At 42.5% G+C, this 72,089-nt stretch overlaps 1 protein-coding gene and 1 pseudogene across 2 annotated transcripts; both read left to right on the top strand.

Moving 5' to 3' along the window:
* The first annotated feature begins 7,849 nt into the window (after window positions 1-7,849).
* LOC114205680 (small ubiquitin-related modifier 2 pseudogene) lies at window positions 7,850-8,287 on the top strand (annotated as a pseudogene).
* Window positions 8,288-33,870: 25,583 nt separating this feature from the next.
* Window positions 33,871-40,466, top strand: EOMES (eomesodermin). 2 transcript variants are annotated; one of them, XM_028099226.2, is made up of 6 exons: window positions 33,871-35,150; window positions 36,151-36,305; window positions 36,953-37,074; window positions 37,514-37,672; window positions 37,764-37,825; window positions 38,653-40,466. In XM_028099226.2, the coding sequence occupies exons 1-6, from the start codon at window positions 34,267-34,269 to the stop codon at window positions 39,332-39,334; spliced, it is 2,064 nt and encodes a 687-aa protein (XP_027955027.1). In that variant the 5' UTR covers window positions 33,871-34,266; the 3' UTR covers window positions 39,335-40,466. The 2 variants fall into 2 exon arrangements, with proteins under 2 accessions (XP_027955027.1, XP_027955026.1); XM_028099225.2 differs by having other exon boundaries at window positions 38,596-40,466.
* The last annotated feature ends 31,623 nt before the right edge of the window (window positions 40,467-72,089 follow it).

Raw genomic sequence — 72,089 nt, 5'->3', positions numbered from 1 at the left:
TGATAAAAGCTAAAAACTGGAAACAACTTAAATTTCTATCAGTTCGAGAACGGAATAAATGATGACATGCCTATATTTGGAAACTATTTGGAAATATTGGAACTATTTCCATATTGGAAAATATTTCACAACTAAAAAGATTAAATTAGATCTAGATCACTAGCATAAAACACTGTTTAAGAATTAATGTTAATGAAAAAAAGGTACGTAGGAGAAAAACCAGAGAGTATGATGCAACTTACTTTTAAAAAAGAAAAAAAAAAAACACTATAACTCTATACTTTTCTACAGGTCCATATAAATGTATATAAATGCACAGGAAAAAAATAAATAAATGAACAGAAAAAAACTAGAGAAAGAAATCAAAGTCATAATATAACTCCAAAAGTGTTTACATCAAGTTAGGGAATTTTGATGTGGGATTTCAATGTGGGGTAAAGAACCTTAGCTTTGTCTGTACTGTTCACATTTTTACAAAAACGAATGCACTTATATAATTTAAAATAGCAAATACCTTAATTGCTTTAAATTCCTACAGAATCTATCTATCTATCTATCTATCTATCTATCTATCATCTTGATTATGCTTTACAGGCACAATCTGATCCCAGAGCTTGTAAGAAGTTTGCCCTTTTCCAAACTCCCACTTGACTGTTCTATTCCTATCATATTTCACCCAACACTTCCTTACCTTGAAATACTTTTACTTATATGTACATCTTAGGAGTATTGTGTAGTAAATATTACTTAGCTTCTCAGTGAAATAAATTATTCCCCAGTAAAAATCAAATTGTGGGTTAACTCAGAAAGTGATGGAAATCCTGACTGTAGCACTGACCATAGCCCACCTTGTTGCTCCCCCAGTCCTGCCCCATCTCAGCAGCCTGGTGTCCTTCCAGTGCACTTGTCAGGAGAACTCCAGGTGGCTTTAGCTTCTGCTACACTGTGGGTACCTAGTTACCTCCTCCTCTTCCTAGTCCCTCTGGGATTCTTCCCTAACCATACGGATCAGCTGTGGGTGTCCCTCTTACTGACTTCTTCCACAATACCTTGCCACTTTCATGCCTTTAGCACTTAGAACATGGAGGGACCAGAGCATCTACCCCTTGCCTTGGGCCACACACTGTATAAGAGGCTGCAGATACGGCGGTGAGTGAAAGACCACATGCAGTTCACAGTGCAAGATGTTTGTTTACTTGTTTGTTTCTCTTTAGATCTGCGTTCTCCAAATTGTTTTCCTCTTATATCCAACCCAGTAGATACATTTACATCCATATTCCCAATAATGTGCTAATAGACTTAAGTTCATTTAAAAATTGAAAAAGCAGGGATGCCTGGGTGGCTCAGTTGGTTAAGTGTCTGCCTTCGATTCAGGTCATGATCCCAGGGTCCTGGGATTGAGTCCCACATCTGGCTCCTTGCTCATCGGGGAGTCTGCTTCTTCCTCTGCTTGCTGCTCCCCCTGCTTGTGCTCTCTCTCTCTCATTCTTTCTCTGACAAATAAAATCTTAAAATAAAATAAAAATTGAAAAAGCAGAAAAAGAAAAAAAAGGTTTGCACTTGGTGAGAGCAATATAATTTAATACCCTTTTCTAAAAAAAATAAAACCCATTTTGGTTTAATTCTTTGTGGTCCGGTAATTTTCTGGTCATCATTGCCTCCTGGAGTTACTGTCTCCGGGCTACCCTGACCACTACTGTCTAGCTTTTCAGTATTACCGATCTGTGAAGTTAATTCTTCATATTAAATTCTCTCAGGGCGCGTGGCTGGCTTAGTCGGTGGACCATGTGACTCGCCTTCTCGGGGTCAGCAATTCAAGCCCCACGTTGGGTGTAGAGCTTATATAAAAAAAGAAAACTTAAAAAAAAAAAAGAAAGAAATTCTCTGTACCAACGTAATCGTTGCAGTTTCTGTTTTCTTGTGTGGACCCTAAATACTATACCAAGAAATATATTTTATTAAAGATTTTATTTATTTATTTATTTGACAGAGAGAGAGAGCTCACAAGCAGGGGGAGCGGCAAAGGGAGAAGCAGGCTCCCCACTGAGCAAGGAGCCCGATGCGGGACTCGATCCCAGGACCCCGGGATCATGACCTGAGCCGAAGGCAGACGCTTAACTGACTGAGCCACCCAGGCGCCCTTGGCTAAGTTTGACATTGACCATTCTTCACCTGCTTCCCCAAATGCAACCTCACTTATAATATGGAAAGTAAGTTTGATTTTTTCTTTAACCAGCATCTGATAGCCTAGCTATTAAAAGGCCATTCTCTAGGAAACTGAAGCTAAGGATTCTAACAAGTGGCTTGTTAGCAGAAAGTGTCCTGACTGAAGTAAGGAGCAGGCTTGTCACTTTTTACCCCATCCTCTGAGGATAATAAGTAAGGAGGACAAAATGAGTGCAGCCCTCCTGGGTCTCCCCTTAAGAGTTTAAAAGCAAAATATTGATTTTGAGTTACCCTGCTTCAACTCAGCTTTGCTCTCATGATATTTTTATTCCCTTGTAGATTCCTGGGTCCATTTGTTGAAGATTTTAAAAGTAAATCACTGGTGAATCTGTGGTGTGTCCATGTAACATTTCTGCACCTAAAAATATGGTCAATTGACACCTTAAAGGTTTCTGAGCAGCTCTAACTCTTAGTGACATCTCCAGTTGCATCCCTAGTATGCTCAAAACAGATAAAGTGGATGAATTGATTTTAGTTGTATAAAACCCTTAACAAAATCTCTTTGTGGCCATCTCTGCAGTCTCTTGATGATTTATAAAGGATTTGCTTATGACACAAATGTGATCCTTCCACTCTTTTCCATTTTGTTTTTCAACTAAGTCCACAGTGAATTTCCTGAGGCCAACAGACCAACAGCAAAAAATGCTCAGGTACCCAGGGCTAACCATGGAGTCTTTACTAATTTGTATTAGGAGATGGCACTAGAATTGCGACTCAGATTGTATCAATATTATTGTCAGCAGAGCCTGGAATTGGACCACTTTAGGATTCTTAAATTCCAGCTCCTATTTTAAAATTAACCTCTTTTTCTGTATACAAAGATTTGTTGACTAAATTCAGACTAGTGAGAGCTGGGGAAAAAAAGCATACTCACACACATTCTAAATAATTTTGACACTCTTTCGTGGGTTTCTTGGGATGAGATAAAAAGAGTTCACGTTAGAAGTCTAAATTCTAAATCTTCATTTAAATTTCTCAGAATTCCCTAACTTTAATAGTTTCCTATGCTTCCTATTTGTTCTTTTCTGGATTCTTTTCCCATGCAGATGAGAAGCCATTTCTAGCTAACGAAACAGATCTGAAAAGGGAGGTTTTGGAAGTCTCCAAAATGTTTTGACATTAAATCCCAAATGTGGAAGACTGCTCTTGGCTTTAGAGAGGTAACCGTGATCATTTATTTTCACTCCAGCTTTTTATACCTCTAGATTTCCCACTAGAAAATGAATGTCACCACATTCCTCTGAGAGAAATATTTCTCCATAGAGATGCTGCTAAAGTCATCAAAAAGGTAAAAATCCATTTGTTCAATAACATGTATTGAGACGTGGAAGCAAGGAGCTGTAACAAAGAGATGAACAAGACGCGGATCATGGTGAGACACAAGCAAAGAAATCAATGGTCAAATATAAAAGATGTGAAGAAAGAGACAGAAGGGACTCCTAATTCAGCAGCGGGAGAGGGTGGGGATGTCAGAAGAAGCTTCCAAAAGAGGAGACGGTTGAACCAAATACGGAACAGTGGGTAGGAGTTCACTGAGCGTAAAGAAGGTGTCCCAGTCTCCTAGGGCTGCCATAACAAAGAGCCACAAAGCGGGTGGCTGGAACAATAGAACTTTATTATCTCATAGTTCTGGGAGCTGCAGTCTGAAATCAAGGTGTCGGCAGGGCTGTGCTCCCTCTGAAGGCACTGCCTCCTGGCTTCTGGTGGTTCCTGGACTTGTGACAGCGTCAAGGCAATCCTCACATGATGCTCTTTCTGGTTGCGTGTCTGCGTCCAAATTTTCCCCTTTTCCAAGAACACCAGTCATACTGGATTAGGGGCCTGTTGTCCTCAGGTATGATTTCATCTTCACTTAATCACACCTGAAGTGAAACTATTTCCAAACAAAGCCACCTTCTGAAGGTACTGGGGTTAGGACTTAAACATTTGAGTGGGGGTAGAGGACACAATTCAACCTCTCATAGAGGGGGAAAAGCCAGTGAGGCCAGGTAAATTCCAGTACGGTCCCTGCAGGAGGACTCTGAGGTGGGGCTGAAGCGTGTGCTGGAAAGAGTGGAAGGAACCTGGGAGAGTGCTAAGCACTCAGATCACAGAGAGCGCTGGGGGCCAATGACACACTTGGACTCTTCTCCTGAAGATCATGGGAAGCCACTAACCAGAGGCATGGTGTAATCAGGTGTGCAGCTTAAAAAAGTTCTCTGACATCACATGGCAGATGAATCAAAAGGGGCAAAATTGAGGCTGGGAGAGGGACTCTTTAACAGAAGTAGAGGGCAAACAGTTCTTATGAACTATTTCCTTAGTCTACTTAATTAATAACTGTTTCCTCATTAACTCTAATTCCCTAGAAAGAAGTCACTCTCATAATCAGACTCACTGAGGTCCTACCAAATGCCTGGTATGGTATGGTACTAGGTTATGAGAATATAGCACACAGATATCTGTATCATAGATATATTATAAATATCTAAGTCAAAATTATGAAGCATATAAACATGTTGAGAAGACAATGCTACATAAATTAGACAAAGAGAACAAAATAGACTAGAGAGAAAATAAAAGTCAATACCAAAGGAGTAATGTGTTGCTAAAAGTGAAAATTAAGAAAGCCTTCTGAAGGAAGCAGTACTTTCTACGGGTCTTAAAAAATGAGAATTTGGGGGCGCCTGGGTGGCTCAGTTGGTTAAGCAACTGCCTTCGGCTCAGGTCATGATCCTGGAGTCCCAGGATCGAGTCCCAGGATCGAGTCCCACATCGGGCTCCCTGCTCAGCGGGGAGTCTGCTTCTCCCTCTGACCCTCTCTCCTCTCATGCTCTCTCTCTCACTCTCTCTCTCTCAAATAAATAAATAAAATATTTTAAAAAATGAGAATTTGGATAAAACAAGAATAAGCTGAGTTGATGTTTCAATCTTTTTTTTCAAAACAAGTTATTACTTTCTTCAACTACCAGGAGATGGACTAAGAACTCCTTAACAATGCTAAGATTAGGAGTAGAAGAGTAATAATTGGTACACATTGCAAAACGCTTTCTTTTAAAAAACACTTTAAATTTTTGTAACTCCATGCACAGAGATCTATACAGTATAAAATGACTTGACTCCAACTTTAGCACTTTAACATTAGGAACCGGGTGGCTATTCTAGGGAGACAACAAGAAATCTTCTCCCAGAAATACATGCAGCATTGAATGTCAGCACTCTGGCAAGTAAACCATGGCAATGTCTTTCTGAGCTCTCCCAACTTGTTCGGAATCCAGAAAGAAAGTGATTCATTTTTGCCCTTTAGGAAACAGGAGCAATTTTCATATTGTGAAATCTTGGCAATGGTTTCCTCTTCACAATAGGTGAGGGGGAAAAAAGCTGCATTAGGTACCATCTGTCAAATATAAATCCTTCAAAACTAGCAGGGACACCAGAATAAAATAACGTGGTACAAATGTGGACAATTGGCTTTATGTGCATAATCCTGTTAAGAGAAGCTGTCTTCACGTGGTTTATTATCCTTCTTTCTTAGTGACATTAAAAAATTTCATCCTCGGGGTGCCTGGGTGGTTCAGTCGGTTAAGCAGCCTACTCTGGATTTTAGCTCAAGTCATGATCTCAGAGTCCTGGGATTGAGCCCCACATCGGGCTCCTTACTTAGCAGGGAGTCTGCTTGAGAGTCTCTCCCTCTGCCCCTCCTCCCACTTGGGAGTATACCCTCTCTCTCTCAAATAAATAAATAAGTCTTTTAAAAAATAACCAGTATATTAAACAAAGAGAAGTTATGTCATGTAATCTGTCCTCATCTTTATTTTTGGGGCTCCTACTCTCCTGTTAAAATGCATTCAATGTGGAAACTTGCCCTCTGCCCCAGGATGAAAACTCAGGCACTGAGGTAGTCCTATGATTTGTTTCTAATAACTCTGAAAAGAAGGAAGGAAGGAAGGAAGGAAGGAAGGAAGGAAGGAAGGAAGGAAGGAAGGAAGGAAGGAAGGAAGGAAGGAAAGAAGGAAGAAAGAGGGAGGGAAGAAGGAAGGAAGAAAGAAACATGGCTTACAGTCATTTTAAGTTAGAAAACTTGTCTAAGTTTAGTAGCTAAACGTCATATATCATATAATAATCATAAAATTTGAACATGATTTTAAGGTAAAAACATTCTCTTTTCCGAACTCTGAAGGGTTCTGAAGACAGGAAGCTGGGGGAAGCAGCATGAACCTGCCTATTCAAACCCTTCATCCCCACCCCTCCTTCCTCATCCCTGCCCCCACCATCAGGATTGCTGACTCATTCCGGAAGTCAAAGCAGCTGGGAGAGAAGATGGGGAAAACGAGCAGCAAAATTTCACTGGACAGGTCCTGTCATTGTCATATGATGACATGTGAGCCAGACAATTGATGAAAATTAATTCTCCTTCTTGGGAACTTTCATGGTTTATTCAGAGACCACCAACCACCAGGGGAACATGTGCTTCCTGTGACACAGGTGAAATGTTTTCTTTCTTTGGCCACTCCTCCCCTCCCCCCCTTCCCCCATTAGGAATTTTCCAGCAGTCCACTCCACACTGTCTGTCTCAGTGCCTCATTTCCCCTACAGGTGGCCCTCCTTTGGACAGGATTGAAAATGTCTTTCCCTTCCCCCTTCTCTTCTCTTCTCACATCCAATCCTTGGGAAAGAATGAGAATTTTTAGCCCAACAATCTCTAACATCCACCTTCAAAGACATCAACTAATGGAAAGAGATTTGTCATAGATGGACCTGGGTGACCCTCTTAAAGACGACGATCCTGATGATGCTAATACTTATTGACCACTTACTAGTATCAGATACTTTTTAAAAACACTTTTCATGAATGAACTCATTGAATCTTCACAACAAACCTATGAAGTAGGAATTACCATCTCTAAGAAACTGAAGCACAGAGAAATTTAAAAACTTGCCGAGTCATCCAGCCAGTAAATGATGGTGCATGGAGAGTTCCTCTTTTCATTGCATTCTGGTCTCCTACTTAGGTTTCCTGACAGCCTTTGGCCACACATCCTGTGCCACTCTCCTGCGAGAACACCTCTCAAAACAGGATTCCTAGCACCATGTGCAAATCTTAAAAAGATATATCATGTATATTCCTGTGAAACCAAGTGGCACAGTGTCTGCCCCAACTCTTGCTTTACCCAGAGCTAAGCCAATTCAGATATTTGGCCAACAACCAGGAAGAAAAACACAAGGCAACTCAAGTGGTCACAGAAGTAGACCCAGATGGTCTTGCCTCATTCCCACTTTGACCTTTACCTGCTATACTTTCCTTTCTTAGCTTGTTCTTTGACATTTAAGGAAGCAACGAGGCTTGGTTCTTGCAACTGGGCCTTGGGTTGTTGTCTTGGTCAAAAGCATCTTGGTTAATAGATAAACCAAGTGCTATAAGACCTCAAGCCCACAACCTCTCAGGCCAACTAGGGAATGTGAAACAGGAAACACTGGAAGATAATCAACTCCTACTTTATTTACACCAGTGAGGATTTGGAGAATTCTACAATATAAATATGTGTGTTGTTTCTGCTGCTCCTGGTGCTGCTTGTGTGCTTGTTCGGTGTGGACCTGGTACGTTTTATGTGAAGCAGCAGCTAAGGAGACTCCGGTGCTCACCATGGCTGACAAAAAGCCCAAGGAAGGAGTCAAGACTGAGAACAACGATCATATTAATTTGAAGGTGGCGGGGCAGGATGGTTCTGTGGTGCAGTTTAAGATTAAGAGGCATACACCACTTAGTAAACTAATGAAAGTCTATTGTGAACAACAGGGTTTGTCAATGAGGCAGATCAGATTCTGATTTGATGGGCAGCCAATCAATGAAACAGACACACCTGCACAGTTGGAAATGGAGGCTGAAGATACAATTGATGTGTTCCAGCAGCAGACAGGAGGTGTCTACTAAAAAGGGAGCCTGCTACTTTACTCCAGAACTCTATTCCTCCAGACCAAGAAGACATTCTCAATTAGAAAGCCACAATTTGGTTCCACCACATCCTGACTACTACAGTATAGTTTTCTCTATTCTTTCATTTTCCCCTTCCCCATTCCTTTATTGTACATAAAGTAACGTGTATGTGCACAAACACATTGCATTTTTTAAACTAAATGGCCAATGGTATGTTTTGATCGACATCAAATGGAGATGGGATGGGGGAAAATACTGCTTCTGTGAAAATACCCCTCTCTCCGTTAGGGGCATGTTCAGTCAGCTCTTATCTTTATATTCCAGTAAGTTATTTTGCTCTCACTGTTTAACAAAAAAAGAACAACATAAAAATCCTTGCATACCTTGTTCGATTGGAAAATTTTAATGTTTTTCATTTATCATTGTAAAACCAAGGACAATTTTATAACTTTTTTGTACGGAGCTGTTACATGTAGGGCAATCTGTCTTTAAGTAGGGATAAATTACTCTAAAAGAAATGAATCCTAGATAGTTTTCCCTTCAAGTCAAGCATCTTGTTGTTTAAATAAACTTCTTGTTTTAAAAAATAAATAAATAAAAATAAATATGTGTGTTTTCAGCCATACTTTGTGCAACATTAGAGCATCTCATCTGCAAAACCTACTAAACTGGAGATTATCAGCTATATAGTGAGAACAAATAAAGCTTACTATGTTCTATGTAAAGAAAAAAACCACAACCCTCCAGCCTGCCCTTGTGTGTCACTTGCAGATGTGAGGAACAGTCAAATCATATGCAAATTCAACCAATCAGAATTTAGCAACTCCTGAATGCTGAAGATGTCTCTTGCAAGCAATTGACTTGTCCCAGCTATCAATTTAAGAATCTGTAGTAACAGTTAAGAAGGCTCATTTAAAGCAAAATAGATGCATTAAAATATGTATTACAAAAGATTAATATTCAATAATCAAGCTGGTAGTAGCTAACAATAAGGTTTTATCCATTTTAAATATCCAATTTAAATGAATAGTTGATTTTGAAAAAGAAATGCAAACGGTAATGAACATGAAAAATTACTTAACTTCATTCCTTAATTTTTAAAATGCAAATCAAGGCAACATACCATTTCTTAACGTATCAGACTGAAATAACAACCTCTCTCAAAGTTAGGTATTCCTCTCCTGATTTTACATACATTTTGCAAAGATATTCACTTTTATTTATTTATTTATTTTAAGACTCATTTATTTGAGAGAGAGGGAGAGAGCATGCACGCGCATGCAGAGGGAGGAGGGGGAGGGGGGGTGGGCAAAGGGAGAGGGAGAGAATCCTAAGCAGACTCTGCCCTAAGTGCAGAGCCCCACGTGGGGCTTGATCTCACCACCCCAAGATCAGGACCAGAGCTGAAACCAAGAGTTGGATGCTTAACGGACTGTGCCACCAAGGAGCCCCCACGGATATTCAATTTTAAATGATGAAGTCAGAAATGCAGAGAATTTCAAATCCGCAGATATTTCCATTGGATTGCCTGGAGAGGTGTGGAAGAGAACAGGCCAGAAAAACCTGAGGCAAATCTCAGGTTGTGGTAAAAGATACCAACATTTTTGTAGTCTTTGATTCCTATGGGTAAATTTTGTTCCCAAAGGAGTAAATCCATTTATATCACCACAGTTGATACTTTCAGCAGTATTAGATTTTATTGTTTTAAAAATATTCCTTAGGCAAAAAGGGGACTCATGGGTTTGCTTTTGTTATTTTGAACTGTTTGACTTACTAGTAATTTACATCTTTGTTTTACAGATGCAGTCTTCTTTTATGAACAATTTTGTTTGTTATCACTTATCATATTATTCCCTTATTTGACATATGATATTTGCTATGAGTAGTCCTTACTCCACCCATGTATTTCATTTTGGTTTGATGCTTTTTGGATTATACAAGTTTTCGATTTCCTTTTTTTTTAAAGATTTTATTTGACAGAGAGAGAGACAGCCAGAGAGGGAACACAAGCAGGGGGAGTGGGAGAGGAAGAAGAAGGCTTCCCACCAAGCAGGGAGCCTGATGTGGGGCTCGATCCCAGGACCCTGGGACCGTGACCTGAGCCAAAGGCAGATGTTTAACGACTGAGCCACCCAGGCACCCCACAAGTTTTCTATTTCTTATAGTCAAATTTGTGTCTTTTCCTCAGTAATTAAAACATCCTTTAAAAATATCTTTAAAGATGTTTTTAATAAAAACATCTTTTCTAAGATTAGAAAATTAAGTATGCTCCAAAATTGTGATATTCAGGATATTTCTTTTTTATTTTTTTAATTTTAGTTATTTTTTTGAGAGAGAGAGAGCACAAGCAGGGGGAGTTTCAGACAGAGGGAGAGGGAGAAGCAGACTGCTGAGCAGAGAGCCCAATGTGGGGCTTGATCCCAGGACCACTGGGATCATCACCCGAGCCAAAAGCAGATGCTTAACCCACTGAGCCACCCAGGCACCCCATGAGGGTATTTCCTATTTTTAAAATTTCTCACTCTAAAATCACCAAGAATTAATTTTGACACGTTATTTAAGGTATAGATTTAAAAGTGAAATTTCCTGGGATGCCTGGGTGGCTCAGTCGTTAAGCATCTGCCTTCGGCTCAGGTCATGATCCTAGGGTCCTGGGATCAGGTCCCACATCAGGCTCCCTGCTCAGAAAGGAGCCTGCCTCTCCTTCTGCCTCTGCCTGATGCTTCCCTTGCTTGTGCTCTCTCTGTCAAATAAATAAAATCTTGATCTCGCGGTCATGAGTTTGAGCCCCACATTGGGTATAGAGATTACTTAAATAAATAAAACTTAAAAAACAAACAAAAAATGTTAAAATAAAATAAAATAAAATGAAGTTTCCTGCCCCCTACAATTGCTGAGCTGGGCTACCAGTATCATTTAATGAGTAATTGTTCTCTCCACTCATTTGTGGTGGCTGTCTCATCGTATATTCTTATATCCTAAAATTTCTGCAGATTTCATCAGAATTTTGCACAGAACCCAGTTCAAGTTTCATCTGTGGTCACCGTCCCACCCCAAATCCAAATATATGTCATCCACCTAATCAACAAGCCCAGCAGTGTCTAATCCAAAGCATCTCTTGAAACTAGTGGTCTCCATGTTTATTGCAACACCTGGAGCTCAAGCCACCAGCATCACTTGCTTGGACCAGGTTACAGACTCTAAATTCCCTTTCTGTATGACAGCGAGAGGGACCTTAAAAATATAAATCCTGCTTATAATCTTCTGCTGCTCATAATGCTTCTTATAGCATTTAGACTAAAATGTAATAATGCTTCTTTGGGGACCACAAGCTCCTGGATGATTTGGCCCCTGACCACCTTTCTCATCTCCTCTCATGTCACTGTCGAGACACAGTCTCCAGAACTATCTCCTTTCAGGTTCAAGAATACCATAAACTGGTTGTCACACGGAGGCTGCTGTATGCGCTGTCCCCATGCTGAGAAAGCACTTCCTTCTAATTCAGGCAGCAGCCCATCATTTGGGACTCACTGACAGGAACTCCTGAGGGGGGTGCTTCCTGAGCTCCCTGTCCAGAGCAGCTCTCCTCTCAGCTTTTCACACCAACTTGCTTTACTTTCTCCCTCACTCATATCAGGAGCTGCAATTGCCTTACCTACTTGTTTTCGATTTTGTCTTCTGTATCCTCTTTTATAATAAAAATTCCTTGAAAGGAAAGATCTTGTGTGTCTTCTTCATTCCCATAAACCCAGTACTTAGAATAGTGAATGTTACCCAGTAAGTGTCCAGTAAATTTCTTGAGTGGATGGATGGCTGCGTGGATAGCTGAGTGGCTGGATGAACAGACAATTAGGAAACCCCTGGCACTCTTCCCCAGCAGCTCCATCGTTAGATTAATGTCTTAGGCAGTGACTTAGTGTTTGTTATCACCCAAGTATTCATTTTGCCCTTTCCTATTCCTTACGGCCCTACAATTGTGAGGCTGTGGTGTGCCATCTCCAGGTCCAGGAGTGGTCCCCAACTTTCCAGGCACAGAGACAGGTTCAGTGACGAGCAAGACAGGATACCTAATTCAGGCCTGAGAGTAGAGGAGAAGCCGGGGGCTTCTGGGGAAGACTCTGCCTTTTTCTTCCACATTGTTAAGATATGAATTAGATTTGATGTAATTCCAATGAGAATCCCAGCGGGCTTTTTTTCATAACAAAAGCAACAATAAAAGGAAGAAATTAACAAAGGTAAATGAGGATACGTTTGAATATATGGTTTTTCTTTTTCTAAAATAGTAATTTAAGTGTTTAGTTCATTTACTTCATCTTTTTCATTTTGTTTTTATAAACTCATGTAAAGCCGCAGCTTTATAGATATTTGTCAAGTTAATTCTAAAATGCATATGGAAATGTACAGGACCTGGAACAGCTGTAGTTTGGGCTGCATCTTATTAGTGTGGGTATGTGCTATTCATATACTTTCATTGCTCTTTTAAATATACATTACTTCTATTCTTAATTCCTCCTTTAGTCCCAATATTGTTAGAAAAGAGTGACTGCTTAGCTTCTGTAAATCCCAAAGTGGTTAGAGTTTTAAACATTCAAATTTATATTGCTGATCTATAATTTTTTGGCAATGGTCATTAATATGATCTTGCAATTTCAACCATTTTGGAGGCTAAAAGGAAATTTGAGGTTTCTTTTTTGAAAAATGTTTTTATAAAATTTCTTCAAATTCTTGAAATGTCCTGCCCCGTAGCTTTAAAAGTAAATATCAGCTTAAGTTTCAGTTCATCTAATGGCTGCATTTTGCCCATCGTATATTGTGAACCTAAGAATAAGAACCAAGTCTTTGCTCTGTGGTTCTCTGTGCCCTGTGCCATCAAATCTTTTCAGAGAGAGAAGAAATAGAGGTTCAATAGCTATTCTTAATGAAGAAATGGCTTCACTCCCCAAGCTGTCACACTCTGTCACACAACATCTGAGAATTTTCAACAGAAAATTGGCCACTTTCCTCATGTTCTGAAAGGGGAACTTTGAGGAGAATCGCACCCTTTTCATCAATCTGGGATACTTAACTATCCTCTTCTCCACATCCAGTTGCTGCTTGGTATTAATGTGTATACTTTGAACTCCTAAATACAGGAAGTTAATTGAAAGTATACTATGGTCCTCCTTCCACAAAGATAACATACTGGCAACAGTGTTGCTTTCTGTCTTCACAAGCACAACTAAAGGATTGAAGTGACACCCAGCCCTTTTCTCGGGAATCACATGTAAGCACTGCAATCAGCAATAGTAAGACTAGATCTTTAAAGTAGGCATGCAAAAATGAATAAGTAACAATCAATCCATAAGTAATCATTCTTTCATTTAATTCAGACATTCACTCTTTCTAGATAGCATCTTAAAAATAGAATTTTTTCTTTCATATTAAATTATCTTTTTTCTGTTGTTGCCCTTGTTTGGTTCGTTTTGTATTACCAGTAAACTTTATAAGTTCACACAATAATAATAGTAACGATGTTAAAGAATTAATAGATTTAACAATCCTCAAAGACATATCTAACATTAATCCTGGCATCCTCAAGGCTAGCACAGAGCCTGGCACCTACTCAGTCCTTCATAAATTTGTGTTAAATGAGGGTACCTGGCACTGAAGAAATGCTGTAATCCTAGAAAAAGCATTATGTTGTCCAAGATAAATCACACACCTGGAGTCAGCAGTTAAGATTCCTTGACTTATCTGGTACTCGCTAAAGTTTTTCTCTCTGTTCTGGAAGCTCATTTAATCCAACTGTAGTTGGATTAAACAGTTGCTAACAGTTGCTTTATAATCCCACTGAAGGAGGAAGACAGGGACAAAGGAGGCGGAAAAGAGAAAAAAAAGGAAGAAGGTACATAAACAACAAACTTTCTTTAAGATTTTTCTTTCTTTATTTGACAGAGAGAGAGAGTGAGAGAGAGTGGGCACACAAGCAGGGGGAACAGCAGAGGGAGGGAGAGAGAAGCAGGCTCTCCACCGAGCAGGGAGCCCGACGCGGAACTCGATCCCAGGACCCTGGGATCATGACCTGAGCGAAGGCACTCAACCGACTGAGCCACCCAGGCACCCCAACAACAAACTTTCTCCCTTTCTCCACCTTATCTCTCTTACTGCTTTTTGCTCATAATGAGCCATCTAGGAAGTACATCTGGGTCCAGAAGAGATGGTCTATACCAGATGTTCAATCAGATATCCTATAGTCCACATTCAGCCCACAGATATGTTTTCTTGGCTCTAGGCAACATTTTTCTGGATTTTAAGATATTTAAATGTTTTTCAAGACTTTAAAACCCAGAAAATTTGCATAAATATTTAAATTCTGACTTTTCTTGAATAAAAATCAGTAGAACTGACAAAGGTGGTCTCCAATTCTCACCAGGTGGCAGTGGACTACGGCTGAATCGTGATTGCCCCTCTGGATGGGGGGCGGGGGTAATGTGCCGCAGACACCCCACCTCCAATTCTTCCTGCAATCTCTAATGTCAGCTGCACTTGTGTTGGTTGGGTTGCAGACAGCAGTCAAGCACGGTGGCTAAGGCCATGGACTCTGGACCAGACTGCCTGGGTTTGAATCTAGATTCCATCATTTTTGACCAGTGCTCATCTTGGGGAAGTCGCCTGATCTTTCTGTACCTCGGTTCCTTATTTGTTAAGTGGGATAATAACTGTTATCCAACTTTGTGATGAGAATTAAATGATTCTATACATGAAATACTCAGAACAGTGCCCCCCCACATTGCAAGCACACCCAGTAAACATCAGATATTGTCACCATCGTAACTGAGCTGTGTTTTCTTTCTTTTCTTTTCTTTTCTTTTATTTTATTTTATTTATGAGAGAGAGAGTGCTCGCACAAGCAGGGGGAATGGCAGACAGAGGGAGAGGGAGAAGCAGACCCCTGCTGAGCAGGGAGCCTGATGTGGGGCTCAATCCCAGCAACCTGGGATCATGACCTGAGCCAAAGGCAGACACTTAACTACAGAGCCACCCAGGTGTCCCTGAGCTGTGTTTTCTTAAGTTATGTTAAGAAATTAATCAAATAGCACGTAGCCTTCTGTCTCTAACAAAAGTGGAAAATATACAATAGGCTCAGAAAATAAAGCCTATTCCTGAATGTAGAATATGCAAATAAAGTGTGTCTGTGTCAAAGAAATGGATGACACCATTATGAAACAAAGCATAGTAACAGCTTTAACCAGAAATACAAAAGAATGGTGGGAAATGATTAAAGAAAAGATTGGGATTTCAACAAGAGTTCTTTAAAAATTGAAGCAATATCATTGATCTCGATGCAAAATACAGTAACATATTAAGAGACAAGAAAATGGTAATAACACTGCTTTCCTCATTCACTTTATCTCTCTGGCTCTCATAGGCATTGGGTTTGGTTTCAGGACAAGTCTAAGAACACCCCCAAAAATGACAGTCTGTCTGGGTGAAGCAAACTGAACTAAAAACCCCAGGCATTAGAAAAGTCAGGTGTAAATCTGTTTAATTTTTACTATTACTATTGTAATAACAAATTACTGGAAAACTGTGAAGTAAATAATCACATTTGTAAACAGTCAATTCAATAATACAATAAATACAAAATAGACTTCTGAGGAAGGTGGCCCAGGCTTACAGAACACCTTCTTCCACAAAACGGAACAAAATGAACAAAAGACATACTACACAAAGAATAAGCCAGACATGCTAAAACAAAGTGGAAAATAACCTACTATTGTAACCTGTGATAAGAATAATCCAGAAGAGGGGCGGCATCTGGGTGGCTCAGTCTGTAGAGCATCCATCTCTTGATTTCGGCTCAGGCCATGATCTCTGGGTCTTAGGATCAAGCCCCGCGTTTGCATCTGGCTCCGTGCTCAGCGGGTAGGCTGCTTGAAGATTCTTTCTCTCCCTCTGCTCCTCTCCCCTCTCAAAATAAATGGATGAATCTTAAAAAAAAAAAAAAAAAAAGGCGGGGGAAGAAGAAGGAGAAAACTCTAGAGACAGAAAGATCTGCAACACATTAGAAGAGGACTCCAAGAATCAATGCAGGGTTGTAAGTCAAACTGAAGACACTGCCTACAACTCGACATCCTCACCAAGCCCAGAAGTACATTTGGGCCAAGGGAACCTGAGAACATCTCAAAGGGAGCCCTCTTCACATTACCAGCAGGGAGTAGCTTCTAATCTAAAAAAGTGCTAAGGTATACAAATGAAGGTTTCATTTTTTTTTTAAAGATTTTATTTATTTATTTGACAGAGAGCTAGCACAAGCAGGGGGAGCAGCAGACAGAGGGAAAAAGAAGAGAAGCAGGCTTCCCGCTGAGCAGGGAGCCTGAGGCGGGGATGGATCCCAGGACCCTGGGATCATGACCTGAGCTGAAGGCAGACGCCTAACGACTGAGCCAAATGAAGGTTGCAGAGGGTCTAAGGAATGACTGCCTGAAGTATGGTTCATCACAGAGCAAATTCACGCAAGAGGCTCTCATAAAAGGCACAATCGGAAATTCTGATTCAGTCAGTGCTGGATAAGAAAGCATTTGGCAATGCAAAAGGTCACTTATTATAGTATTATTTATATAGCATATGACTGGAAATGGCCATCAGTGGAGAAACAGATGAATAACCACGGTGCATTCATGTAAGGGAATACTCTTGCAACTGGCTGAAGAAATGAAGTTCTTTATGTGTTGATATGAAGTAATTTCCAACAACCATTGGGAAGAGGTGGGGGAAGAAAGCATGATGCAGAAGAGTGCTATAATATGCACCCCTGGGGAAAAAATTATAAATATGCCTCTATTTGAATAAAATATCTCCAGAGGCATCTGTAAGAAACTGATAATATTGGTTGCGTCTGGAAAGAGCAGCTGAGCATCTGGGGAAGGAAAGAAGATACCTCCTTTTTATTCTCGAATTTTGAACCATATCAATCTATTACTATTTTTAAAAATAAATAAATGTCCTAGAAAATGAAATGAAAGAGAGAAAGGAAAGGAGGAAGGGAGGGATTGAGGGAGGAGGGAGGTTGGAAAGACGATCAGACCATAGGAAAATAGCACCTGCAAAGTTTTCCTGAGAAAATCTGTATAATGACACAATCCAGTTATGCAAAAGAGTTTAGAAATGCAGAGGGCAGTGCACAAAAGGACTGGCAGAATCCATTTAATTATAATGATGGCAAATCATTACAACAATTGCAATTATAAAAGAAATGTTAAATTTTCTTATATTTTTTAAGATTTTATTTATTTATTTGAGAGAGAGAGAGAGCATGAGCAGGGGGAGGGGCAGAGGGAGAAGAAGAAGCAGACTCCCTGCTGAGCAGGGAGCCTGACCAAGGACCCTGAGATCATGACCTGAGCTGAAATGAAGGGTTGGATGCTTAACCAACTGAGGCACCCAGGTGTCCCTAAATGTTCTTATTTTTTGAAGGGAAAACAACATAATGTCAAACTTACAAGAAGTTAAGTATAAAGTACATATAATGGACTGGTACTTAAATCTCAAAGCCCGCCGTCAGAAATTCAAACGTAGGAGGCAGTGCCTTCATGAATTCATTCACCCAACCGATTTCAATGTATGAAACATGCGCTGTGGCTGAGGCCCTGCGCTAGGCACTGAGAATCCCAGACAAGTACCCACTCTGTCATGATATTTCCATTCCACCTGGCTGTCCTCATTCACAATAGTCTATAAAAGCAATTTTGTTTCTTAGGCAAAGGAAAAACAAAACAAAACAAAAGTACAGGGCGCCTGAGTGGCACAGTCGGTTAAGCACCAGACTTTTGGTTTCGGCTCAGGTCATGATCTCAGGGTGGTGAGAATAAGCCCCACATGGGGCTCTTGCTGGGAGTGGAGCCTGCTCGAGATTCTCTCTCTGCCCGCCTCTCCCTCCCCTCCCTCTTGCCAGTGCACACATGCTCTCTCTCTCTCTCTCTCAAAAATCAATCAACAATAAATAAATAATTAAAATTTTAAAAAAACATAAGTATATTGTTTAAAGCCATAAAAATAGTCACTAATTGCAGGTTTTTTCCAAAATACTAATGAAGTACAGAGAGGGAGAAAAGAAGGCAAAAAATACAGACTGCATCACACACAATAAAGAAGGAAACAAAAAAGGCAGCAAGCAAGAAGTGAAATCATGAAATAAAATGGCAGAATTAAGACCAAACATAAAGCATGACTATGTTACTATGTAAAACAGATTGCTATATTATATAGCTTTACAATTTGATACAACTCTACTAAAATGTTTGAAAATTTAAGAACTAAATAGATAAATGAGAATAAGAGAACATATAAAAAAGCTTTAAAGGGCATTTCCAGGTTGTATTCATTTCAGGGATAAATTCTCACTAAACTGATAACTGGGATTTAAGTCGTTCCATAGAGAATAAAACAAAGTTCTAACTTATTTTTAAAAAGTTAGCATACTGGGGTGCCTGGGTGGCTCAGTGGTTAAGCGACTGTCTTTGGCTCAGGTCATGATCTCAGGGTTCTGGGATCGAGTCCCGCATCGGGCTCCCTGCTCCGCGGGAAGCCTGCTTCTCCCTCTCCCACTCCCCCTGCTTGTGTTCCCTCTCTCGCTGTGTCTCTCTTTGTCAAATAAATAAATAAAATCTTAAAAAGAAAGTTAGCATACTATTGCAATCGAAACCTAACAAAGACAATACAGACCAATTTTTTTAAAATATTTATGCAAAATTCTCAAATAATAGATTAGCATGAGGAGTCTAGCAATGCATTATGGATATAAAATATGACTACAGCCAGTTAACTCCAGGAACACAGGGGTATTACATATTAGAGAGTCTCTTAGTAAAATTCACCACAATGATAGACTAAATAGGAAAAAGTAAACTAATTTCCATAGAAACCAGAGTTGCCAGGGACTGGGGGTTGATGACAAAGGAGCACTAGGGAATTTTTCAGGGTGATGGAAATGTTCCTTGTCTTGACTATGGTATTACACAATTGTATACATTTGTCACAAGTTATCAAACTACACACTACTAAAAAGGGTGACTCTCTATTGTATATAAAGTATTCCTTAGTATATTTGACCTTAAAAATAATTCATTTGCATAAACATGCTATTTTATTTTTTATTCATTTATTTTTATTTTTTAACATGTGACATTATCTCAGATAAATTAAGAATAGATGGCAAATTCTTTAATTTGTATGTATCCACAAAATACAGACACAAAATGTACTTGCAAAAAAATATTCAAAATGTATTCTAAAGTCCTACATTTGTTATATATATTCAAAATTTAGCGTCAGACTGGATGATTTAACATGACAAGCATTCCCATTAAATACAAGAACTCAGTGATACTATTATTTAACATTTGTTGTAAGAGATAGTTCAGTATTCAAGAAGTAAACTATTGGAAAAGAGGAGGAAAATGACTATGTCTAGGTGGATGATGTAAAAAAACAAAAGTTAATCAAATATAAAGCTACTCAAAGTCATAAGGGAATTCAGAAAGTAGTTAATAACAAGATTATTCTTTAAATCAATAGCTTTACTATAACAAGATCCAATTAGAAAATGTAGGGGCAACTGGGTGGCTCAGTCGATTAAGTATCTGCCTTGGGCTCAGGTCCTGATCCCAGGGTCCTGGGAGAACCCCGTCAGGCTCTCTGCTCAGGAGGGAGCCTGCTTCTCCCTCTCCCTCTGATCCTCCCCCCACGACCACCCCCCCCCGCTCGTGCACTCTCTCCTTCTCGCTCTCAAATAAATAAATACAATCTTAAAAAAAAGAAAATGTAATAAAAGATCCCCTTTATAGCAAAAATAACAATATAATCAACAACAAAAATACTATGGATAAATTTATCAAGAAAGATATAAGCCGACATGAACAAAGCATACAGCTATACTGAGAGAAAACCTGAGGAAATGTTAGAGACACAATAATTTTGGAAAGAAAGTCTATTTTGTAAAGACATCATTTTTTTATAAATAAATTTTTAGATTCAATGCAATCCTGATCAAAACTCCAATTCTCAGTTTCATCTAAAAGAATACAATAAGAGAATAGCCAAGAAATTGCTTTAAAAAGAAAGTAATGTAGGGGGGCGCCTGGGTGGCTCCGTCGTTAAGCGTCTGCCTTCAGCTCAGCTCATGGTCCCAGGGTCTTGGGATGGAGCCCCGCGTCGGGCTCCCTGCTCAGCGGGAAGCCTGCTTCTCCCTCTCCCCACTCCCCCTGCTTGTGTTCCCTCTCTCGCTGTGTCTCTCTCTGTCAAATTAGTAAATAAAATCTTTAAAAAAAAGTAGTGTAGGGGCACCCAGGTGGCTCAGTGAATTAAGCACTGACTCTTGATTTCAGCTCAGGTCATGATCTCAGGGTCCTGAGATTGAGCGTCTCCTTGGGCTCCGCATCCCTCCTGGGGCTGACCGCAGGCTCAGTGCAGAGTCTGCTTGAGATTCTCTTTCTCTCCCTCTCCCACTGCCCTGCCCCCTGCTCTCTCTCTCTTTCAAATAAATCAGTAAATACAATCTTAAAAAGAAAAAAAAAACAACTTGGTGTATATTTTGGTGCTTTGGGGGAAAATTATAGAGCTAAGCAAAATAACATGTCACTAAAACAGAAACAGTCAGATAGTCAATGCTGTTAATAGGGTTCAAAATTATACCCAAGTATAGATGGAAACATGGTATATATTTTTAGAAGCACTTCAGATTAGGGTAATCAGTGAATGGTTTTTAAACAACTGGTTAGCTACTTGTTAGAACATAAAGATAAATTTCTACCATTCTTTTCCTCAAATTAATTTCAAATGTATCAAAAAATATGATATAAAAACACTGGAAGAGATCTTAGAGAAGGTCGGGTTTTTCTATAGCTTCACATAAAGCCCAACATGTATCAAGAAAGCTATTCATATTTTCTGTGCAGAATATGTCATCATAAACTAAGTCAAAAGATAAATGCTAAAATGGGGGAAAATATTTGCAGCACTCCATAAAGTATGGTATATATGATATTTAAAGAGCTCTATTAAACTTAAATATGAAGCACAAATTCATTAGTCATTTTAGAAATGCAAAGTAATATTTTCCCTTACCAGAATCACAGAGACTAGAAGAGTAAGTAGTAGCTGGTGTTGGTGAGAATGAGGAGAAATAGATGCTCTTAAACATTTTTTACTGGGAATGTAAGTTGGTACAAAAAAAATCTGTTAATGTGTACCAAAATTTTATACAAATATATTTGATCTAATAATACCAATTCAAGGGATTCATTCCAACGAAATAGGAGGACATGTACGTAAAGATTTCCATACAAGGATGTTGTGGTGTTGCTTATAACAAGAAAAACTGAACAATGTTCATATATTTACAGATTACATATGTATAATATTTGTGTAACATTATGTCCAGGCATATCTGGAAAGGCACACAATGGTTAAAGTTAAGATACTGGTTCAAATTAACTCACACATTAACCTAATTTTATCTCAGAAGGTAGGGCAAGTTCAGCCAGCAGCAGCTCAAAGAAGTCATCAAGGATCCAGATTCTTTGCTTCTCCCTTAATCTGTTGCTTGAGCGCTGGGTTCCCTTAAAGAGATGCCCCTCACTGTCCCACCATGGTGTCAGAGGCCATCAGGCTACTTGTTTCCTTTTTCTACAGAAGTAGGATTGTAAAAGGAAAAAATAAGCCTCTCTCCTAAACACTGACTCCAGGTTATCCCCTTCAGTCTGGACCACCAGCAATTTCCATGGAAACAACATGTACTGATTGGCTTAAACTAAAGAGGCTCTCCCCCATATTGGGTCTGGGGTCACTTTTCCCTGAGTCACGTGAGGAAGGAATAGATGCCTGGATAAAATAGGAATTCTTTTTGGAAAAACAAGTGGGGTGAGATGAACACTAGGTAAGACACCCTTTGGTGACCCTCTATGTAACCACCAAATGCCAGGAGTGGTTATCACTTGGAGGTTTGGTTGAGTGCTCGGGGTTTTGGTTTCTTTGTGTGGTTTTTTTTCTCACCATTCCTTTTTTTTTTTTCCCCTGAACATACCATCAAGAGGGAAAAAAGTTTTTCCTTGATTATAAAAAAAAAGAAATATCAGTGGAAAATCTAGACTTGAGAATTTACTGGTATCAGTGCCTCCACTTTTATGCTAGAAATTTTCAACTGAGGCAATTGCTAGAAAGTCATAAATATATAAGATGAAAGGATATCAAGGGGTTCCCTCTGGCATTCTGAGTATTTCCCTATCCCTGTCTGCTTTGTCAACACACTTATCTATGGATGTTCAACGATTCGTAGAAAAAATGTAAGCATTCATAAACATTTAGTGCTTGGATGTTAGATCACAAAACAATAAATGTATGCTAAAGCATTATTAGCATCTATCTTCTTGCCTATTTATCTCCTCCTCCTTTCTTTAATCTGATATCCCTTCCTTAATACTCCCCAGCATTGTTACAATTCAGTCCTAAGAGTAAAAGTGCCATGCTTAAATAGCCCAAGACCTTAAAGTGTTACACACCTTGTTTAAAAATATGTGGTCTGGTGGGTGGGGGATGGGGTAATTGGGTGATGGGCATTAAGGAGGGCACTTGATGTAATGAGCACTGAGTGTTATATGAAACTGATGAATCACTAAATTTTACCCCTGAAATTAATAATACACTATATGTTAACTAAACTGAATTTTAGTAAAAATATTTAAAAATAAATAAATAAATAAATAATATGGTCTGACCTGTATCACCCAGCAATCCCAGAGGCCTGACAGAAATGCACTACATATGTTCACCAAAGGACATGCCCAAGAATGTTCATACCAACACTCTCCATAATAAGCCACACTGGAAACAACCCAAATGTCTCCGGCAAAATGAATAAATTATATATTCACACCATGGAATATTACACAGCAAGAAGAATGCACAAATGCAATTACTCGCATCAACATGAGCAAATATCCCAAACAAGTTGAATGACAGAAGCCAAACACAAAGAATGCACTATAAGAATCCATTTATATAGAATTCAAAAAATGAGAAATCTAACTGATGGTGATAGAAATAAAAATGGCAGCCGCCTCTTAGCAGGCAGTGACCAGAAGAGGGCATGGGGCCTTCTGGAGTTCAAGCAATACTGGATTTCTTAACATACATGCTGGTTATACAACTGCATTCAATTTGGGAAAAATTATTGAGCTAAGTATTTAGGATATGTGTACTTTTCAGTATGTACTACACTTGAGTTTTTGAAGTTTATTTTTTTAAATATGGCCTGAAATGTGCAGATTATCGTTGCCTTATAAGTTTTTTCTTTTTTAAAGATTTTATTTATTTATTCATAAGAGACAGAGAGAGAGAGAGGCAGAGGGAGAAGCAGGCTCCCCGCTGAGCAGGGAGCCCGATGCAGTACTCGATCCCAGGACCCTGGGATCATGACCTGAGCTGAAGGCAGACGCTTAGCCATCTGAGCCACCCAGTCGCCCCTCCTTATAAGTTTTTTTAATGGATGACATGAATGCTTTTGGCTGTATAAGGTTGTTTTGCCACGTGATCCTTTTCTACCCCTAAACAGTCATAAAATTGAAGTTCAATTGAAATAGAGACCCCATTCTACCACTTAATTGAACCCTGAGGTCCTTTCTTTCCCCCTCACCTCTATTCCCCTTCTTCTAACTCTTTTGAGTTTCAGTTGACTCAACGGAGACAATTTTCTCAGCTTATAGTGAGATTAGGACCACAGTGGGTTTATATCCTATCTCTGCAACTTGGTGGTGGTCTGACTTGAAGTAACTTAGCCTTCAGTGCCTCCGTTTTCTCAACTGTAAAGTGTTGTTAATAAAAATGGTTCCTACTTCATATAGTTGTCGTGAGGACTGAATGAACTAAAAGATGCAAAGCATTGAGCAGTGAGCTCATTAGATGACACTGGTTTGCATAAATTCTAGGATGCACCTTTTAATTTCTGGAAATCCAGAAGCATTCTACAACCAATGAGGTCTTACAATCACTGTTGGTCAGGTGACAGTTGTGACATAGCTGTCCCTGCCTGGGCTTCCGGTTTTTATTTTTCTTTTATGAGTGAAATATGAAAATAACACTTTGTCTAAAAAAGCAGTTCTTTCAATAAGCACAAAATAAAAATTTTAGGAGCTGGCTTTTTCTTTCTTAGTGACAAACAAAATAACGGAGTATGTTAATGGATGGCATCTTAGATTCCATGAAATGTCATGAAATCCCTCATGAAGAAGCCCTTTGGCATTATTGTATTTTAAGAAATATTTCCATGCTTTATTTATTTGACTTCTATGTTTTAAAATGAATCATTTTAAACTAGGTATTTTCCAGTGATCTTTAAAGCTTCCCTAGGAACTGGGCAATTGAAAGACTTCCCAGGGATGCAGAGCACTGTGACCAGATGCTCAGCTCTCACTTGCTTCCTTCTGCTCTTAAAATGCCTTTTCTCCCTCCTCCACTGCCAATCCCAGAGCACCAGCAAGCACAAGACCCCGGCACAGCGTTCCCTCACAGTCTTCTCTCCCTTCCCTTCTGAGCTCAAATGTCAGTTCTTCAGAAAGACCTCCACCGACCCCGAGCCCAAAAGCCCAGTGGTTCTTCAACTTTGTTACATATTGAAATCATTTAGACACCTTCTAGTAATACCGATGCCTGCGTCCCACTCTCAGAGATCCTGATTTAATTGTTCCTGGGCTGCTACTGGGGGGGCATTGAGGTTTTTAAGAGTGCCCCAGGTGATTCTGCCAAGATTGGAAACCACTGCATTACCCTGTTGGATGATTTTCTGATATTTTCTTAATTGCTTACTTGATGTTGTTTGTATCTTCCACCAGCTTCTGAAGACATGGAAGCTTATCCTTGTCAACACTGTCCAGTCTTGGATCCGAGCACCCTCCTAAGAGCTGAGCCCACAGTGCGCCTTCTAAGAAGCCTAGAGATCTTCGGCTTCTTCGAGAGTTGCCATAAAGCCTTAAGGACTTTAGGAAGTAATTCAGATGGGGTCATTTCTTGGGCGTTTGGAAACTCGCGATTTCTGCCCCGCGTCTGCCCAACTTCATCCCCACCCCCAGCAGCCCAGCCAGGCGGGATGTTAATGGGGCTGACGGTCCCCTCCAAGTCCTCCTCTTTGATCAGCCTTGGGACTGTCTAGCAGATCGCTCCCCCGCCCGTGAGCCCCAGGATCACAGGGCAGAGTCCGAGAGCTTGTTTACCCGATTCTGGGGTCTGAGAGTACAAACAATGAGGGTTCTCAAAAGCAAGAAAACTCCCACAGCGAGACCCGGGCGGGGTTCCGCGCACGCGGAGCAAGGGGGCGCTGCGCCTTCCGCGGCGCACACCGCTCCTCCCGCGGCGCGCGCTTCCGGGGGCGCAGAGCAGCAGGCGGGCGGCCTCCAAGCAGGTCAGGGGATCGCAGCGTGGCTCGGCGTTGGCGCGCGCAGCTGCGAGGAAAGCCCCCAAACACCAATATAATTTATTTAAGCCTTTTGGGCACGCCCTGGGATATATTGAGTTAGCAAAACCTCCGACTTCCCCAGGAACTAACTTGAAGACGTATTTTAAGTGAAAAAAGCAAATTGTTGAAGAGTGTGTATAAAAACATGCAGGAGGGTGGGGGACAGATAAGGAGGAATCCAGGTGCATACACACACTTGCTGGTGCAAAACAGGTAATAAGCCCCGGAAATACACACAAGAAATTAATCGAGGTTGCCGTCAGGCCGAGGTGCGCGCGAAATGTTGCAACCCGGTGGCTTCTGAGTTCTTTAAAGGCCTTATGCAAGTATATTTAGATAGATAGATGATAGATAGATAGATTTTATTGTATGGTGTTGTTTATATTCTATTGTGAAAGATATTATAGTTTATTATAACACCATACAATAGGTTATGTAATATACATATACATTTATCTCTGGTTGGTAGAGTCAAAGAAGTTCAAGTTGGCCTCTGCCCTCCAGGCGTACCTAACATACAGGGAGAAAGGCTTGCGGAGTAAAAAGGCAAAGAGGGAGGACCGGAAATATGTGGGACACCCCCTATCTTTTCACCCAAGGCGCGCTCCGGTGATTGTGGGGAAAGGGACGGGGAAACAGGCGCTCGGCTGCCCGAGTGCAACCCCGAGTGCATTAGGAGTTCTAAGCCTGCGGCCGAGCAGAAGCCGAGAACCCACCCTTGGGGCGCAGAAGCCTGGGTTTCAGCCCCTGCCCGGAATTGGCTTTTTTTTTTTTTTTTTGCTCGGGCCACACACACCGGGGCGTGGGTGGGCTCTATCTCGCGTCAGGAAGGGGCACTCGCCGCGCGCTCGGGGCTCTAAGAGACTCCCTAGGCTTCTCTGATGGCGGGGCTCGGTCCCTGGGCTGCGTGTCGCCGAGTTAGGGCGGCCGCAGGAGCCCGGCGCGTCAGGGAGAGAGAGACCCAAGAGGCGGCCTCGATTCCCCGCGCATCCGCAAAGGAAAGGCTTCGAGCGTCCGCCAGATAGGGAGAAGGGCCCCCAGAAGCTCGCAAATCCCAGCCCCGGAGCGCGTAGGATGGGCGCTCGGCTGCGCGCTCTGCGACTGGGAATGGGAAGGGAAAAGGAAACGCGACAGGCAGAGAGGCTGTTGCTTCGCCGCAGCTCTCTCTGCGGATCGCCGCTCTGTCAAAGCTCGAGCCCAGAAAGCCCGGTTTTCTAGTAAAGGTTTCAGCGTTCCTGGGAAAGAGCACCGCCTTCCCAGCTTCCAGGTCCGCTGGAGCGGCTGCTCACAAATGGTATGCCCTCAGGGAAGTTTACTTGACCTCTCTCAGACTCGGTTTTCCTATTTGTAAAATGGGGAAAAGTGCCTACCTCAGTGAGGTGGTAACGAGGGTTTAAGTGGAATATTGTACGCCAAGACCTTGGCCCAGGCCAAGCTTGTAGAGAGAGGTCCACCCTGCTGTGGTTATCCCAAGCAAGAAGGACCAGCCAGAACCCAGGATTGGGATATAGGGTGGAGTTATGGGGCCCAGCTTGCATGAAAGAGACTCATTTTAAAGGTCCCGGGGCTGCAGATGCGCACCGAGCGCTGTCCACTCCCTTCCTTCGAAGCCACACAGGATCCCCATTCCAACACTTACCTGGAAGCCCTACCACTCAGAGAAAACAACGCCCCACACCCCGCCCCATTCACACGTCCTTAACCCCTCCCCTGGGAGCCCCGCAGCTCAGATTGCCAGGATTCAAACTCCCAGGCTACCATTTTTAGCTGTGTGCCTGTGGACAAGGGCCTTCATTTCGCCAAATACCGCTTTACCCTTCCGTAAAATGGGTTCTTAAATACATTGTAAGGTGCCGCTTTTGAAAAAAAATCGTACAGATAAAGCCGAGAGTCTGTCCTATGCTACTTTTATTATTTTCCTCCCTTGGCTGTGTGATCGGAGGATCAACTCTATTCTAGAAAAGTGAGCCTCAAACGGATGAAGAAATAATGTCAGCTGCTCTTTGCTCCTCCCAGAAACTCCCTTCCTCGCGGACCCCTTGTAATCTTTGGGAGGAGGGGGTTCCACGGACCTTCCTGGACCCTGCGCAGTGGTTAAGCGGTACCGGCTGACCAGGACTTGGGGGCCTCCTCAATAGCAGCTCCCTACGGTTGCTCTTGCTTTGCTCTTGTCCTCTCAATTTGCAGATGCCGCCACTGAGGCCCCCAGGGCCCCCCAGCGAGCGGGTCCAGATGGTGTCCTTTTGGGGACCCCCAGTTCAGGGTGTCTTCTCCAGGAGCGAGAGCCCTGCGGGAGGCATCCGACCATTCACTCAACTCCTTCGTGGTCGGGCGTTTAACCAAGTAGGTGGAGAACAAAACCTGAGCTAAATACCCTATTTTTTTTTTTCTTTGACAAATAATCGGCCAGAAAGGCAAAATCCCGGCGGGAGGCGGGAGGGCAAGGAGGCCTGGGAAAAACAGAATGCTAATGCGGGCCTGGAGGGGGCGGAAGGCGCACCCGGGCTTGGGCGCCCCAGCCGCCTCCCTTTGAAGTGCACCTTTCCAGCCCCGCTCTAGGGGAAGGCGCTGGATTCCACCCTTCCCCCCCCACCCCACCCCCTTCATCCCGCAAGGTTCTGGAGAAACTGAAAGAAGCTGTAGGAACAACTGGGGACTCTCCTCTCGGGTTCTAACTGACTCAGTCCTGCCTCCTACTTCTAGTTCACGTTGCTTTTGACTTATTGGTTCCTGGCCTCCCCCCAGCAGACCCGGATGCATCCTCGTTTCGCCCCAGTATCTACTAAGAAGAGGGCGAAAAACGAGCTCAATATAGGTGTGATGGGGAGTAATAGGAAAGAGTTTAGACCTTCCTATGTGCCAGATGCTGTTCTAATTGCTTTACATTCTGTATGCTATTATTACAAGTGGGAACTGGGGGACAGAAGGGTTAAGGAGTTTGCCCAGACTCACAAAGGTAGTAAAAGGTAGAAAGCCACAAATACATACAATTCTGCCTACAACGTTCTGCTTTTCTCTTAGTTTATGGAATGATCTCTTTGGTGCCCTTCTTTCCTCCCTCCCCCTCACCCTCTCTTCCTTGGTTCTTATGGGCTTAATGCTTTCTGCTGAGTAACTTCTCAACCAAGATTTCCCCTCTCCCCGTTTCTCGCAGGGGGCCTGAATGGGAGATTCCAGCTGCCCTGTCATTTTGAAGCTTTGGTCAACAGGATTGGATTCTGCCCACCTGTTGTGTAGACATCCTGCTGCACCTGTACCACAGAGGTGGCTTCTGTTGAAACACTCATTGCCATAGGCTCTGCCGACTCTCTTAGCGATATGCAAGTGACTTATGGTCAGGAGGATATTTCTCCTTGGCTACATGTTGGTTGTTCCCATTAACAGCTGTACTGCAATTCCAGCACTAACTTTTCTATTTTCCTGTGGAAGAGTGTCAACATTGAAATACACAGGAAAAGCCATGCAATCACGTGACAACTTTGGGTTGGGAAAGGTCTAGAAAAGATTTTTAAAATCCTAAAAAGTCTTAAAAAGATGAAAATGCCAGGTCCATTAATTTAGGAAGATCTGTGTTATCTTTTTCTCTTATAGGATAGGGAAAATAGCATTCACTTTTGTCTTCATGGTTATAAATCCTGAGACCTGACACTGTCCTTGGGCTATTTTATCTGTTCTAGTTTACAGATTTAGTAACCCTTTTCTTTCAGTCAACAGATGAGCCCCTACTAAGTGTTAGGACTTTCAAGGTGCAAAAGTAAGCAAGACAGGTGAAACCCTGTATAACTCTTTCATATTCTAATGGAGCAATAATTACCAAACAGTCCCATAATTTATTTCTGAGAGTTTTTTACTTTATTTACTTTGCCCCACATGGCTTTCTTGTATTTATGCGAATCTATGTACTTCCATAAATGTGAATATAATAATGATAGAGCAGCACTGAAATCCAGGAATTCATTTACTGTTTAAAAAATACTTCATAAAAAAAGATTCTTGATTCAATGTTTAAGAAAAGATCAGTTCTTTTTTGTAATAAACAACTTTGAGTATGTTTCTTAACTTTCATTCCAGGATTCCCCCATCTCTTCATATTTTAACAGTAAGTTACAATTGCACTTAGCAATCTAAATACACAGATGGATAGCTAAGAAATAGTTTAAATTTGCCATGTTTGTTTGAAAAAAATACCATGAGTTTAATGTAACCCTTTGCCTCACGCATTTGTGGACCTGGCGATTTTTTTTTTTTTAAAGCAGTGATCATTCTATTCCAGCGTCATGGTGAAATATAAATTCTTATAAAAGTGAAACTGTGTTGGTGGGTGTATCTTGCTGTTGTCAGCAGAATCAAAACTACTTGTCGTTTCCAAAATGTTTTATCTTACAGGACATTTTCTTTAAAAGAAAAAAAAAAGTGAAACATGAACAACCTTACGGTGATGAAAGCTCCCTCCCCCTTTGGAAAGCACAGTGGAGGTGGCAGATCTGGCCAGCAGAGAACAAAGGGCCAAAGAGTTAACCTGAGATGGTGAAATAAAATGTAACATCAACAAAGAAAAGGCCATAGATAAATAGTAAAAGGACCAACTCACCACAAAACACCCATTGACGTTTTCCCAGAGTCCAGGCGAAGCGCTGGTGACCGGGTAATGTTGGAATGTTTTCCTAGGGTTAAAAGGAGAACCGGCAGCAAGTCTGCTCAGAATTTACAAAGTGTTTGAATAACACGGACGGTGTTTTGATAACACATTTTTAGTGGGGGTGAAAATAATAGACTTTATTGGGACATTTATATGGGCCCCCTTGGTTGTATGTAGAGGGGAGCAGGGCAGGAGGAAAACCATAGATCATTGCACTCATCTATAACTCACCCCTGTAACTTATTCATATATATGTATATGTATTTGATGTGTAATAGTCTTGTTATAGCAAAATGTTTCTCAGTGTGGCTTTTAAAAGATGAATGCACTGATAGTGGTCACCTTTAAGGGGGGAGAAATGGGTAAAGAGGTCACCTGGCCAGGTTGGCAATAACTTTGTGTTCTCAGGATGAGATGGTAGCATGAAGCTGATATGATTGCTTGAACCAGTAGAGCATAAGATCTTCCAGAGGCTCACACACAGGCTTGGCCTTGGCTTCCTTGTAGCCTTTAAAGGGTCCTGCTTGCCCCAACTCAGGCTGAAAGGTGCAAGATTTGAGTTAATCCAGCCGGCATTTGGGTCTGGGGTTCCAAGGGGTCTCCACGTTTCCTCCCCAGTGTTGATGTTTTTGTTCAATGTATTCCAATACACTGTCAGTTGAGCCACATAAAACCAGGCACCTTTCAATAAATGTCTCATTTGGATTTCATGAAGCTTGGGGTGTAATTGAAATCAAACAGCAAACAGGCTGGAAGGCGCTGTTATTTGCCCACCCAGTCTAAGGAGGGTGCTGCCTGACATGTTCACTGAAGCCGTGCTTTAGCTTTCTTTCCTGTTCCTATTTCTGGAAAAGAGTGCTTGGATTTTAAAGTTTGGCTGGGATACATGAAAATATTTTTTATGTCTCTTTCCCTGACTGTAAGTAAAATGGAGCCAGCAAAAGAAAATCCATTCCAAGTAGGAAATCACAGATTTGCTCATCTATAACTCTCCAGGCATTTAGACTAGTATATTCCATGTGTAATAATAATAATAATAATGCAATTAGTCAATCACTACAGGAAAACCATTCAATGAGATTTCTTTATCTCTATGTTGTCAGGAAAAAATCATCTTTAGTTGAAACAGTACTTTTCATTATGTTAAAAAAGACCTTGTAACTTATAAATGTAATATAAATCATGTATATGTTTTCCATGTTCCCAAAATGCCAGGTCTCAGAGCAGTTTTGTGCTAGCCCGAATTTTGATTCTCTTTGAATTCCTCTTTATTTCCCCATTTGTAAAATGTGTTAAAGTTTGGGTAAAATAATAAATATACTGGGGAGGTGGGGAGATGTAAACTGCAATTTCCTGTCCCAAGAGTCAACACTAATCTTGATCACGCATCCCGTGTATACATTTAATAATTAGGTAGCACCCAGAATGAACCCACGCGCTTTCAAGACCTTGCTCTGGGGCTGGAATAAAATCAACCCTTTCTGATGTGGCGCGGGGGACAGCTGGCCCGCGTTATTTGCGCCAGAGTGGGTCGGAACGATGCCTGTTGCCTGCTATGGCACTTTGCCACGCGCAGCGCTTCCCTGGCCGCCTCGAAAGCAATTTGAAGGGACACAGAGGCCCGCTTTCTCTCTGTGATAAAGCGCAAAACTGCTATCTACCCCCAGCCACCCTATCTCCAAATAACGTGAGATTCCATCTCACCCCTACTTTTCCCTCAAACGTCCTGCAGCTCAGGTCAAGCCTAACGTGGGGGAGCCCGCGAGGCGTAACCAGGTTCCCCAAACCCGAGCTACGTCGCCAAGCTGCCCAAACCGCGCAGCCCCTTCCTTTCCTGTTTTCGCGTCCCCCTCACGGAATCTCCACTTTGAAAATCATGAAGTCTTCAAACGCACAAAGTACTTGAAAAATTCAATTCTTCACGACTTCCCTCGGTCAAAATAAAACAAAAGCCGGGAGGTGGGAGTGGACCGGGGGGGTGATCGGAGCAGAGAGCCACGCCAAACCCGAACTCAACTAGCAGGACGAGATGCTAGGGGCGCTGGGCGGAGTGCGCTCTGGGCCACCTTTCTAGGGATCTGTTCCCGGGCTGCTCTGCCCAGGACCTGCGGGACCACCGTCCCGGCCCACTCGCTTAACTTGCCCCCTCCCCACTGGCTGTGTCCTGAACCTGAAAACCCTCTCGCGCCCCCGGTTTTCACCACCCCCAAAACTGGTGAATTTCCTGGAACGTCCGAGTGTATTACGGACCGTCTTGCTCTCTAAGCCAGACGTGCCGGTGTTGGTTTATGCGGCTGTGGTTTGAACCTAGGTTGGAAAGCTTCGAGCTATTCTGCACTGGCGTGTGCACGCTCAAAAAATCCTGCGGCCGCCTCATCTGTTGTGGGCAAAGAGTTTCCCGTGTGACCGTGTTCGGTTGGGGAAGCAGAGTCCCAACATCTCAGCCGGAAAATGCGCTCCCGGAGCGATTACAAGCCGCGTCTGTAATTGCTTATTAACAGCGAATATTCATGCTTCTCCTTATCCGCAATGAAACATGCCTCCCCCCTTTTCGGTAATAAAACAATAAAATAAGACGGCACCACTCTTGACTCTACTGTCTGCGGAAACGCAAGGGAGAAACAGGCAGCTGGGGCAAAAGGGCTTAATTCAGTATCAAACTGATTATTTCACTAATTATTCTACCTTCTGTGTTGCGCCGCAGAGGAGAGACGCAGGGAATCTCAACCGCACTGCTGCTGGGGAACCTTTGTTTCTCGGTGCCAGGCCCCACTGAAGATGGTGTGTGAGGTGGAGGGAGTCCGGGATTCAGGGAAACTGAGCTGCGATGGATTTTCAATTGTGGGGAGTAAAAGTGATTGCCTTCTGAAAGCAGGCGTGTTGGCATGAGGGTGAGGGTGTCCCCATTACCCCACCCCGCCAGGGCTTCTGACTCAGAAGTCGGTCCTCAAGGATGGCAATGTGCTCTCGCTGTCCCCGGAATCCCAAACGCGGAGCGCAAGGTTTCCTCTTCACGAACCCTTCCCAGTGGAGTAAAAGAGCAGGACCGAACAAAATGGGGTTCCTGTAGGCTCAAGGCCCGGAAGCCTTCCACCATCCGGAGGAAAGTGTGCCTGAAGCTACAGCCCCCGATGAGGAAAGAGACCTCGCCTCGGCCTCTCTCCAACTCTCCCCAGATCCCCACCCTCAGGGACCGGTGCCTCTCTGCAAGCCTTCAGCTTGCAGAGCCTTTCTCGCTCCAGCCTCTAAAACCCGCTCCCGCCCCCGCATCCTCCTCTCAGAGTGCCGAGATGACTTCTGTGGCAGGAGTGGACCCCGCTACGCAGACCCCAAGCCCTGTTCCCCTAAACTCCAGCAAAATACGGACACCAGAATTGATGCTCACAGTAGGACAGAGTCTAAAAAAAAAAAAAAAAAAAAAAATAGACTAAAGGAAAAGAAAGTCGCAGTCGACATGATCCAATTAGTAAATGCCTAATTGAATTAGTGTCACCTCCATCAGCCAATAGGAGAGTCCCCGGGCTGTGGGGCCGCGAAGCCCCTCCCTGGCCGCACATATATAAAGCAGCCAATGACAGCCTGCAAGTTTCCAAGTGGTCAACTTGACCCACACTTGGGCGGTCGAGAAGGGCAGAAAGTCTAGCGCTGGTGGGTGGATGGGGACAGAGATCTAAATCCTCTTCTTCCTGGGTGTGAGTGTGGAGGAGGACGGGGGTCCAGAGAGGCAAGAACGACGGGAAGGGAAAAGGAGAGTGCTTTTCGGTCAATTTCCACCTCCTGCCTTCAAACTCAGTGAGCTTTCCTCGCGGAAAGGACGCTGGGTTCCGGGCGCGCCCGTGCGCGCCTTAGCGGCCCTCGTGCGGCCAGGTGGGTAGCCCCAGCACCGGAGGTAGGGGAAGTTACCTTCCCCTCGGAAGAGGGCGCTGGCTCCCCCATCCTGCCTTTATATTAAGGCCGCGGAAGGAGAGGAAGCAGCCAGCTGCCGTCTGCGCTTTGCAAAGCATGCAGTTAGGGGAGCAGCTCTTGGTGAGCTCCGTGAACCTGCCCGGCGCGCACTTCTACCCGCTGGAGAGGGCGCGAGGCGGAGGCAGCGGGAGCGCAGGCCACCTCCCTGGCGCGGCCCCTTCTCCTCAGAGGCTGGACTTAGACAAAGCGCCCAAGAAGTTCCCTGGCAGCCTCTCGTGCGAGAGTGGCAGCGGGGAACCCACGGCCGCCAGCGCGGGGGCCCCCGCGGCCATGCTCAGTGACGCCGACGCCGGGGACGCCTTCGCCAGCGCCGTGGCAGTGGCCAAGCCCGGGCCCCCGGACGGCCGCAAGGGCTCCCCCTGTGGGGAGGAGGAGCTGCCCTCAGCCGCTGCCGCCGCCGCGGCCGCCGCCGCCGCCGCCGCCGCCACCGCACGCTACTCCATGGACAGCCTGAGCTCCGAGCGCTACTACCTCCAGTCCCCCGGGCCTCAGGGCTCCGAGCTGGCCGCGCCCTGCTCGCTCTTCCCCTACCAGGCGGCGGCAGGGGCGCCCCACGGATCCGTGTACCCTGCTCCCAACGGGGCGCGCTACCCCTACGGCTCCATGCTGCCCCCCGGCGGCTTCCCCGCGGCTGTGTGCCCACCTGGGAGGGCACAGTTTGGCCCGGGAGCCGGCGCGAGTAGCGGAGCGGGAGCGGGCGGCGGCGGCGGGGCAGGCGGCCCGGGGGCCTATCAGTACAGCCAGGGGGCTCCGCTCTATGGGCCGTACCCTGGGGCGGCAGCTGCGGGGTCCTGCGGAGGACTGGGGGCGTTGGGGGTTCCTGGTTCCGGCTTTCGTGCCCACGTCTACCTGTGCAACCGGCCTCTGTGGCTCAAATTCCACCGCCACCAAACCGAGATGATCATTACGAAACAGGGCAGGTGAGAGCAGCGCGGAGGGGCCCCGAGGTGAATGACAATTGAGTGACTGTGTGGTCCTGGGGAAGGCCGGGCGTGAGGGAGCTGTGCCCATTCGCTCCGCGATTTGTTTGGAGAGTGTTTTTCCGCGCGCATCTCCAGTCCGGTGTCCCTCCCGGTCCGCGTACCGATTTGTGCACGGTGCTAATGTTACAGCTGTTTCTCCCCCCCGCCCCCCGCCCCCCGTCACCCTCACCTGGACTGGCCAGAAGGAGGCGGAAATGTTAATTGGGGCTTGTCCACAAAGCTGGATTTACTAGATCCGCCCGCTCGGCATACAGAGCTGGTCCCTGCATACCCGCGAGGAGCCCCGGGTTGGGAAAGGCACAAAGGTTGGCTTCCTGAGCGCAGTAGATGAGCTCCCGCAGTTTTAGGCGCCAGAGTCCCCACGGGGCGCCTCGGGGAGATGGGCATCGGAGGGTTAGTTGGGTGCGGGTAGTTGGTTCGGCAGGCCCTGGAGCCAGACCTGGTGAGGTTCGGGACCTGAGAAAGTTCTGATACCCATCCGACTGCTAACAGTGGGTACGAATGGGGAACGTGAGGGGTGGGTGCTGGGAGAGGGGCGCTCAAGGGGAACTTTGAGCCTGACGAGTACCATTTAAAATTTTTAACCCGAACAACTGAACGTTGTTCTCTGGTACTTAAACGTAGAAAAACGAATGATTTTTCACATCCTGGAAGAAAAATTAAGAACTTGAGTGGGGAGAGGGTGCGGTAGCACCTCAATTGGGGAAATGCTTACTTTGGGGCAAATTGTTTCAGAAAAGAGATGTTCCCAGAGTTGACAACTCAAGTATTTTGCAGAGTGGGGGGTCACTTTGTGGACCGGTATTCTGTTCTTTCTGTAGGCCTTTCAGTGTCCCACTCTGACCTGCCGCAGGGGCCGGCAAACCTGGTCTGGTGTGGGCCTGCTCTCAGGTACCCGGACTCAAACCGCGTGTCCTGCTTCTGTTCCCTCATTCAGGCGCATGTTTCCTTTTTTGAGCTTCAACATAAACGGACTCAATCCCACGGCCCACTACAACGTGTTTGTAGAGGTGGTGCTGGCAGACCCCAACCACTGGCGGTTCCAGGGGGGCAAGTGGGTGACCTGCGGCAAAGCGGACAATAACATGCAGGGTGAGGAGAGAGGAGGCCCAGGCAGGGAGGGGTGGGTGATGAACTCCTGACTCCGACAACCCCCATTTAAATCGAGCACTTGCCCCTCATCTGGGGCTTAGAGGTGTTAGGATGAGTTTCTTGGTGTTGATTGTTGGAATGGGGGAGAGAGGGAGAGAATTGCCAAGTCAGACTTCTTGCGTAGGAATATAAACTTTGGTACTGTAACCGTGACCCTACTCTTCCCCACCCTCCCCCACCAATTCCTACTAAATTCTCCTGGGTGGAAAGGGCTCCTGACACTCCAGCCTTCACTTGAGAAAGCCTTCCCCAAGGTTGAGTCCCCCCATGAAAACCCAACCACTTTCCATCAGATGCTGCCCTACCAGCTTTAGGAGGCCCCAAATTGACCTTCAAGAGACATCTCCTGGTAGCTCCTTTTATGTATTTTGAGGTAGCATTAAGATGATTGCCTTGTTCAAGGAGGGCGGGAAGCACAGGGGCCCTGGGAGGGCTGTCACTGGAGTCCTGGTGGAGAGCAAGCTCTGGGGAGACTTGTGCCTGAAGACTAGCTCTTGAATCTAGATGTAACAGACATCCCTCCCCTATGTCCATGTGTAATCAGCCCTATCTGCTTGGGTTTTGTGTTTTGTTTCATTTTCTCTTAGGCAACAAAATGTATGTTCACCCAGAGTCTCCTAATACTGGTTCCCACTGGATGAGACAGGAGATTTCCTTTGGGAAATTAAAACTCACCAATAACAAAGGCGCAAATAACAACAACACCCAGGTAGAGTGACAGAGGATGGGGGTGGCTTCTGGCCATAGATCTCTTTTCCTAACAAGTTACCATACTCTTCGCTGTATTTGTAATATCTGCAGTTGTCACCTGTTTGCTCACCTAGTTCTAACCTTTTTTTTTTTTCTTTTGACCTCTCATTTTCACTAGACTTCAGTAAACAGTGAGTTGACTACTAGGAGAAGAAATACTAAAGTCTTTGGGGGACTTAGTAAACTAAGAGGAAAGAGTGTTTGTCAAACACGCATAGCCAGCCAGCTAGGTTTTAAGTTGCAAAAGCAGCAATGAGAAGATCTTAAAAATGGCTATAGAAAAAGGTAACTGTCAGTGGGCGACAAGCAGGAGTCCCATTCCAAAACATGTAGTTTGTCAAGATTTACCTCTAAGAGACTTTATGGATTTGGCAGCTCTTTTTCTGTACCATTTCCAGATGATAGTGTTGCAGTCTTTACACAAGTACCAACCTCGACTGCACATTGTTGAGGTGACAGAGGATGGCGTGGAGGACCTGAACGAGCCCTCAAAGACTCAGACCTTTACCTTCTCGGAAACGCAGTTCATTGCGGTGACTGCCTACCAAAACACCGATGTGAGTGTCCCAAACGGCCCAAGAATCTCTACAGCTAGGTCCAGCGTGATAAAGCACTCAACGACTGACTGTTTTTCTCCCCTCTCTCTAGATAACTCAACTAAAGATTGATCATAACCCCTTTGCAAAAGGCTTCAGAGACAACTATGATTCGTAAGTGCAGCTTTTATTCGTATTTGCATGGTCATCTTTGAACAGGACATACATAACCAGACACTTCCCAGAGAACATTCTAGGACGAGTCGTCACGTTTGTTTGGGATTCTCAGCTATTTTTATTTTTGCATTCCCCCCCCCCCTTGGCTAATCTTGCTTTAGAATTTTCACGGAAGGGTTTGTTAATTTTTAAAGCAATGTTAAGGGCTGAAAAATGAGGAGCTATTTTTTTTAACATTTGAGTGGAGATTTGAAATTTTCATAATCTGCATTTATATACCTTCCTTTTCATTTGATCCAACTTTTTTATCCTCTGAGGAATAGGTATTATTACTCCCCCTCTTTTATTATCATTATTATTATTTTTTTTTACATAAGAAAAACCTAAAACTAAGAGGATGTAATTTTCACAACATTAAACAGCAAGGCCCCACAAGGCCATTTACAAGTGGGATTTCTAATACCACAGTCAGCATTCCTTCCCCGACATTGACAAAGGAGAGTGGCACTGTTCTTCAAGTTCTAGGACTTGCAAAGGTGGATTTTTTTATAGTTTAAATACTTAGTGCTTGGGAAGAAACTTTTTCCATATGAGCCAAGCGTCGGGCTGAAATGGGCCAGTTCATCTCCTACCTCCATCCCTCCACTCCAGCAGACCAGTGCTCCCAGTACAGCCCACTATGTGAGGCTTTTTGATTTCTGGGAGGTGGTTATTTGGGGACAACATTAGGGTTTTTTTTTTTTTAAGTGTTTCTCTTTATATTGTAGCATGTACACCGCTTCAGAAAATGACAGGTTAACTCCATCTCCCACGGATTCTCCTAGATCCCATCAGATTGTCCCTGGAGGTCGGTACGGCGTTCAGTCCTTCTTCCCGGAGCCCTTTGTCAACACTTTACCTCAAGCCCGATATTATAATGGCGAGAGAACCGTGCCACAGACCAATGGGCTCCTTTCACCCCAACAGAACGAAGAGGTGGTCAACCCTCCCCAGCGGTGGCTTGTCACGCCTGTCCAGCAACCTGGGACCAACAAACTAGACATCGGTTCCTATGAGTCTGAATATACTTCCAGCACCTTGCTCCCATATGGTATTAAATCCTTGCCCCTCCAGACGTCCCACGCCCTGGGCTATTACCCTGACCCAACCTTCCCTGCCATGGCAGGGTGGGGAGGTCGAGGCTCTTACCAGAGGAAGATGGCTGCTGGACTCCCATGGACCTCCAGAACAAGCCCCCCTGTGTTCTCTGAGGATCAGCTCTCCAAGGAGAAAGTCAAAGAAGAAATCAGCTCTTCTTGGATAGAGACCCCCCCTTCCATCAAGTCTCTGGATTCCAACGATTCGGGGGTATACACCAGTGCTTGTAAGCGACGGCGGCTGTCTCCCAGCACCTCTAGTAATGAAAATTCTCCCTCCATAAAGTGTGAGGACATTAATTCTGAAGAGTACAGTAAAGACACGTCAAAAGGCATGGGGGGGTATTATGCTTTTTACACAACTCCCTAAAGAGTTATTTTAACTTCGTCAAAATGAGCTAACTTTTTGCAGATGGACTTGGTGGTGTTTTTTGTTGTCTTCTTTGCCTAGGTTTGCCAAAAAGACGTTTGCATTCCACCTTGATGCATCCCGTTTTGTGCAATCCTCTAAAAGAAGGTGCCAAAGCTTTTTAATTGCTGCAGGTAACTGAAACAAGCCTCGCATTTTTTTGTTTTTTAAATAAAATTAATGAAGGACTTTAAAGCGTTTTAAAAATTCGAAGGTTATTCAAGGTTTTGGATTTATTTATTGGAGGCACTAAACATTCAGAGAATCGGGCTGTGAAGATTCGGAGTGCTGAGCGCTAGCCAATGAGTTGAAAGATCTGGTTCTCATTCCTATGTGTAAATCTGTAAGCAAAGAGAATCCCGGAGTGGCAAGGTGTTTTGCTTCTGGAAGAGAAGGGCTGGGCCTTAAGCTTCAACAGGGGACTTTTTGCTGTCACTTTCTGCTAGGGACAAAAAATAGCTAGGCCTGGGAGGTGAGAAAAACCTTATGTGAAGGTGCTGGCTTTACCTGACTTTGATTCCTCCTAGGCTTTCGAATCAAGCCATGTTTGGCCCTAGTTCAGGACTGTGTCACAGGCTAGGCCTCTGCTGTGGGCTGGGGTGGCTAGTAGGACTCAGGAGAGGAGAAGGGCAGGGAAGGGAGTGGCCAAAAAAGAAAAAAAGAGAGATAATTTTAAAGTGTACAGTTTTGTGTGTGCTTAGATACACTGTAGAATACTGTGGGATATATTGTACAAATAGTCTCCTTACGTGTCTGAGATGATGAAAATTGGTGCTTTGGCTTTGTCAAGAATTCACAGATCACCTGACAGCAGGGCAGGGGGGGATAGGTTCTCTCATCATCCCGGATATTGGGGAATATTCTGTTTACTTCTTAGATAGTTAAGAATGTATTCAGCTACTCTGTACTAACTTGAAACATGTGTAAGGAAAACTCCCCTATTTCACCCTCTTTCTTTGCCATCCCCACTACCCAGCTCAGTAATGTGAAGAAACTAAAACCTGATGCCACAGCTCCTATAGGCTTTTTAAGAGATCTTGGATTTTTATGTACAGTCTTAGTCATTTTTAATAAATGTGGTTCATTAAGGGAACAGGCATAGCTCTGTCTTCTGTTTGGAGTTGTAATCTTTGTTTTAAAGATCTTATTTTTCTTCCCTCTCCACCCTTCTCCAGCATGAAGTGTCCCCCCCCATCACCACCCCACCCCCACCCCCAGGTTCTAGAATCTGTAAGTGGACACTGAGTCATGAGGGGGTGGGGTTGCTTTTGTTTATCTTCTTTTTTTCTTGAAGACGAATGGGTTTATTTCCTCACCCCACTGGGAAGTCTGGACAATGGGTATTGGGCCGGTGGAGGTGGGGGTGGGGGAGAGGGGAGGTTGCAGAGATGCAGGATTGCCTCTGCTAGGCTTAACTCGGCCTGGAAAACCTCGGCCCCCAGCCCTTGGATTCCGGGCCCTGTCTCGGCCCGTGACCACTTCGTTCTCTGGGCTTTTTCCTAGGCTTTCTTGGGTCCACCCGTCCCTGGACCCACGTGGGCTCCCCGGGAACCCCCGCGGCCCTTTGAGCGCCCACGAGTTACTGGTCCCTGCAGTGCGGCGGGAAGCGGGCCGCCCACAGTTCAGCTTCTGCTCCAACCTGCGGCTTTTTTTTCTACACGGAGCCCCCAAGCGCACCCGCCGCCGCGGGCTGCTCGCCTCGGTAGCTGCTGGCCGGGGCGCGTCGCGGGCGGCCAAATTCGGCCAGGGACGCTGGGGACGCTGCGGCGGCGGCGCGGGCGAGGAGCGGGCGCGACACTTACAAATGAGGATTCCAGTCGTCCCGTGCAGGTCCACTCTGCAAACAGCGGCCGGGTAGCCGTTCGCCCTGAGTCTAGCTCCGTTTATTTGGCTCTCCTTCCCCAAGAGGCCGAAGGCCACCCCATCCCCTGGCTGAGCCCTAGGCCCGCCGAAAAGTTAAACCCAGGACTGGGGCGGAGGGCCCTTTGTCCCCCCACCCCCGCCAGACGTCCCGCCAGGCTTATCAGCAGACGGCTTCTGGCCCAGCTTGCAAACCTTTCCAGCCCCTTCCTGACCCTCCCGGGGTAAAGGTCTGGCCGGGAGGGTCATTTTGCTAAACTGCGTGGCGCGGAAATGCAGCTGCTAAGAGGATTAGCTGCTGGGAGGCGAGCAATCAGCCGGGACCTCCTCCTCTTCCGCGCCCAATTAAGGCCGCCAGGAGCCTCTCTCCAGTTTCCCATTCCCTGTACCCTTCCTGGGCCGGAGCTCTTCCCGCGCCGCCCGTGACCTTGGTGGCCCCGACTCTAGCCCCAAGTCTATGACCGTGCCTGTTCAAAAAGCTTTGTCAAAGCCGCCCGGAATTTTACGACGCTAGAAGCGAAAGCTTGAAATCTGGTTTATGTATATTTATTATGGATGACAGATTCAGACTCTGGCGGGAGGACTCGCGGCCCCCCTAACCTGGTCAGCGCCCCCCCTCCCCCCAGGGACTATAACGTACTGGGAGCAGCGACGGAATTTCGAAACAGTGCTCTGGCCTCTAGAAAGCCCGCAAATGACAATCACCGCCGGGATAAAGCAGACTCTGGCCCCAGTCTATTTCGAGTCCTGTATATTTTTGCACCGTACAGTAAAAAGAACCTGGTACTTGTGAAAAGTCCCTCACAGTGTTTAATAGAAACGTAAGTGGCTGAGTGGCCCCAATTAACACCTTGTGATAAGGCATTCCTAAGATGGAGTGTCAGACACCAAATTGTGAAGAGATGTATCTAATTAATCCTCCTAGGATGACACTGATAAACAAACCTCTATTTAAATAATGATCAAGGGCTCGGCGCCCCGTTTGTTTACATTCTCTGCCAGGGTCCCCGCGTTTGCACCCGCTCAGGCGGCGTTCCCGGCGCAGGGTGGAGACCCCGGCTTGGGGGTCTGCTGCTCCGCCGGGATTCGCTTCACCTCCGTTCCTGCTCCAAACAAAAGCACACAGTAAAGCGAATAAACCGCAACGAAAGCCCAGAGGAAAACGAAGTGCAAAAAGGACCTGACTCTGAGTTGGAAAGGCTGTTGTTTGCCATTTTCCACGCTGTCCTTTACATAGCCTTTTTTTTTTTTTTTTGGTTGTTCGAGTTTTCTTTTTTCTTTTTTAAGGCAAATGAAAAAAAAAAAAAAAAAAAGCTCCCGCGTAGCTCCCGGACGTCTTTTCTGCTTTGGGAAGACCTTGGGGCGGGGCTTCCCTCCACTCCCCGGCCCAAGTTCGCTCCCCTTAGTCCCAGGATTCCTCCTCCTGGGTGCCGAAGCTGCGAATTGCTGGGACCTGGGGTAGCTGTCCTCGGGGTGGGCTGGGGAGCCGGCCACTGGGAAAGGCTGGAAGGATACGAAAAGAAGTAGGCGATGGGGAAAGCTGCATACCAGCGCGCCAACTGTGAACTAGGGCCGGGTTTGGAGCCCGCTTGGATTCTGCAGCAGAGCATCTCCCAACTCCGTAATGGAGAGTTTCAAGCTCCAGATCAGCTTTTGGTCCTAGCGTCCTTCTACGGACACCTTTGATTAGCTTTAAACCTGGAGGTAAAGGCAGACTCACAGTCTTCCCTTTTCCTCTGCAGTCTCTTCCTTCTTTCTGAACCAAATAAGTGTGTGTGTGTGTGTGTGTGTGTCGGGGGGAGGGGGGTGATGATGCGATTCTGGTAAAAATTTGCAGGTGTCACGGAAACGCACCGGAGTAAAAACGTTCCCGCATGCCCTTGATTTTAATCGAAATTGAGCCTCCAGTAGGGAGAGAAATTAGAATCACTCGTTTTCCACTCGCCTGGATGCTGGCTGCATCCTTCCTTTTTTTCACGTTCGCCCCGCGATGTTCCCCACTAAGCTGCACGCCGACTCCAAAAGTTGGGCTTTCACCTTGCGGAGATTTCGGCGTCACCAGGAGGCGCTTTTTAAAGACAATTTGCGAAACTGTTGGTGAGCCCGATTGAGTCCCTTTCTTTGAAATCCCCATCTCCTCCGTGCCCCATTCCTCAAGTTTTTTAGGCTTTCGAGTACGCAAGCTCCGGCCCGGGTGGATTCAAACCCGCGCAATCTGTCGACCTGCGCCTATCCTCGTCTGGGTAGAGGACGAGGCCTGCGCCCAGCGCACACACTTGGGGTTCCCACCCAGTGTGAAACTGAATACCGCCTGAAGTTACGAACATTTTTTTTTTTTTAACAAGACGGGGTCGCTGACCTTGAGGGCCACTGAATTTCCCCTTTTAACGGCTTAAAGGAAAAGTAAACTTTCTCTCCTGAAGGTGCATTTACCCCATACCCTTTTCTCCTTCGGCCCTAGTAGTCCTTTGCGCTTCGCCAAAGAAGAGCGTCGAGTTCTCCAGGCGAAGGATTTAGCAGAGCCACCTACGGAGCAGGCCCTCAGCAACGGTCCCCAAAGTTTCTGGGCTTCTGAGGGATCCCTGACCCACCCCGAAGCGCGAGTTAGTGCTTATTTTAGGCAGCAAGGTGTGCACCCTCCACTTTAATCTCCCCACCTTCGGGTCTCCTTAAAAAGTCTTAAACTTGCTTCTATAAGCTTGTGGAGGCAGCAGGACTCGCGCAGCAACTTCTTTAACTTTAGGCTCGGCTCAGCTTTCCGCGGAGTGTCGGAGCGCCTTGCCCTTGGCCTTGGGTCTCCCTGCCGTTTCCGCGCCCGGCGCGGTTCTCCCCTGGGCTGCGAGCAGCCTTCGCCATCTGGTGGCCACGGCGAGTATCGGCCCAGCCGCCCAGGACTTCCACTCCCGAAGTCGCTGTTTTGTCAGGTCCTGGAGCGTTCTGTAAACAGTTATTTTCTCTATCCCGCTCCCACTCTTCCCTTTTAAAGCTTCTTGGTGTTAGGGGAGGAGCCCAGAATGTGGAATTTCTAAGACTCTACGTTCTAGTTCTGGCCGGTGGCTTCAAGGCAGCAATTGCCCTGGGCTTCCTTGAGCTTCATTCATTTCTGCGAAGTGGTACAACACCGACCTCGCCCAGTAGTACCCAGGAGGAAGAAATGAGATTGTAAATGAACTGCTTTGGAAACCGTTGCGTAGCTCCAAGTTTTAGTAGGCATTACTAATTACGGATTTTATACATGATATGTGATGGTAAGCTCAAATGCATTGGCAAATGAAAGATTCTTTATTCGTTCAAAAAATTACGGAAAATTTCAAACATACACCAAAGTAAAGAGCAGTGGACCCTCATTTATCTGTCTTCCAGCTACAACAATCATCAACTCATGGGTGCTCTTGTTTCCTCCTATAACCCCCACCTCATCCACAAATCCCAGCAATCCTGACATCTAATCCACAATTATTTCCATACTCAGACCTAAAACATAAGGATTCTTCAAAATATGTATATATATTCATAATTTATCACACCTACAGAATTAACAATAACTTCTTAATATCGTGAAATATCCAGATGTTTCCCTTATTGTCTCAAAGTTTTTGTTTTTGTTCTTCTGTTTTTTTGTTTTGTTTTGTTTTGTTTTGTTTTTTACAGTTGGTTCATTTGAGTCAGGAGCCACACAAGTCCCACACATCTGGTTGTTGTGTCACGTAATTCTCTCATTCAAGACATCTTCCCCTTGCTCTCCTCTTTTATTTTTTCCTTACAGTATGTTGCAGAAGTCTGAGCATTCATTCTGTCTAATTTTCCAGGTTCCCACCCGCCCGAAACTGAATACCGCCTGAAGTTAGGAACTTTTTTTTTTTTAACAAGATGGGGACGCTGACCTTGAGGGCGACCGAATTTCCCCTTTTAACGGCTCAAAGGAAAAGTAAACTTTCTCTCCTGGAGGTCCACTTACCCCATACCCTTTTCTCCTTGGCCTGTATTTTGCTGATTGCATCCCCATGGTGATAACCTGATCCTCTGACCCTTGTATTTCCAGTAAAGTGGTAATTACATATGAAAACTTGATCTGATTCAAGTTCTATATTTTGGCAACAATATTTCATGGGTAATAATATTCCATCAGGAGGTTCGTGATGTCTGGCTTGTCTCTCCTTGGGGCATGCCATTGTCCATTGATGATTGTCCACTAGATCCATTATTTCATTAAGGGTTTCACAAAGTAAATAAATTCCAGTACATCTGTTATTATCAATTACATATACATGAGAAAGTTTAACTCAATGACACTTTTTTTAACATATATTTCCCCATATTTTGGGATATAATTGACATATAATATTGTGTAAGTTTAAGGGGTACAACCTAATGATTTAATACATGTATATTTTGTGAAATGATTATCACAATAAGGTTAGTTAACACTTCCATCACATCAAGCAATAACCACTTGTTTGTATGTGGTGAGAACATTTAAGATCTACTCTCTTAGCAACTTTCAAGTATGTAATACAGTATTGTTAACTATGGTCACCATGCTGCCATATTAGATCCTCAGGACTTACTCATCTTATAACTGGACCCTTTATACTCTTCCACCCTTTGACCAACATCTCCCCATTTTCCTTATGCCCCTGCCACCAGCGCCTGGCAGACAACATTTTATTCTCTATTTCTATGAGTTTGGCTTGTTTAGGTTCCACATATAAGTGAGATCATACAGTATTTGTCTTTGTCTGACTTATTTCACTTAAGATAACACCCTCTAGGTCAATCCATGTTGTCATAGAAGGCAAGATTTTCTTCTTTTTTAAATATATATATGTATATACATATATATATGTCAGTTTTTATTATCCATTCATCTATCAATGTACACTTAGGTTATTTCCATGTTTTAGATATTGTGAATGATACTGCAATGAACGTGGGGGTGCAAGTGTCTCTTCAGGGCAGTGATTCTCAATGACACTTTAAATGTGATAAATGGAGTAAACCAAAAAGCCAAGATCTCTGGTCTTTCTGTATCATCACAAGAAAACAACTATGGCCCTCTGGGGAACATGGGCCATAGAAAATTGAATGAGAAAGTGGACAAAGTGCATGAATTGGTAAGATTTAGCAGATGATACACATTTACTGAAACAGTTTGCTACACACAAATTGCTAAGAAATCACATGAAACCAGCGCATAACAAAGTGATAAAATATGTTTCTATTTGCTTTTGTGCTCCCAGGACAAATTATCAATCTCCTAATCCCCTTACAGGTATATTTCAAGAATTGATAAGGTGAAGCATCATATGCAGATTGTACGTGATAAAAAAGGACTATTGAATAACTTGATGGTTGTTCTAGGGAGATGATGATTTCATCCATGACAAGTAAAGAGAAGTGGTTTCTACCACTTAGTCTGGAGTGAAAGGAAGGTTTGAGGAGGAGATCTAAGGAAGGGAAGAGTCGGGGAGAGTCGTGGGACTGTCAGGGTACTACCCACAATTCACAGCCCAGAACTTCTGAAACTGAGATGGACTCGGTGACTGAGAATATCATAGTGATTCTAAAAAGATCAAGGGTAGATTTTAACATGCAGATGCTGTTGCTATGATCCTACCCCCTTCCCCATCCCAGATACAGAATTGGAGCCTATTCCACAGGCCACCAGGAAGGCTATATCACTCTGTGATTGTCCCCCTTTCTTTTTGTAATGTCCAATTTTAATGCCCTGAGAACATGGACTTCTGTTAAATAGGACTTCTTCTTAAGTCCCCAAACCAATCATCAGTCCCCGAGTCACTGAACCGGAGAGTGGGGAGGCACCTCGGACACTGCTCTGGCTCTGTCCATCCCACATCACACAGAGGCAGAGCCGAGAGCCACAGTGTTCCCGGGTGGGCCACGGCCCCTGAGGACTCCATTAGCTCTGCAGCATACCGTGAGTTGGACCCTATGTTTTAAACAAAACATTTCAGGGGCCTGTAAAATAGTCATGAAAACATTACATTCTAAAGCATAGTTTTTATTATTGTTTTTGTTGCTTTTCAGGGAATGAACAAGATTTAAGATCTAAATGGATCAATAATTAATAATTAATCTTTCTGCTTCTTTATTTTTTTCTAAGGGGCACCTGGGTGGCGCAGTCGGTTAAGCATCGACTCTTGGGTGACTCAGGTCATGATCTCAGTGTCCTGGGATCAAGCCCCGGGTCAGCTTCCATGCTCACTGCGGAGTCTGCTTGAGATTCTCTCCCTCTTTTCCTCCCCATCTGCCTCCTCCCGCTCATACTGTGTTTCTCTCTCTAAAATAAATAAATAAATCTTAAAAAAAAAAAAATCTAAGCCTGTCATGAAGTTATGTCTATTTCTTCTTGCACTTTGACCTATACTCAACTCTGGGGTAGTGAATCCACAGAACCTATGTCTTGTATCCTACATATTTGCTGGTATTCTTAATCTTGGCAGGCAGGTTTTATCTTTATCTTATAAATCTAAAATCCAAGAATATTCTTTGGCATTTTACTTCTTCCAGGATTCCAGCTTTTTCCTGTGCAAAAAAAAAGGTGATTGTTGATTTAATGAATCAACTAATTAGACAGTCTCATCACTAAATATTTAGAAGGCTGCAGATAGAGACCACATAGCTGCTGCAGAAAAGCACAGAGAAACATGAATTGAGGTCGTGTACAAAAATTCATGTGCATGCCTGTTTCCACATACATGAGTGTGTATTTGTGCTCCAGAGCAGAATATCATTAAGCTGAGATTACAGAACATAAAATATGATTAGAATAGAATGGTATGGTGATATCTAATATTTCCTTTAGGGACTCTTCTGCTCAGAGCTGTCAAAACAGATTGTGTAAATAGACTAGACTGAGGGAGGTGATCCTAGTCATATTGATGAAACACCCTTCTGAAAGACAGAACATAAACAGAAGGGAATCTCTAGGAATACAATTAAATCTTAATCTGGAGGTGGACGCCTTAAATAACTCCTTCCCACTACTCTGTCCCTGTCAGCAAAGAGAATTTAGCTTGTCACTGAGAAAGAAATGTTCCTGCAGGAGTCTCTATAGTCAGGGCAATAGTATTCATTAAGTATTCCATTGGTTTCTCTATGTTTCCTAGCCCCCTTATACTTAGGCAGGGTCACTGGAACCCAGAGAGAGAGAACAGTGTGATAAGGCCATTTGTCAAAAGCTGCAGCCTTTCAAAGAAGGACTTGACCAAGCTAGCAAAGAGGAAGCCAGACTCTCATCCTGCCTCTTCCCGCACTAATCCCTTGCCAGTGTCCCTGATAGGCTGACCCCAGTGAGAAACCAGAGAGCCAGGAAATCTTTTGATGCACTTATAGAGGTCAACCTCCTGGACACAGGAAGGGATGGAGAAGAATGGAGAGTGAAACTGGGAGCAATGAAGATGTGCAGCCCAGGTCTTACCCCCACCAATTCACCTCCAAAGCCTTGACTGCTAAAAGTTAGATTCTAAATACACTACAGTTGATTTGAGATAGTTCCAGAAAAGATGTTTCAAGAATAGCTGGAAATCTGGATTTTTATATGAAAACTCCGTTATTTTTCAGGATTGACAACTTATTTGTAAACACCAAACACTCTCGAGAAAGATTCAGCTATGGAACAGGTAGCTTTTGCCCCCTGATCTAGATTTAATTCTAACTGAATCTCAAAAATGTCGAAAGCAGGGCTTCTGCTTCAAGACAAAATGGAGTAACAGGGATATGATTTATTCTTATGGCTGGGAAAAATTTTTTTTAACTAAAACCAAACAAAATGTAAGAAAAAAATGTCTTCCAGGACATTGAACATCAGGCAATGTAGGATAAGCATTTGTTAAAGAAAAGAAACAAATGAGGAGAGCCCTAGCATTGCTCCAACTTACTGCCTGAAGAGCTTCCAAACTGCAGTTCAGGGTTCGGTTGGGGGCTCAGACAAAGCCCAGCAGTCTCCTGGAGTTGAGGAAACAGAGTTGTGAGGCTGAGAGCCCAGGATGGCTAGAGTTCTCAGGGCAGAGTTCCAGAAAGGAGAATGCTACACAAAGAAATACCCAAGAACTGAGTTGGGTTCCTCTGAACTCTCAGAGTGCTGATCAGAACATGCATGTGAAGAAACTCCCTAAAGCCCAGGGAAAAATCACCCAAGAGGATTAGGCAGGGTTTCTCAGCCTCAACACTATTTTGGGACAGATACTTCTTTCTTTAGGGGCTGCATTATAGGATGTTTAATGACATCCTGGCTTTTCCCAACTAAATGTCAGCAAAAACAACCCCCGCTTCTGAGTTGTGAAAACCAAAAGTCTCCAGACATTGCCAAATATCTTTGTAGGGCAGTATTGCCCCCAGGTGAGAACTACTGGCCCCCAGCATTCCCTCTGACTAGGGTATTTCCTGTTCCCGCTAGCTGGAGTACAAAACTTCATGATTCATGAGGTATTAGGAAGAGTACTCAAAAGGGTCCTGTCTTAGTAGTGGGTTAAACTAGCCCTAGGCTAAATGCTGCTTCAGTCTCATCTAATACAACCAAAAAGTAAAAGTTGAAACTTAACTACAACCCAGAAGAAAGCTCAACTATATTTATAGTAATAAAAAATAACAACCAGAACATAATAAGAAAAAAGTAAAAATTGGTGGCATCCAATCAAAATTACCAGACATAAAAGAAGCAGAAAAATATGACCCAGAAGAAGGAGGAAAAAAATATCAAAACCAACACAAAATGACACAGATGATAGAATTACTAGACAATAATAGTTATTATAATTATATTCCATATGTTCAAGAAGCTAAAAAGAATGAATCGTTGAACACTACATCAAAAACTAATCATGTACTATATGTTGGCTAATTGAATGTAATAATAATAAAAAAAAGAGTCTGGTATTCAAAATATACAAAGAAAACTTACAACTCAGTAATAAAAAAGATAAATAACTCTATTTTAAAATAGTCAAAGATTTGAAAAGACATTTTTCAAAAAAAAGTAAAAAAGCATTTGTATCTGAAAATAAGATATCAAAGTGATATCTACACCCTCATGTTCATTGCAGCATTATTCACAATAGCCAAGACATGGAAACAACCTAAGTGTCCATTAACAAAAAAATGAGTAAACATGGTATCACACACACACACACACACACACACACACACACACACACACAGACTGGAATATTATTCTGCTGTGAGAAAAAAGGAAATCCTGCCATTTGTGACAACATGGATGGACCTGGAAGACATTATGCTAAATGAAATAAGCCAGACAGAGAAAGACAAATACTGCATGATATCACTTAAATGTGGAATCTAAAACAAAAAAGAAAGAGAAGAGAAAGAAGAGAAGAAAAGAAAAGAGAATAAGGAAAAGGAAAGGAAAGGAAAGGAAAGGAAAGGAAAGGAAAGAAAAGAAAAAAGAAAAAGTCAATCTCATAGAATCAGAGAGTAGAAAGTGGGTTGCCCGAGGCTGGCAGGTAAGGGAAATATACAAAGAGGTTTATAAGAGGATGCAAACTTTCAGCTGTAAGATGAATAAGTTCTGAGCATCCAATGTAAAACATGGTGACTATAGCTGATAATGCTGTGCTGTATTGTATAATTAAAATTTGCTAAGAGAGTAGAACTTTAATGTTCTCACACACATCCAAAGTTGATGGAAATGTTAACTAACTTGATGGCGGGGGGTTCTTTCACAATGTACATGCACATCAAATCACCACAATGCATACTTTAAATATCTTATAATTTTATACGTCAATTATACCTCAATAAAACTGAAATTTTAAAAAAATATCAAAAAAAAAAAGGAATAGAGCTTTAGTGAGCTGTGGAAAATTTCAAACAACCTCATTTACATGTAATTGCAGTACACAAAAGAGAATGGCACAGAAAAAATAAGAAAAACTTGTCAAAAATTTTCAATTTCAATGAAAATTATAAATACACCAATCCAAATACCTCAATGAAGCCAATCCACAAGAAACATGAAGAAAACAACAAAAAGGCTCATGTTAATCAAATTGCTTAAAACTGGTGATAACAAGGAAAATGCAAAAGTCGCTGGGAGGGAAAAATGATACATTATGTACAAAGGAACAAAAATTAGAATGACAGCAGAAAGTAAGTATACTAGATGACAGTGAAACATTTTTAGGGTACAGAAAGAATAAAACCGTTAACCTAGAATTCTATACCCAATGAAAATATCTTTCAAAAACAAAGGTGACATGAAAACTTTTTCAGACACATGGAAGCTGAGAGAATTCATTGCTAGCAGACCTGCACTATAAGAAATGTTGAAGAAATGCTTCACAGGGTGCCTGGGTGGTTCAGTTGGTTAAGTGTCTGCCTTCCTCGTGGGTCATTTTCCCAGGGTCCTGGGATCAAGCCCCTCATTGGGCTTGCTGCTCAGTGGGAAGTCTGCTTCTCCCTCTCCCTCTGTCTGCTGTTCTGCCTGCTGGTGCTCTCTGCTCGCTGTCAAATAAATAAATAAATAAATAAATAAATAAATAAATAAATAATCTTAAAAGAAAAAAAAAAAGAAAGAAATGCTTTGGGTAGAAGGAAAATGATACCAGATTGAAATCTGGGAACTACATAAAGGAATTAAGAGCCTTGGGAATGGTAACTACCTGGGTAAATATAAAAGACTTGTTTTCTTATTTTCAAAGGGTCTTTAAAAGAAAATCAACTGTTTAAAGTGAAAATAAGATATTGCTATATTTATAACATATATAGAAGTAAAATATATGATTATAGCACAAAAGCTGGGAGGAAGGAAATGGGAGTATATTATTTTTTTAAAAGATTTTATTTATTTGACAGAGAGAGAGAGACAGCGAGAGAGGGAACACGAGCAGGGGGAGTGGGAGAGGGAGAAGCAGGCTTCCCGCTGAGCAGGGAGCCTGATGTGGGGCTCGATCCCAGGACTCTGGGATCATGACCTGAGCCAAAGGCAGACGTTTAACCGTCTGAGCCACCCAGGCGCCCCTGGAAGTATATTATTATGAGTTCTTACTCTGTACAAGTGATATAGTATCACTTGAAGGTAAACTGTGATAAGTTAAAGATGTTTACTAAAAATCCTAAAGCAACCATTAAAATAACACAATAAAGAATTACAGCTAATAAGCCAACAAAGGAGATAAAATGGAGTCATAAAAAGTATTTCATTAATCCAAAGAAGGCAGAAAAAGAAGAAAAAGGAAACAAAGAACAGATTGGACAAATAGAAAACAACAATGTGGTAGATTTAAACCCAAAATATCAGTAATCACATTAAATGTAAATGGTTTAACCACACCAATTAAAATTCAGAGATTGTCATCTTAGATTAAAAAGCAGGACATAGGGATGCCTGGATGACTCAATCGGTTAAGCGTCTGCCTTTGACTCAGGTTGTGATCCTGGGTCCTGGGATTGAGCCCCACATCGGGCTCCTTGCTCAGCAGGGAGCCTGCTTCTCCCTCTGCCTGCTGCTCCCCCTGCTTGTGGTCTCTCTCTCTCTCTCTGACAAATAAATAAATACAATCTTTTTAAAAAAAATAAATAAATAAAAAGCAGGACATAACTATATGCTGCCTATAAGATGCTCACTTTAAATATAAAGACAAACACAGGTTAAAAAAATTTTAAAGATTTTATGTATTTATTTGAGAGACAGAGTGAGTGATTTATTATAAAACTGCACTAACCAAGACAGTATATATATATATATATATATATATATATATATATATATATCTAGCTAGATATATCTAGCTAGACAAATAGACCAGTGGAACTCAGTAGTTGTCTAAATAGAGACCCTCATAACTGATACCTGACTTTCAACAACAGTGCAAAACAGTTCAATGGAGGAAGGGTAGTCTTCTTAATAAAAGTTTCTAGGATACTTGGATAATATGCAATCTATGCTTCACATTGTATTCAAATATCTGGTCATAATGGATAATAGATTAACTGTAAAACCTAGTATATAGCATTAATAGAAGAAAATGTAGGAGAAAAGCTTTGTGATCTTGGTCAAGCAAAGACTTCTAAGGTCTGACATCAAATGTACTATTCTTAGAAGAAAATACTGATACATTGGACTTTATCAAAATAAGAACTTCTGCTCTTTGAAAGGCATTGTTAAGAGAAAAAAAGACAAGCCATGGAATGGGGGAGATATTAATCTCTAAAAGTTTTACACCTTTGTCCTCACTCAGGGAAAAAAAAATGGGTTGTGATTTTTAGTTATATTAATTTGGATCAAATTTGAGATATTAAGCCTTTCTAGCCAGGATGGTATGTCTACTTACTGAAGTCTTATTTTATATCTTTTAAAAATATGTTATGCTTCTCAACATCACTCGGCATCAGGGAAATCCAAATCAAAACCTCAATGAGATACCACCTCACACCAGTCAGAATGGCTAAAATTAACAAGTCAGGAAACGACAGATGTTGGCGGGGATGCGGAGAAAGGGGAACCCTCCTACACTGTTGGTGGGAATGCAAGCTGGTGCAACCACTCTGGAAAACAGTATGGAGGTTCCTCAAAAATTGAAAACAGAGCTGCCCTATGGACCAGCAATTGCACAACTGGGTATTTTACCCCAAAGATACAGATGTAAGGATCCAAAGGGGTACGTGCACCCTGATGCTTATAGCAGCAATGTCCACAATAGCCAAACTATGGAAAGAGCCAAGATGTCCATTGACAGATGAATGGATAAAGAAGATGTGGTGTGTGTGTATATATATATATATATATATATATATATATATATATATACACACACAATGTATATATTGATACACACACACACACACACACACACACACACACACACACAATGGAATATTATGCAGCCATCAAAAGGAATGAAAGCTTGCCATTTGCAATGACGTGGATGGAACTGGAGGGTATTATGCTGAGCGAAATAAATCAATTGGAGAAAGACATGTATCATATGGTCTCACTGATATGAGGAATTCTTAATCTCAGGAAACAAACTGAGGGTTGCTGGAGTGGTGGGGGATGAGAGGGATGGGGTGGCTGGGTGATAGACATTGGGGAGGGTATGTACTATGGTGAGTGCTGTGAATTGTGTAAGACTGATGAATCACAGACCTGTACCTCTGAAACAAATAATATGTCATATGTTAAAAAAAGAAGAAGAAGAAGAAGAAGAAGATAGCAGGAAGGGAAAAATGAAGGGGGGGGAATCGGAGGGGGAGACGAACCATGTGAGACCATGGACTCTGAGAAACAAACCGAGGGTTCTAGAGGGGAGGGGGTGGGGGGATGGGTTAGCCTGGTGATGGGTATTAAAGAGGGCACGTACTGAATGGAGCACTGGGTGTTATATGCAAACAATGAATCATGGAACACTACATCAAAAACTAATGATGTAATATATGGTGATTAACATAACATAATAAAATAAAATAAATATGTTGCTTTTCTTTGATAGATCCTAATTTGTTGTCAAAGCTTGTTCCTATGTATTATATGGATTAATCATGAATGAGGAAGTTTTTTATTTTTCATTTTAAAGTTTATTAATGATATTTTAAAAGCTCTTGATTTTTCCTTATATAACTTGTATTCAGCTCTTTTACCCAACTCTCTAGTTTAAACCAGAACTATATAATAAAGTTTCTTAGCGTTTCTAGATAGTTATCATGCCATCAACAAATAAAGGAGATCTTGTATCTTTTTTTCCACTATACATAATATTTATTTTGTTTTCTGTTCTTACTACTTTAGGTAGGATCTCTAAAACAATGTCTCCTTAAGCCAAAGGGAGAATTTATTGAAAAGGGGTTGACAAAGCCTGAAGAACTATGCTTGACACTAGGGCATTACTTGATATTTTCTTCCATTTATACATAGCGTTTTCAAGGTTCAAAGTCATGGAAGGCAATTCCAAGTGGCTGAACTTGGGTCTCTTGTCTACACTTGACATTATTAGGGCAATGAAAGGATATAGGTCTATGTCAACTTTCCAACTGGGAGGTCAAGTAATCCAGATACAATGCACTAGAGTAAAGAAAATTCACCTGAAAAAGACTAGATGCTGTTACAAAGAGAGTGGATGTCAGGTTTCAAAAAGTGAAAAATTTCTCCTTGAATATGTATCTTGTCAGAATAGCTTGGGTGTGAAATCAGTGCTTCTGATCCCATTAGTCCTAAAGCTCTGTCGCCTTCATTAAAAACATTTCATAACATCCCCTGTATTAGTCTGATCATGGTATTATAATGAAATACCACAAACTGGGTGGCTTAAACAACAGAACTTTATTTCTCATAGTTCTGGAGGCTAGAAGTCCGAGGCCAAGGTGCTGGCAAGGTGGGTTTCAATCTGAGGCCTCTCCTCTGGGCTTGTGGGTGGCCATCCCCTCCCTCACTGTGAGCTCGCATGGCCCTTCCTCAGGGCCTGTGTGTGGGGAGAGAGGACAGGCTGGGATCTCTGGCGTCTCTTCTTGTGGGGCACTAATCCCATCATGACAGCCCCTACCTCCTGACTTCCTGTCACTCTAATCCCTCCCAAAAGGCCTCATTTCCAAATACCATCACTTTGAGGGTTAAGTCTCCAACATATGAATTTGGGAGGAGGGACACAATTCAATCCATAGCACCCCCTTTATTATTCTGAAATGAAATTCATAAATAGTATAGCTGCCTATAGTCACAATTTTCTGAAGTATGATCACCTGAAATATAAAGGAGACATTTAAAAAGTAATTCATAATAAAATAATATGAATATTGACAAGTGTTTGGGTACAAATCTACTAGAAAATATGAGTAGTTAAGTATTTAATTACATATAGAAATTCCGTGACTATATATATATATATATATATATATAAAATGGAGACTGACTTTTGTGGGTGGGCTGGTGATTCAAATATCATGAGGCTGAAATGAAAAACAACTCTTAGTAACATTTTGATCCAAACAAAATATAATTTTCTGTTTATTTAAATGATGGTTGCATTTCTATACATTCAGTTATTATTAAAACCATGCTATTTGGGGAGGGTTTTTTGTTTTTATATAATACTTGTGCTTTATTTGCATTTGTGAATTTAGTATTTTCTTTTCTTTTCTTTTTTTAAAAGATTTTATTTATTTAGGGGCACCTGTGCGGCTCAGTAGGTTGCGCATCTGCCTTTGGCTCAGGTCATGATCCCGTAGTCCTGGGATCGAGCCCCATGTTGGGCTCCCTGCTCAGTGGGAAGCCTGCTTCTCCCTCTCCCCCCTGCTTCTGCTCTCTCTCTCAAATAAATAAATAAAAATAAATTTTTAAAATGATTTTATTTATTTATTTGAGAGAGAGAGTGAGAGAGGGAGAGCACAAGCGGGAGGAGGGGCAGAGGGAGAGGGAAAAGCAGACTCCCCTGCCGAGCAGGGAGCCCAACTCAAGCTGGATCCCATGACTGACTGGGGGATCATGACCTGAGCCGAGGCAGATGCTTAACAGACTGAGCCACCCAGGCACCTCTAGTATTTTCTTTTCTGTTTAAGTTTTTATTTAAATTCCAGTTAGTTAACATACATGTAAGTTAACATGTATTAGTTTCAGGTATACAATATAGTGATTCAATACTTTCATTTAACACCCAGTGCTCATCACAGCAAGTGCACTCCTGAATCCCAATCACCCATTTAATACATCCGCCCACCTCTTCCCTCCCCTCTGGAAACCACCAGTTTGTTCTCTATAATTGAGAGTCTGTCTCTTGGTTTGCCTCTCTCTCTCTCTTGCTTTTCCCCCACTTTGCTCCTTTGTTTTGTTTCTTAAATTCCGCATATGAGTGAAATCATACGGTATTTGTCTTTAACTGACTTATTTCACTTGGCATAATACTTTCTAGCTCCATCCATGTCCTTGCAAATGGCAAGATTACATTCTCCTTTTTTACGACTCAGTAATATTCCATCATATATATTTAAAACTCTTTATCCATTCGTCAGTTGAAGGACACTTGGACTGTTTCCATAATTTGGCTATTGTAGGTAATGCTGCTATAAACACTGGGGTTGCATGTACCCCTTTGAATTAGTATTTTTGTATTCTTTGGGTAACTGCCTGGTACTGCAATTGCTGGATCATAGGGTAATTCTATTTTTTAACTTTTTGAGGAACCTCCATACTATATTCCACAGTGCCTGCACCAGTTTGCATTCCCACCAATGGTGCAAGAGGGTTCCCCTTTCCCCACATCCTTGCCAACACCTGTTGCTTCCTGTGTTGTTGATTTTAACCATTCTGACAGGTGTGAGGTGGTATCTCATTGTAGTTTTGATTTGCATTTCCCTGGTGATGAGTGAGGTTGAGCATCTTTTCATGTGTCTGTTGGTCATCTGTATGTCTCCTTTGGAGAAATGTCTATTTGTGTCTTCTGCCATTTTTAAATTTGGTTATTCATTTTTGGGGTGTTGAGTTTTAAAAGTTTATATATTTTGGATACTAACCCTTTATCTGATATGTCATTTGCAAATATCTTCTCCTATTCTGCCGGTTGTCTTTTGGTTTTGTCGACTCTTTCCTTTGCTGTGCAGGAGTTTTTATTTTGATGAAGTCCCAATAGCTTATTTTTGCTTTTGTTTCCTTGTCTCAGGAGACATATTCAGAAAGAAGTTGCTAGGGCCAATGTCAAAGAGGTTGTTCTCCGACAGTAGATGAAAGACCTAAATGTGAGACATTTAGGTCTTTCATCCATTTTGAGTTTATTTTTGTGAATGTTATAAAGAAAGTGGTCCAGTTTCATTCTTCTGCATGTTGCTGTCTAGTTTCCCCAACACCATTTGTTGAAGAGACTTTTTTCCATTGGATATTCTTTCCTGTTTGTCGAAGATTAATTGACCATACAGTGTAGGTTCATTTCTGGGCTTTCTATTCTGTTCTATCGATCTATGTGTCTGTTTTTGTACCAGTACCATACTGTTTTTATCACTACAGCTTTATAATAGAGCTTGAAGTCTGAAATTGTGATGCCTCCAGCTTTGCTTCTCTTTTTGAGGTTGCTTTGGCTCTTTGGGGTCTTTTGTGGTTCCATACACATTTTAGAATTGTTTGTTCTAGCTCTGTGAAAAATGCTGGTGGTATTTTGATAGGGATTGCATTAAATGTGTAGACTGCTTTGGGTAGTATAGACATTTTAACAATATTTGTTCTTCCAATCCATGAGCATGGAATGTCTTTCCATTTCTTTGTGTCATCTTGAATTTCTTTCATCGGTGTCATATTGTTCTCAGAGTACAGGTCTTTTACCTCTTTGGTTAGGTTTATTCCTAGGTATCCTATTGTTTTTGGTGCAATTTTAACTGGGACTGATTCCTAAATTTCTTTCTGCTGCTTCTTTATTGGTTTATAGAAATGCAGCAGATTTCTGTATGTTTATATCCTGTGACTTTACTGAATTCGTTTATCAGTTCTAGCAGTTTTTTGGTGGTCTTTTGGGTTTTCTCTATAGAATATCATATCATCTGAATCACAGACCTGTACCCCTGAAACAAATAATACATTTATATGTTAATTAATTGAATTTAAATAAAAAAAGAATAAACCTAGAGTGGAGTTGAAAAGAAAAAAAAAGAGTATCAGATCACCTGCAAATGGTAAAAGTTTTACTTCTTCCTTACCAATATGGATGCCTTTTATTCTTTTTGTTGTCTGACTGCTGTGGCTAGGACTTCTAGTACTATGTTAAATAAGAGTGGTGAGAGTGGACATCCCTGTCTTGTTCCTGACCATAAAGGAAAAGCTCTCATTGAGGATGATGTTAGCTGTGGGTTTTTCATGTATGGCCTTCATTATGCTGAGGTATGTTCCCTCTAACCCTACTTTGTTGAGGGTTTTTATCATGAATGGATGTTGTACTTTGTCAAATGATTTTACTGCATCTATTGAAATGATCATATGGTTCTTATCCTTTCCTTCATTAATATGATGTTTCATGTTGATTGATTTGAGCCACCCTTGCAACTCAGGAATAAATCCCACTTGATCGTGGTGAATGATTTTTTTAATGTATTATTGGATTCAGTTTGCTAGTATTTTTTGAGAATTTTTGCATCTGTGTTCATCAAGGATATTGGCCTGTAAGTTCTCTTTTTTAGTGGAGTCTTTATCTGGTTTTCGTATCAGGGTAATGTTATTTTTGTTCTTATATATGAAATGGAATTAGATTCTAGGTTCAGATTGTTATTATAAGGGTGTTCTCCTGCAAGTAGTATAATATGGTAAGGTAGGTGCTGACCAATTAGATGGACAACAGTTTTAGAGCTGGTGGCCCACCACTGTGCTAACAATTAACCAGTTGATTGATGGATTGTGTGTGTGTGTGTGTGTGTGTGTGTGTGTGTGTTAGAGGGTTTCTAGGGGGTTCCTAGGGAAGAGGCTGTGGCAGTTGGGGGAATCTGGGAGGTACTGGATGTTTACCAACCAGCATATTTGTATGTTATTTTTTTAAAAATTTCTTCAAAATGTCTACCTCTCTTTGGGTTAATTCTAGTGATGTTCTGCTAAAAATCATTCAATTCTTTCAGTATTCTTTTATAGCCATTTTATATTCAGATATGCCTGTGCTTATAGGTTTTTTTAATAATTTCTAATGTTGTGAATTTTTATTTGTTCTCTGTTTTCCCATGGTTTTCAGAGTTTTAGATACTTTTCTTAATCAGTGTTTGGTTTTTCTCTGTTTAATTAAGTCCTAATTTTATTTTTTTATTAAATTCTCTTGATTGGAGGTTTATACTATTCATAGTGTCTTACACCTACTTAGTTCATTTATTTTCATTTTTTAATTTTTTTCTGATAAAAGCATTTAAGGCTACATATTTTCTTATAAGTATCTGATTGTCTCAGTCTCAAATATTTTTTAACCTTCATTCTAGACTCAGCTAAATTCCTACATTTCAATTTATTGACATTTCTCAAGTTTCTTTTTTTTTAAACCAACTCTACTGGAGTAAAACTTACATAAATAAAATGAACACATTTTAAGTATGCAGTTGAATGAGTCTTAACAAATGTACAACATAAAACATTCCTCTGGTCACAGAAGATGTGTTTGTATCTTTTACCAGTCAAAACCCAATCTCCACACCCTGCCCCAAGGCAACCACTAATTTGTGTTCCAGACTTTTATCTTTCCACAATTTCATATAAATGAATCATACAGCATGTGCTCTTTTGTATCTAGCTGCTGTTTAATATTAATACTAAACAGGGAACTACATAGTTCTAAGCCTGCCATGTTGTGAGTGCTTAATAAATCTTGGCAATTTTTACTGTTACTCCCTGGCTGGATCATAAACAGTCTTGTACCTCTAACTCTGTGCCATGCATTCATAGGTGGTCAACATACCCTTTTTAGTTCGACTGTGGAATATGGTGAATTTTAAACAAGTATTTGCAAATATTGTGTTAGATACTGTTGTAACCACTTCGCAAGCATTGATTCACTTATTGCTTAGAAAGACCCTATGAGCAAAGTACGTGATCCTCGGCTAGCAGGAGGAACTGAAATACAGAGAGTCAGAAAACATGCCTAGATCATTTATCCAGCAAATAGCAGAGCTGAAGTTTCAATCCAGGCTGTCTGGCTGCTGAATCTAGGTGCTTAAACACTGTGCCATGGGGTGGGTCCATGAAATGCAATCTTAGCACAAATAATGTGTTCCAGAATGTCCTTCATTCTCATGTATAGGTACTATTATCCCAATTGGACAGAGGAGATCGCTGATACTTGAGTGATCTAAAAGTCACATGATTCTTCAGTGCTGTGCAAAGCTGACTCCAAACCTAATGATTTCCCACTTCTTGATGTCATTTGTCTATTCTCCCACAAGCCATTACACTTATAGAGTCACAAGTCAGCTTTCAGTAAACGTGGTCTGCATATTCAATCTGAGCAGTATTGGCAAAATCTTAATCTGTTGGTCAGTTTGGGGAACTGCAGTAAAATCTCAAGCATCGCCTCTGGGAGCTCCCTTCTTTTCACACTCTAAATGCTTCTCGTTGCCCACTAGAGGGCAGATTTGTGTCACCACTCTTTTCTGAGCAAGGAAAAATGATGCCCAGTCGAGCAGGGAGAACCACAAGCTGAGAGCAAACATTGCCCAGAAAATTAAAATGTGGGTGATCTTACCTCCTTGGTAGGAAAATGATGAGATGGAAGGTCAGAAGAAAAAATCTTAGGTGCATTTTAGAGCACCTCATGCCCTGTTGATCACTTTCTTACTTCTGCAGAAAGCGAAGGAAATGATGATTCGGGGATACCTGTTCCTGTTCCTCACTCTTTGTGAAACCTCCAGCCACTAGGGTAAGGCCTGGGAGACATAGGAATCAGGAGCCAGTAACAAAAGGCTTGGGAGCAGGATGAGTTCTTCTGTTGACTTGGAGTTCTCAAGCCTGGTGCTGAGAATAATGAGACAATGTGCTGCTATAATTGAGCACCTGTGCTCAAGTGCTTACAAATGCGATCTGCTCCCAGCAAAGTTCCAGTGGAGAGCTGTGGGACAGTCGTCCGTGGCCTGGCTTGCTGAACGTGCTCCCAGGCAGCTGGTATTCCCTGACGAGCCCCAACAGGATAAGGCAAGTGCCCATGTCTGTGTCATTGTCAGTCTGGCAGTCCCTGATTCCTGTTATAACCTACTTGGATTTGGTGGGGGATGGGGGAGGGGGAAGAGGGATGATTCAGCTACATGAGGGGCCTTTCTGAAGGTGCTGGAAGCCTGGAGCTTCTGTTTCCCACAGCCCTTTTTGAGTGACTTATAGCTGAACCCGATCACAAGGTCTCCAAGTCCAGTTGGGGTGAATGCAAGGGCATCATTCTCTTCTCCAGAACTGGAAGTAGAAACAGTTTAAGAAAAACAAAATTAAGAGCAAAACCAAAACCACAATCTTGGGGACTAAATGTCTATATATCTAGGTGGAAAGAATGGGTCTGTCTTGTTTGGTTCCATTCCCAAGCAAAGGTGCTATTTGCAGCCTATTTTGGGTGGTAGACCTTAGGCTCACCTCTGTCATTTGAATGTATGTGACATTCTTTTGGTTCTGTCTGTTCCAAGAACCCTGCTCCTCAGAGCTCAATTCTTTATGTCTGATGGCTTGCCCCACACCCTCATCTGTTTTAATACAAAAGTTGTTGGTGGAAACAACCGGCTACTCAAAGCAAGTTCCATGCAAGGAGGACCAGGGAGCCAGGGTGGATGTGTCCTGGGAGCTGGGGATTTAGGCTGCTCTATGGAAGTAACTTAAGGCCGTTATTTACCTATTGGGCACTGGAGGTCCTTAGGAACCAGGATTTATGTAATTTTATGGTGCGTCTTCCCTAAGGTTTTCTGCCAAGAAGAGAGAAAAGCTGTGTCTCTGGGTACCATTTATTCCACAAAGTAAATACAGTAAATACTGTGGAGAGGTTAAAAGGATGGGGTAAGAGGATCCTGAGTTCCAGGACTGTTTCAGTCTTAGAACAGCTACTTACTCTCTCTCAGCCTCAGCCTCCCCATGTGTACAGTCAGAATTTTGAAACGATCTAATTAATAGCTGGGGAAGGGGGTGAGTGAAGGGACATTTGTGAAGTGCTTCGTGTGGTGCTGGGCACAGTACACATGCTCAGGAGAGGAGGCTATCCTATTATCACTTGAGAAATTCTACAAAGGGGAGTCCTTTCGTTAATCTGTGATGGCGGTAGCTACTGAAACACCCCCCCTCTCGGTGACTTCTACACCCTCTGTGTTCCCACTTGTTAACTGTTTTCTTTAAAACCTTTTTATTTCAGGGGTGCCTGGTGGCTCAGTTGGTTGAGCACCCGGCTCTCGATTTCGGCTCAGGTCATAGTCTCAGGGTTGTGGGAGGGAGCCCCACATCAGGCTCCATGCTGAGTGTGTGGTACCTGCTTGGGATTCTCTCTCTCCTTCTCCCTCTGCCCTTCCCCGCACCCCCCACTTGTGCTCTCTCTCTCTCTCTCTAAAGAAAAAAAAAAGTTTTAAAGTGTTTTTATTTTCCTTTTTTCCAAATTTTTATTTAAATTCTTGTTAGTTAAAATATAGTGTAATACTGGTTTCAGGAATAGAATTTAGGGATTCATCACTGACATTTAACACCCAGGGCTCAACACAACACACGCCCTCCTTAACACCCATCCCCCCATCTAGTGCATCCCCCAGGCCAAAACGTTTTTTTTAAAAACTCATTTTCTCTCTTTTGGTAGAGGTTGCCTTATGTGACTTTTGCACCACTCACACAGAGAAGCTGGAAGAAAGGGAAGGAAAATACGCCTCGCTCTGCAGAGGCCTTTTCCATGCTACCCAGCAGGAGTGATGATGAAACCAAGGTCAGAGAGTTGGAAAGGCCTGAGGGGCAGAGCCAAGGCCTGAGTCATATTTTGTGTTGCTATTAAAATTCTCACCCGCCCCGATCCTGTTCCTTACAAGTCCTATATAATTTGTTTCAGGGCCTGTGCCTGGTGAATCTGTGTGTTTGCTCTAACATGTACTTATGATGCAGCAGAACTTCATCTCACTGTTTTTCCTCAGGAGCTGGTTCATGGCACAGGCTCTCCCCTCATTTGGGTTGGAGATTACTCACTGGGACTCTCCTTTCTCCTCAGCTTGTTCTCTCCCTCCTGGCTGGTCTGAATTTCCCCGTTGGGATGGGGGTGGAGAAACCAAATAGTTCTGTCACGGTAGTCAAGCCCTGACTGAACTCAGGAACTCAGCTGCTAGAACTGTCCTCACCCAAATAGGGCTTCAGGGCAACACACGAGATGGAGCTCATTCTGTGTCAGCGACTTCAGGATATGGGCATGTTTGGTTGGGGGTATGTGTATATGTTGGGGGCCGTTGAGGCAAAACCGCAGAGCTGGGTCAGGGAGGCTGCAGCCCTTTATGTGTATCATCAACGAACCTTTATTTAGGCCTTAACCCACACATGTCATTGAGATAAGGAGATGCATTACATGCAGTTCCTAACCTTGAGATCCATTATAATCAATGTGGAGAGAGAAGATATGTGGATATATTAGAAACAAACAGGATAATAATCGACAAGAGCCAGTATTTCAGGAACTCAGATGGGGAAGGATGATGAGACTCCCTCAGGTCTGGTGGGATTCTAAAAGACTTAGAATAAGGATAAAACAATATGGTAACTGGAACTTGAAGAAAAATTAGTAGGACTCAAGTAGAGCGCCTGGGTGACTCAGTCGGTTAACCGTCTGCCTTTGGCTCGGGTCATGATCCCGGGTCCTGGGATCGAGCCCTTCAGTGGGCTCCCTGTTCCACGGGGAGCCTGCTTCTCCCTCTGCCTGACGCTCCCCCTGCTTGTGCTCTCTCTCTCTGACAAATAAATAAATAAAATCTTAAAAATAAAATTAGGACTCAGGTAAACAGAGAGGAAGGGCAATGTCTGCACAGGCTTGCTTAACAATACACTGAATAGATGTATGACTGGTGTTGTCAGTCAGAATTCCTGTGGTTTCCAGTGACCAAAACCCCATTCAAATTACAGACAAAGCCAAAATGACCCATATACCTGAGAGATTCAAGGCATTGCGCTGGCTTCAGTTCTCAGGGATGCCATCACAACACTGTCACTCTCCCTTTGGCCCTGTTCTTCCAGGTGGTGGCTTTATTTTCAGGTAGGCCCTCTTCATAGATAGGGCTACGTGGGCTCCAGAATTTAATTCTATGGGCACAACGTATGCACCTTTTCCCCAGCAGTGCAACAGAGCTTCCTGGATTCTCATTAGCCTGGCCTGGATCAAGCATCCATCTATGAGTCCATGACCATGACCAGCAACATGGAATTCTCTGATGGCCGGATCGGAGTCATGCGCTCCCTCCTAGAGCCAGGTGGTGGAGACAGTCCAACCTGAACCTCATGAACTGAGAGTGGGAGAGGGGAAATCAGTATGGCACTGCCAGAAGAAAAGAATGGTGTCTGGGCAGGCGAAAACAACAGATGTCCCCTGTCATCTCACCCATCAGCAATCTATTGGCAATGGTTCATATCAACTCCTTCTTGAGCTCTATAATTCCTTTATATGAATATCAGAGGTTCCTGAACACAACATATTCTCAATATTTGACTCTGAATCTCAGACAGCAGGGGTCTATTCTACTTTTCTAGTGATAGGAGATCCATTTGATAATTAATTCAGGCCCTTAGAGAAAGGGACACTAGAAAATCCTCATTCATGAAATTAGGACCACACTATTTCCTTCTAGCTATGAATGCTTGTTTGACCAAATTATTGAGATAAAATACTACTTTGGCATTCATGGTGTTTCCTAGTGAGTTAACCTAACAGATCAACATGGGAGAGTGTTCAACCCAATAGGAAATGGGAATCTATATATATTTCTGGATATTTTTGTCCCTAAGGATGGTAGTGACCAAAATCATAGCTCTCTCCAACCAAGAGACAATGTCATTGTTCTAGTATTTCTTAATAGAGAAACACTCAGGATCAAGATAGAAGTGCAAATGAGCTGAATTGTGCTTGCAAATGGGGACTTGGCAAATGTTATTTGGCAATGAGCCATGTTCTCTTTTCTTCTGAAGGCTTGGCATTGATGAAAGATGCCTAAAGCTACACTCAGCTTCTGTATCATTAGGGTCTCAGAAACTTTGCAAATGCACTCATCTGTTGTTTTAAACTACAAGGCAATTTGTTCCTCTAGACATTAATACTCGAGGCTTTTGAGAAAAAAATTATTTATTTATTTGAGAGAAAGAGAGAATGAGCAGGGGGAGTGGCAGAAGCAGACTCCCCACAAAGCAGGGAGCCCAACGCGGGGTTCTCAGGGTTCGATCCGGGATCATGACCTGAGCCAAAGGCAGACGCTTAACTGACTGAGCCACCCAGACGCCCCAATTCTTCAGCCTTTAACTGAAGTAATATATATCTTTCATATTCAAAGCTATGTCAGGTTTGAAAGGATCCTCATGTTTGATTTGCTGTTATATTTGTTTTTTGTTTTCAGTCTTTATTTTAAGTAGAAAATATTTTTAAAGTCTTTACCATTTTGACTAGACAGTGACAGATACAGCACTATGTACATGTAAATGTAGAAAAAATGTTCATTTTAGTCCCAGGCCATACCTACATAATGCCACCACATTTGAAGTTTCCTAAATGAATCAGAGGTTTTGATGGCATTTAACAAGCTTTTCTTTTCTTACAAAATAATTTAAATTTGATGTATCCATAACTACATTCTCCTTTAAAAAAAAAAAAAATTATAGATACAGCTAAAATTCTCCTTCCTCCCCTACCCCTAATTCCCAATCTTGGCATTTCACCCCACCTTCTCCCTGGTTAGCTCCGTTCCCAGTTTTGGAGTATGTACTTGGACACATGTACGCACACACATATACATGTAAGTATATCCATAGAAACTTTAGAGTATTATTCAATGTATATTTACATAAATGATATTATACTAAATATATCTATTTACAACTTGCTTTTTAAGATTCAACCATATGTCTTTTAGATCTACTGATATTTTTACCACATATATATTTAGCCAGCCTTCAGTTTAGGAACATATGGGTTGTTTCTAATTTTTCACCATTGTAAACAAAACTGTTGCAAATATCCTTGAACATGCCTCCTTATGTATGTGTGTAAATTATTCTGTAGATAGAAATGGAGAGTGTCTAAGTCATAGGGAGTGCTCATTTTTAGTTGTGGGTTTTTTTTAAGATTTATTTATTTATTTGAGAGAGAGAGAGAGAGAAAATGTGTGTGCAAGCAGGGGGAGGGGCAGAGAGAGAGAGAGAGAGAGAGAGAGAGAATCCTCAGGCAGACACCCTGCTAAGGGTGGAGCAGGAAGTGGGGCCCGATCCCAAGACCTGCGTAAATCAAGAGTCAGACGTTTAAGGGCCTGAGCCACCCAGGCACCCTTCATTTTTAGTTTTAATAAATATTAGTAAACTGCCATAAAAAATAGATGTAATAATTAATCCCAGCCAGAGTCCCAATTCTCTACACATTGTTAATATTTTACTTTTTTGTCAGTCAAATACGTATTTGCCAATATGAAACACCACCTCATTGCTTTAATTTAAATTTCCTCAGTTGTTAGTGAGGATGTTCCTAAGACAAAACTGCCCCCCAGAGACCTGAAGGGGCTCACTGTGGCATCGGTAGTGGCCAACTTAGCAAGATGACTTTCCTGTGGTAGATATGATTTCTTGTTCACCTGAAAGAAACTCAGTTCAGGCGCCCACATATACTGTGTTCAGTGTTGCAGATGTACAAGAAAGCAATATTTGATAACTATGCAGTGAAGAAAGTTCCATAGAGGTGCAAAGGCCAGACTATTACTGATTAACATCTTTGTTAGTCCATTTCTATTTGTAAGAAAACAATGGATTCTTTATAGAGAGTTGAAAGGCTATATTTGAAAATCTGTGTGACTGTCAACTGTAAATAATATTTTTTGTCTTGCCCAAGGGACCAGGTGTCCCATGATTTTGCAGGATTTCCAGGAAATAATCATACTGAATCTAGAGTCCTTTGTGAAGTGTCCTGAGCCCTTTGAAAGGAAACATTGAAAAATAATAAGCTTTTTCCTGATGATGCCTCTAATTGCAAAACATCTCCCTTTCTTTAACCTTTCATAATCATGTTCCAACCCAGACCACTTCCAAAGACAGACATTTGAAGGTCATCAGGAGTCTGCAATGGTCAGATCAATGGCCTCTTTAGGCGTATTCTTTGCTGCTCGCCAACATTTGCCTTTTATTGACTACTTGCCTCCTTGAAACTCTTTCCTTTGCTACTGGTTGTCAGGCTCCATTAGGAGGAGCACGGCTCAGGAAATCACAGGACCCAATTTTGAGTCCTGGCCCTGCCACTTGGAAGCCATAACATGCCTTCTAGGAAGTTCTCTTTATCGGTAAAATGGAAAATATTAACTAGATAATCTTCCATAGTCCTCCAGGCACTAAAATTCTATGGCCCAAGATTCTCTCTGTACATATTTTTTTCTGTTTTCTTTTGATGTTCTGTTTGTTTGTTCCCTCCACTCTTTGGCCTGGTTAAGTTTCTGGATTTGTCCCTGGCTAATATCATCTACTCCAAATGAGTGCTTCCGAGACTCCAGTATTTTTTTTTAAATTTTATTTATTTATTTATTTGAGAGAGGGAGAATGAAAGAAGGAGAGAGAGCACATGAGGGGGAGGGTCAGAGGGAGAAGCAGACTCCCTGCTGAGCAGGGATCCTGATGCGGGACTCGATCCCGGGACTCCACGATCATGACCTGAGCTGAAGGCCGTCGCTTAACCAACTGAGCCATTCAGGCGCCCCCGAGACTCCAGTATTGATGGCTCTCCCAAATGCTCGTGTCCAATCTCCAGCTGTATGCGGGTTCCCTGTTTCCCTATGGGATAAAGTCTGAGCCTTCTATCCTGCCACTCAGGGCACTACAGTTGGGTCCCAGTCTCTCCTATATGTCTTTAACTCCATTTCTTCCCTTTACAAGGCCACCTCGCCTTCTTTCCCTCCCCCAGATGCAATTCCCACTTCCTTTGCCAGTCTATTTAGCTTCCATGACTCATTCATCCTGCTCATCTCTGACTCCAAAAATCCCTTACATTCTTTAAACTCCAGCCTCAATTCTGGCCCCCATAGGAGTCTTCCATGATACCCCAGGGATCTCTTCTGTCTTGAAATTGTCCCTCTCCTACATTAAGCAATTATAAGGAGCACTTTTTCCCCTACATTTCAACACTTCTGGAATTTGGATTCGTGTTACAATCACTATTGGCTATGTAACAGGCATGATATGCTTGTGTTTGCCTGGGTATGTGCATCAAAATTTGCAGATAAGTTTTCAGCAGCTAGGAAGAAAATTCTGGAAATATCAGTGGAACACTTTCCAAAAACGCGATATCACCAAAGCTTTTGATAGGACAAAGGACAATACTGTGTGAAAAAGATTCAGAAGAGTTAGACTGTAATAAGAAAAAGTTTTAAGAATTCTTTAATTTATTTCACTTTTTCTTGTACATCATACACCATGCAAGAGTGATATATGATAAAATCAGTGTATAAATGAGTGTCTAAAAGAGGTCTCCCATTAGATATAACATGAAAATTCTAAATGAAAAGGAAGCATCGTGCCACATTCTTTGTTTTCCTAGTGACACATTATATAATCTCTGACTTAAATTTTTTTTTAAATTTTTTATTGTTATGTTAATCACCATATATTACATCATTTGTTTTTGATGTAGTGTTCCATGATTCATTGTTTGTGCATAACACCCAGTGCTCCATGCACAATGTGCCCTCTTTAATACCCATCACCAGGCTAACACATCCCCCTACCCTCCTCCCCTCTAGAACCCTCAGTTTGTTTTTCAGAGTCCATCATCTCTCATGGTTCATCTCCCCCTCTGACTTATTCTCCTTCATTCTTCCTCTCCTGCTATCTTCTTCTTTTTCTTTTTTCTTAAAATATGTTGCGTTATTTGTTTCAGAAGTACAGATCTGTGATTCAACAGTCTTGCACAATTCACAGCGCTCACCGTAGCACATACCCTCCCCAATGTCTATCACCCAGCACCCCCATCCCTCCCACCCCGAACCACTCCAGTAACACTCAGTTTGTTCCTGAGATTAAGAATTCCTCATCTCAGTGAGGTCATATGATACATGTCTTTCTCTGATTGACTTATTTCACTCAGCATAACACCCTCCAGTTCTATCCATGTCGTTGCAAATGGCAAGATCTCATTCCTTTTGATGGCTGCATAATATTCCATTGTGTATATATACCACTTCTTCTTTATCCATTCATCTGTCGATGGACACCTTGGCTCTTTCCACAGTTTGGCTATTGTGGACATTGCTGCTATAAACATTGGGGTGCACGTACCCCTTCGGGTCCCTACATTTGTATCTTTGGGGTAAATACCCAGTAGTGCAATTGCTGGATCGAATGGTAGCTCTAATTTCAACTGTTTGAGGAACCTCCATACTGTTTTCCAGAGTGGTTGCACCAGCTTGCATTCCCACCAACAGTGTAGGGGGGTTCCCCTTTCTCCACATCCCCGCCAACATCTGTCGTTCCCTGACTTGTTAATTTTAGCCATTCTGACTGGTGTGAGGTGGTATCTCATTGAGGTTTTGATTTGGATTTCCCTGATGCCAAGCGATGTTGAGCACTTTTTCATGTGCCTGTTGGCCATTTGGATGTCTTCTTTGGAAAAATGTCTGTTCATGTCTTCTGCCCATTTCTTGATTGGATTATTTGTTCTTTGGGTGTTGAGTTTGATAAGTTCTTTATAGATTTTGGATACTAGCCCTTTATCTGATATGTCATTTGCAAATATTTTCTCCCATTCTGTCGGTTGTCTTTTGGTTTTGTGGACTGTTTCTTTTGCTGTGCAAAAGCTTCTTATCTTGATGAAATCCCAATAGTTCATTTTTGCCCTGGCTTCCCGTGCCTTTGGCGATGTTTCTAGGAAGAAGTTGCTGCGGCTGAGGTCGAAGAGGTTGCTACCTGTGTTCTCCTTTAGTATTTTGATGGACTCCTGTCTCACGTTTAGGTCTTTCAACCATTTGGAGTCTATTTTTGTGTGTGGTGTAAGGAAATGGTCAAGTTTCATTCTTCTGCATGTGGCTGTCCAATTTTCCCAACACCATTTGTTGAAGAGACTGTCTTTATTCCATTGGACATTCTTTCCTGCTTTGTCAAAGATAAGTTGACCATAGAGTTGAGGGTCCATTTCTGGGCTCTCTATTCTGTTCCGTTGATCTATGTGTCTGTTTTTGTGCCAGTACCATACTGTCTTGATGATGACAGCTTTGTAATAGAGCTGGAAATCGGGAATTGTGATGCCGCCAGCGTTGCTTTTCTTTTTCAATATTCCTCTGGCTATTCGGGGTCTCTTCTGGTTCCATACAAATTTTAGGATTATTTGTTCCATTTCTTTGAAAAAAGTGGATGGTATTTTGATGGGGATTGCATTGAATGTGTAGATTGCTCTAGGTAGCATTGACATCTTCACAATGTTGGTTCTCCCAATCCATGAGCATGGAACGTTTTTCCATTTCTTTGTGTCTTCTTCAATTTCTTTCCTGAGTATTTTATAGTTTTCTGAGTACAGATCCTTTGCCTCTTTGGTTAGATTTATTCCTAGGTATCTTATGGTTTTGGGTGCAATTGTGAATGGGATCGACTCCTTGATTTGTCTCTCTTCTGTCTTGTTGGTGGTGTATAGGAATGCCACTGATTTCTGTGCATTGATTTTATAGCCTGCTACTTGACTGAATTCCTGTATGAGTTCTAGCAGTTTTGGGGTGGAGTCTTTTGGGTTTTCCACATACAGTATCATATCATCTGCAAAGAGTGAGAGTTTGACTTCCTCTTTGCCGATTTGGATGCCTTTGATTTCTTTTTGTTGTCTGATTGCTGTGGCTAGGACTTCTAATACTATGTTGAATAGCAGTGGTGAGAGTGGACATCCCTGCCGCGTTCCTGACCTTGGGGAAAAAGCTCTCAGCTTTTCCCCATTGAGAATGATATTCGCTGTAGGTTTTTCATAGATGGCTTTTATGATATTGAGGTATGTACCCTCTATCCCTATACTCTGAAGAGTTTTGATCAAGAAAGAATGCTGTCCTTTGTCAAATGCTTTTTCTGCATCTATTGAGAGGATCATATGATTCTTGTTCTTTCTTTTGTTAATGTATTGTGTCACGTTGATTGATTTGCGGATGTTGAACCAGCCTTGCAGCCCAGAGATAAAGCCCACTTGGTCGTGGTGAATAATCCTTTTAATGTACTGTTGGATCCTATTGGCTAGTATTTTGGTGA

The sequence above is a fragment of the Eumetopias jubatus genome, unplaced genomic scaffold (assembly GCF_037043125.1).
Source record: "Eumetopias jubatus isolate StellerSeaLion01/CBP00866 unplaced genomic scaffold, mEumJub1_p1.0 scaffold_1, whole genome shotgun sequence".
In the NCBI taxonomy this organism is placed as follows: domain Eukaryota; kingdom Metazoa; phylum Chordata; class Mammalia; order Carnivora; family Otariidae; genus Eumetopias; species Eumetopias jubatus.
This window is presented reverse-complemented; position numbering and strand designations above follow the sequence as displayed.

Excerpts from the sequence above, each read along its gene's own strand:
- EOMES (XM_028099225.2), top strand. The coding sequence starts at position 34,267 with ATGCAGTTAGGGGAGCAGCTCTTGGTGAGCTCCGTGAACCTGCCCGGC. Across the intron at positions 35,151-36,150 it reads ATCATTACGAAACAGGGCAG|GCGCATGTTTCCTTTTTTGA; the intron begins GTGAGAGCAGCG and ends TCCCTCATTCAG. Across the intron at positions 37,075-37,513 it reads CAAATAACAACAACACCCAG|ATGATAGTGTTGCAGTCTTT; the intron begins GTAGAGTGACAG and ends TACCATTTCCAG.